At 51.6% G+C, this 70,328-nt stretch overlaps 2 protein-coding genes across 2 annotated transcripts; one reads left to right on the plus strand and one right to left on the minus strand.

Annotated features, from left to right (window-relative positions):
• Window positions 1–16,508: 16,508 nt before the first annotated feature.
• On the minus strand, window positions 16,509–34,575 carry LOC137311627 (zinc finger protein 84-like). The gene is made up of 3 exons (XM_067978731.1): window positions 34,501–34,575; window positions 32,365–33,032; window positions 16,509–19,251 (listed from the first exon to the last, which is right to left on the minus strand). The coding sequence occupies exons 2-3, from the start codon at window positions 32,993–32,995 to the stop codon at window positions 18,305–18,307; spliced, it is 1,578 nt and encodes a 525-aa protein (XP_067834832.1). The 5' UTR covers window positions 32,996–33,032; window positions 34,501–34,575; the 3' UTR covers window positions 16,509–18,304.
• Window positions 34,026–55,070, plus strand: LOC137311628 (zinc finger protein 271-like). The gene is made up of 5 exons (XM_067978732.1): window positions 34,026–34,253; window positions 40,119–40,273; window positions 44,396–44,970; window positions 52,899–53,058; window positions 53,859–55,070. Exons 1-5 carry the CDS (start codon window positions 34,026–34,028, stop codon window positions 54,973–54,975), a joined length of 2,235 nt encoding a protein of 744 aa, XP_067834833.1. The 3' UTR covers window positions 54,976–55,070.
• The last annotated feature ends 15,258 nt before the right edge of the window (window positions 55,071–70,328 follow it).

Genomic DNA, 70,328 nt, shown 5'->3' on the forward strand with positions numbered 1-70,328 from the left:
CGAACCAGTGTTTTATAAAGGTTCATCATGACTTCCATACTTTTGTACTCTATACCTCTATTTATAAAGCCCAGGATCCCGTATGCTTTTCTAACCACTTTCTCAACTGGCCCTGTCACCTTCAATGATTTGTGCATATATACCCCCAGATCTCTCTGTTCCTGTACCCCTTTTAGAGTTGTGCCCTCTAGTTTATATTGCCTCTCCTCCTGCTTCCCACCAAAATGTATCACTTGGCATTTTTTTGCGTTGAATTTCATCTGCCACGTGTCCGCCCATGCCACCAGCCTGTCTATATCCTTCCTTCTTTTCACCTGCAGAAGATGTCCTTGGAGTGGAGCTCTTATGCGAGATCCTAGACGTCTCTTAGAGCCTATATTATGTATTTATTTTTGCTTTTAGGCTAATAAAATTCCATTCCAGGGAGAGATAAGTTGGGTGAAGCACTCCAGAGATCCCAAAAAACACATTTACTTGAAGCTGGTCCCTTCTGACACGGTGTCCTTGTAGATATAGATGTAAATGGAGCAGTTCCTGGACCACCTCGGCTTCTTCCCTACCTCGCCGCCTTGGAGAGCTCTGTGTCGGGCACAGCCTCTTGCTGGTTGAGTGAGTCTGGAATCACTCGGAAACACCCAGAATTAAAAAGGGACAAAGGGCCGCTGCTCCCTTTATATAGGCAGCAGCATGCTAATGAGGGACGTGGGGTCCCCGCCGTCTGATTGGTCTGCAAAGGGGCGCCATTGGTCCATTCCCTACTCTTTGCTGATTGCTCACATCGTCCTCTCCTCATTGGCCAGTTGTTTCCCATAGCTGTGGTTGGTCGACTTTGCCGCCTTCTGTGTTTCCAATTTCTTTGCCCCATTACCTATCTTTCTGATTGGTTACTTCTTCCATTCTCAGTATCTCTGATTGGTTACTTTTTCCACGCTCTGTGATTCTGATTGGTTACTTTTTCCACTCTATGTGTTTCTGATTGGTTACTTTTTCCACGCTCTCTGTTTCTGATTGGTTACTTTTTCCACTCTATGTGTTTCTGATTGGTTACTTTTTCCACGCTCTGTGTTTCTGATTGGTTACTTTTTCCACTCTATGTGTTTCTGATTGGTTACTTTTTCCACGCTCTGTGTTTCTGATTGGTTACTTTTTCCACCCTCTGTGTTTCTGATTGGTTACTTTTTCCACTACGTGTTTCTGACAGGTTACTTTTTCCACTCTGTTTCTGATTGGTTAATTTTTCCACTCTGTGTGTTTCTGATTGGTTACTTTTTCCTTCTCTGTGTTTCTGATTGGCTACTTTTCCCACCCTCTGTGTTTCTGATTGGTTACTTTTTCCACTCTATGTGTTTCTGATTGGTTACTTTTTCCACCCTCTGTGTTTCTGATTGGTTACTTTTTCCACCCTCTGTGTTTCTGATTGGTTACTTTTTCCGCTCTCTGTTTCTGATTGGTTACTTTTTCCATTCTCTGGGTTTCTGATTGGTTACTTTTCCAACCCTCTGTGTTTCTGATTGGTTACTTTTTCCACTCTCTGTGATTCTGATTGGTCACTTTTTCCACGCTCTGTGATTTTGATTGGTTACTTTTTCGACTCTATGTGTTTCTGATTGGTTACTTGTTGCATTCTGTGTGTTTCTGATTGGTTACTTTTTCCACCCCCTGTGTTTCTGATTGGTTACTTTTTCCACGCTCTGTGTTTCTGATTGGTTACTTCTTCCATTCTCTTTGTTTTCGATTGGTTACTTTTTCAACCCTCTGTGTTTCTGATTGGTTACTTTTTCCACTCAGTGTTTCTGATTGGTTAATTTTTCCACTCTATGTGTTTCTGATTGGTTACTTTTTCAACCCTCTGTGTTTCTGATTGGTTACTTTTTCCACTCAGTGTTTCTGATTGGTTAATTTTTCCACTCTATGTGTTTCTGATTGGTTACTTTTTCCATTCTCTGTATTTCTGATTGGTTACTTTTTCCACGCTCTGTGTTTCTGATTGGTTACTTTTTCCACTCTATGTGTTTCTGATTGGTTACTTTTTCCACACTCTGTGTTTCTGATTGGTTACTTTTTCCACTCTCTGTTTCTGATTGGTTACTTTTTCCACCCTCTGTGTTTCTGATTGGTTACTTTTTCCACTCTCTGTATTTCTGATTGGTTACTTGTTCCATTCTCTGTGTTTCTGATTGGTTACTTTTTCCACCCCCTGTCTTTCTGATTGGTTACTTTTTCCATCCTCTGTGTTTCTGATTGGTTACTTTTTCCATTCTCTTTGTTTTCGATTGGTTACTTTTTCAACCCTCTGTGTTTCTGATTGGTTACTTTTTCAACCCTCTGTGTTTCTGATTGGTTACTTTTTCCACTCTGTTTCTGATTGGTTAATTTTTCCACTCTATGTGTTTCTGATTGGTTACTTTTTCCACTCTCTGTGTTTCTGATTGGTTACTTTTTCCACCCCCTGTGTTTCTGATTGGTTACTTTTTCCACCCTCTGTGTTTCTGATTGGTTACTTGTTCCATTCTCTGTGTTTCTGATTGGTTACTTTTTCCACCCCCTGTCTTTCTGATTGGTTACTTTTTCCATCCTCTGTGTTTCTGATTGGTTACTTTTTCCATTCTCTTTTTTTTCGATTGGTTACTTTTTCAACCCTCTGTGTTTCTGATTGGTTACTTTTTCAACCCTCTGTGTTTCTGATTGGTTACTTTTTCCACTCTGTTTCTGATTGGTTAATTTTTCCACTCTATGTGTTTCTGATTGGTTACTTTTTCCACTCTCTGTGTTTCTGATTGGTTACTTTTTCCACCCCCTGTGTTTCTGATTGGTTACTTTTTCAACCCTCTGTGTTTCTGATTGGTTACTTTTCCAACCCTCTGTGTTTCCGATTGGTTACTTTTTCCACTCTATGTGTTTCTGATTGGTTACTTTTTCCACTCTATGTGTTTCTGATTGGTTACTTTTTCCTTCTCTGTGTTTCTGATTGGTTACTTTTCCCATTTTTTCTGTGATTCCGATTGGTTACTTTTTCTGTATTTCTGGTTGGTAAATTCTTCCATTCTCTGTGATTGTGATTGGTTACTTCTTCCATTGGCTGTGATTTTGATTGGTCACTTTTTCGACTCTATGTGTTTCTGATTGGTTACTTGTTGCATTCTGTATGTTTCTGATTGGTTACTTTTTCCACGCTCTGTGTTTCTGGTTGGTTACGTTTTCCACTCTATGTGGTTCTGATTGGTTACTTGTTCCACTCTCTGTTACTGATTTGTTACTTTTTCCATTCTCAGTGTTTCTGGTTGGTTACGTTTTCCACTCTATGTGGTTCTGATTGGTTACTTGTTCCACTCTCTGTTACTGATTTGTTACTTTTTCCATTCTATGTGTTTCTGATTGGTTACTTGTTCCATTCTCTGTGTTTTTGATTGGTTACTTTTTCCACCCTCTCTGGGTTTCTGATTGGTTACTTTTTCCACCCTCTGTGTTTCTGATTGTTTACTTTTTCCACTCTCTGTTTCTGATTGGTTACTTTTTCCATTCTATGTGTTTCTGATTGGTTACTTGTTCCATTCTCTGTGTTTTTGATTGGTTACTTTTTCCACTCTATGTGTTTCTGATTGGTTACTTTTTCTATTCTCTGTGTTTCTGATTGGTTACTTTTTCTATTCTCTGTGTTTCTGATTGGTTACTTTTTCCATTCTCTCTGCTTCTGATTGGTTAATTGTTCCATTCTCTGTGTTTTTGATTGGTTACTTTTTCTGTATTTCTGGTTGGTTACTTTTTCTGTATTTCTGGTTGGTAACGTCTTCCAGTCTCTGTGATTGTGATTGGTTACTTCTTCCATTGGCTGTGATTTTGATTGGTTACTTTTTCCACTCTATGTGTTTCTGATTGGTTACTTTTTCTGTATTTCTGGTTGGTTACTTTTTCTGTATTTCTGGTTGGTAACGTCTTCCAGTCTCTGTGATTGTGATTGGTTACTTCTTCCATTGGCTGTGATTTTGATTGGTTACTTTTTCCACTCTATGTGTTTCTGATTGGTCAGTTTTTCCACCCCCTGTGTTTCTTATTGGTTACTTTTTCCATTCTCTCTGTTTCTGATTGGTTACTTTTTCCACTCTCTGTGTTTCTGATTGGTTACTTTTTCCATTCTCTGTGTTTCTGATTGGTTACTTTTTCCATCCTCTGTGTTTCTGATTGGTTACTTTTTCCACCCCCTGTGTTTCTGATTGGTTACTTTTTCCACTCTCTGTTTCTGATTGGTTACTTTTTCCACTCTATGTGTTTCTGATTGGTTACTTTTTCCATTCTCTGTGTTTCTGATTGGTTACTTTTTCCATCCTCTGTGTTTCTGATTGGTTACTTTTTCCACCCCCTGTGTTTCTGATTGGTTACTTTTTCCATTCTCTGTGTTTCTGATTGGTTACTTTTTCCACTCTCTGTGTTTCTGATTGGTTACTTTTTCCATTCTCTGTGTTTCTGATTGGTTACTTTTTCCATCCTCTGTGTTTCTGATTGGTTACTTTTTCCACCCCCTGTGTTTCTGATTGGTTACTTTTTCCACTCTCTGTTTCTGATTGGTTACTTTTTCCACTCTATGTGTTTCTGATTGGTTACTTTTTCCATCCTCTGTGTTTCTGATTGGTTACTTTTTCCACCCCCTGTGTTTCTGATTGGTTACTTTTTCCACTCTCTGTTTCTGATTGGTTACTTTTTCCACTCTCTGTGTTTCTGATTGGTTACTTTTTCCATTCTCTGTGTTTCTGATTGGTTACTTTTTCCACTCTCTGTGTTTCTGATTGGTTACTTTTTCCATTCTCTGTGTTTCTGATTGGTTACTTTTTCCATCCTCTGTGTTTCTGATTGGTTACTTTTTCCACCCCCTGTGTTTCTGATTGGTTACTTTTTCCACTCTCTGTTTCTGATTGGTTACTTTTTCCACTCTATGTGTTTCTGATTGGTTACTTTTTCCATTCTCTGTGTTTCTGATTGGTTACTTTTTCCATCCTCTGTGTTTCTGATTGGTTACTTTTTCCACCCCCTGTGTTTCTGATTGGTTACTTTTTCCACTCTCTGTTTCTGATTGGTTACTTTTTCCACTCTCTGTGTTTCTGATTGGTTACTTTTTCCATCCTCAGTGTTTCTGATTGGTTTATTTTTCCACTCTCTCTGTTTCTGATTGGTTACTTTTTCCACCCCCTGTGTTTCCGATTGGTTACTTTTTCCATTCTCTGTATTTCTGATTGGTTTATTTTTCCACTCTCTGTGTTTCCGATTGGTTACTTTTTCCATTCTCTGTATTTCTGATTGGTTTATTTTTCCACTCTCTGTGTTTCTGATTGGTTACTTTTTCCACTCTATGTGTTTCTGATTGGTTACTTTTTCCACCCCCTGTGTTTATGATTGGTTACGTTTTCCTTTCTCTCTGTTTCTGATTGGTTACTTTTTCCACACTATGTGTTTCTGATTGGTTACTTTTTCCACTCTCTGTGTTTCTGATTGGTTACTTTTTCCACACTATGTGTTTCTGATTGGTTACTTTTTCCACTCTATGTGTTTCTGATTGGTTACTTTTTCCACTCTATGTGTTTCTGATTGGTTACTTTTTCCACTCTATGTGTTTCTGATTGGTTACTTTTTCCATTCTCTCTGTTTCTGATTGGTTACTTTTTCCACACTATGTGTTTCTGATTGGTTACTTTTTCCATTCTCTCTGTTTCTGATTGGTTACTTTTTCCACACTATGTGTTTCTGATTGGTTACTTTTTCCATTCTCTCTGTTTCTGATTGGTTACTTTTTCCACACTATGTGTTTCTGATTGGTTACTTTTTCCACTCTATGTGTTTCTGATTGGTTACTTTTTCCATTCTCTCTGTTTCTGATTGGTTACTTTTTCCACACTATGTGTTTCTGATTGGTTACTTTTTCCATTCTCTCTGTTTCTGATTGGTTACTTTTTCCACACTATGTGTTTCTGATTGGTTACTTTTTCCACTCTATGTGTTTCTGATTGGTTACTTTTTCCACACTATGTGTTTCTGATTGGTTACTTTTTCCATTCTCTCTGTTTCTGATTGGTTACTTTTTCCATTCTCTCTGTTTCTGATTGGTTACTTTTTCCATTCTCTCTATTTCTGATTGGTTACTTTTTCCACTCTATGTGTTTCTGATTGGTTACTTTTTCCATTCTCTCTGTTTCTGATTGGTTACTTTTTCCACACTATGTGTTTCTGATTGGTTACTTTTTCCACTCTATGTGTTTCTGATTGGTTACTTTTTCCACTCTATGTGTTTCTGATTGGTTACTTTTTCCACTCTCTGTGTTTCTGATTGGTTACTTTTTCCACCCCCTGTGTTTCTGGTTGGTTACTTTTTCCATTCTCTGTGTTTCTGATTGGTTACGTTTTCCATTCTCTCTGTTTCTGATTGGTTACTTTTTCCACACTATGTGTTTCTGATTGGTTACTTTTTCCACTCTCTGTGTTTCTGATTGGTTACTTTTTCCACTCTATGTGTTTCTGATTGGTTACTTTTTCCATTCTCTCTGTTTCTGATTGGTTACTTTTTCCACACTATGTGTTTCTGATTGGTTACTTTTTCCACTCTATGTGTTTCTGATTGGTTACTTTTTCCACACTATGTGTTTCTGATTGGTTACTTTTTCCACTCTATGTGTTTCTGATTGGTTACTTTTTCCACACTATGTGTTTCTGATTGGTTACTTTTTCCACTCTCTGTGTTTCCGATTGGTTACTTTTTCCACCCCCTGTGTTTCTGATTGGTTACTTTTTCCACTCTCTGTGTTTCCGATTGGTTACTTTTTCCACTCTATGTGTTTCTGATTGGTTACTTTTTCCATTCTCTGTGTTTCTGATTGGTTACGTTTTCCATTCTCTCTGTTTCTGATTGGTTACTTTTTCCACCCCCTGTGTTTCCGATTGGTTACTTTTTCCACTCTATGTGTTTCTGATTGGTTACTTTTTCCACTCTATGTGTTTCTGATTGGTTACTTTTTCCATTCTCTGTATTTCTGATTGGTTACTTTTTCCACACTATGTGTTTCTGATTGGTTACTTTTTCCACTCTATGTGTTTCTGATTGGTTACTTTTTCCACTCTATGTGTTTCTGATTGGTTACTGTTTCCATTCTCTCTGTTTCTGATTGGTTACTTTTTCCACCCTCTGTGTTTCTGATTGGTTACTTTTTCCACACTATGTGTTTCTGATTGGTTACTTTTTCCACTCTATGTGTTTCTGATTGGTTCCTTTTTCCACTCTATGTGTTTCTGATTGGTTACGTTTTCCATTCTCTCTGTTTCTGATTGGTTACTTTTTCAACCCTCTGTGTTTCTGATTGGTTACTTTTTCCACACTATGTGTTTCTGATTGGTTACTTTTTCCACTCTATGCGTTTCTGATTGGTTACTTTTTCCACTCTATGTGTTTCCGATTGGTTACTTTTTCCACCCTCTGTGTTTCTGATTGGTTACTTTTTCCACCCTCTGTTTCTGATTGGTTACTTTTTCCACACTATGTGTTTCCGATTGGTTACTTTTTCCACTCTCTGTGTTTCTGATTGGTTACTTTTTCCACTCTCTGTGTTTCTGATTGGTTACTTTTTCCACCCTCTGTGTTTCTGATTGGTTACTTTTTCCACACTATGTGTTTCTGATTGGTTACTTTTTCCACTCTCTGTGTTTCTGATTGGTTACTTTTTCCACTCTCTGTGTTTCTGATTGGTTACTTTTTCCACACTATGTGTTTCTGATTGGTTACTTTTTCCACTCTCTGTGTTTCTGATTGGTTACTTTTTCCACTCTATGTTTTTCTGATTGGTTACTTTTTCCATTCTCTCTGTTTCTGATTGGTTACTTTTTCCACTCTCTGTGTTTCTGATTGGTTACTTTTTCCATTCTCTCTGTTTCTGATTGGTTACTTTTTCCACTCTCTGTGTTTCTGATTGGTTACTTTTTCCACTCTATGTGTTTCCGATTGGTTACTTTTTCCACCCTGTGTTTCTGATTGGTTACTTTTTCCACTCGATGTGTTTCCGATTGGTTACTTTTTCCACACTATGTGTTTCTGATTGGTTACTTTTTCCATTCTCTGTGTTTCTGATTGGTTACTTTTTCCACACTATGTGTTTCTGATTGGTTACTTTTTCCACTCTATGTGTTTCTGATTGGTTACTTTTTCCACTCTATGTGTTTCTGATTGGTTACTGTTTCCATTCTCTGTATTTCTGATTGGTTTATTTTTCCACCCCCTGTGTTTCTGATTGGTTACGTTTTCCATTCTCTCTGTTTCTGATTGGTTACTTTTTCCACCCTCTGTGTTTCTGATTGGTTACTTTTTCCACACTATGTGTTTCTGATTGGTTACTTTTTCCACTCTATGTGTTTCTGATTGGTTCCTTTTTCCACTCTATGTGTTTCTGATTGGTTACGTTTTCCATTCTCTCTGTTTCTGATTGGTTACTTTTTCAACCCTCTGTGTTTCTGATTGGTTACTTTTTCCACCCTCTGTGTTTCTGATTGGTTACTTTTTCCACACTATGTGTTTCTGATTGGTTACTTTTTCCACTCTATGCGTTTCTGATTGGTTACTTTTTCCACTCTATGTGTTTCCGATTGGTTACTTTTTCCACCCTCTGTGTTTCTGATTGGTTACTTTTTCCACCCTCTGTGTTTCTGATTGGTTACTTTTTCCACACTATGTGTTTCCGATTGGTTACTTTTTCCACTCTCTGTGTTTCTGATTGGTTACTTTTTCCACTCTCTGTGTTTCTGATTGGTTACTTTTTCCACCCTCTGTGTTTCTGATTGGTTACTTTTTCCACACTATGTGTTTCTGATTGGTTACTTTTTCCACTCTCTGTGTTTCTGATTGGTTACTTTTTCCACTCTCTGTGTTTCTGATTGGTTACTTTTTCCACACTATGTGTTTCTGATTGGTTACTTTTTCCACTCTCTGTGTTTCTGATTGGTTACTTTTTCCACTCTATGTGTTTCTGATTGGTTACTTTTTCCATTCTCTCTGTTTCTGATTGGTTACTTTTTCCACTCTCTGTGTTTCTGATTGGTTACTTTTTCCATTCTCTCTGTTTCTGATTGGTTACTTTTTCCACTCTCTGTGTTTCTGATTGGTTACTTTTTCCACTCTATGTGTTTCCGATTGGTTACTTTTTCCACCCTGTGTTTCTGATTGGTTACTTTTTCCACTCTATGTGTTTCCGATTGGTTACTTTTTCCACACTATGTGTTTCTGATTGGTTACTTTTTCCATTCTCTGTGTTTCTGATTGGTAACTTTTTCCACACTGTGTGTTTCTGATTGGTTACTTTTTCCACTCTCTGTGTTTCTGATTGGTTACTTTTTCCACCCTCTGTGTTTCTGATTGGTTACTTTTTCCACACTATGTGTTTCTGATTGGTTACTTTTTCCACTCTCTGTGTTTCTGATTGGTTACTTTTTCCACTCTATGTGTTTCTGATTGGTTACTTTTTCCACTCTATGTGTTTCCGATTGGTTACTTTTTCCACTCTATGTGTTTCTGATTGGTTACTTTTTCCACCCTCTGTGTTTCTGATTGGTTACTTTTTCCACACTATGTGTTTCTGATTGGTTACTTTTTCCACTCTATGTGTTTCTGATTGGTTACTTTTTCCACCCTCTGTGTTTCTGATTGGTTACTTTTTCCACTCTATGTGTTTCTGATTGGTTACTTTTTCCACTCTATGTGTTTCCGATTGGTTACTTTTTCCACTCTATGTGTTTCCGATTGGTTACTTTTTCCACCCTCTGTGTTTCTGATTGGTTACTTTTTCCACACTATGTGTTTCTGATTGGTTACTTTTTCCACTCTCTGTTTCTGATTGGTTACTTTTTCCACACTATGTGTTTCTGATTGGTTACTTTTTCCACTCTATGTGTTTCTGATTGGTTACTTTTTCCACTCTATGTGTTTCTGATTGGTTACTTTTTCCACTCTCTGTTTCTGATTGGTTACTTTTTCCACACTATGTGTTTCTGATTGGTTACTTTTTCCACTCTATGTGTTTCTGATTGGTTACTTTTTCCACTCTCTGTTTCTGATTGGTTACTTTTTCCACACTATGTGTTTCTGATTGGTTACTTTTTCCACTCTATGTGTTTCTGATTGGTTACTTTTTCCACTCTATGTGTTTCCGATTGGTTACTTTTTCCACCCTCTGTGTTTCTGATTGGTTACTTTTTCCACCCTCTGTGTTTCTGATTGGTTACTTTTTCCACTCTGTGTGTTTCCGATTGGTTACTTTTTCCATTCTCTGTGTTTCTGATTGGTTACTTTTTCCACACTATGTGTTTCTGATTGGTTACTTTTTCCACTCTATGTGTTTCTGATTGGTTAATTTTTCCACTCTATGTGTTTCTGATTGGTTACTTTTTCCACTCTATGTGTTTCTGATTGGTTAATTTTTCCACTCTCTGTGTTTCTGATTGGTTACTTTTTCCACCCTCTGTGTTTCTGATTGGTTACTTTTTCCACTCTGTGTGTTTCCGATTGGTTACTTTTTCCATTCTCTGTGTTTCTGATTGGTTACTTTTTCCACTCTCTGTGTTTCTGATTGGTTACTTTTTCCACCCCCTGTGTTTCCGATTGGTTACTTTTTCCACTCTCTGTATTTCTGATTGGTTTATTTTTTCACTCTCTGTGTTTCTGATTGGTTACTTTTTCCACACTATGTGTTTCTGATTGGTTACTTTTTCCACCCCCTGTGTTTCTGATTGGTTACTTTTTCCACTCTCTGTGTTTCTGATTGGTTACTTTTTCCACCCTCTGTGTTTCTGATTGGTTACTTTTTCCACACTATGTGTTTCTGATTGGTTACTTTTTCCACCCCCTGTGTTTCTGATTGGTTACTTTTTCCACTCTATGTGTTTCCGATTGGTTACTTTTTCCACCCCCTGTGTTTCTGATTGGTTACTTTTTCCACTCTCTGTGTTTCTGATTGGTTACTTTTTCCACTCTATGTGTTTCTGATTGGTTACTTTTTCCACCCCCTGTGTTTCTGATTGGTTACTTTTTCCACTCTCTGTGTTTCTGATTGGTTACTTTTTCCACCCCCTGTGTTTCTGATTGGTTACTTTTTCCACACTATGTGTTTCTGATTGGTTACTTTTTCCATTCTCTGTGTTTCTGATTGGTTACTTTTTCCACCCTCTGTGTTTCTGATTGGTTACTTTTTCCACTCTCTGTGTTTCTGATTGGTTACTTTTTCCATTCTCTGTGTTTCTGATTGGTTACTTTTTCCACCCTCTGTGTTTCTGATTGGTTACTTTTTCCACCCTCTGTGTTTCTGATTGGTTACTTTTTCCACACTATGTGTTTCTGATTGGTTACTTTTTCCACCCTCTGTGTTTCTGATTGGTTACTTTTTCCACTCTCTGTTTCCGATTGGTTACTTTTTCCATTCTCTGTGTTTCTGATTGGTTACTTTTTCCATTCTCTGTGTTTCTGATTGGTTACTTTTTCCATTCTCTGTGTTTCTGATTGGTTACTTTTTCCACCCCCTGTGTTTCTGATTGGTTACTTTTTCCACTCTCTGTTTCTGATTGGTTACTTTTTCCACTCTCTGTTTCTGATTGGTTACTTTTTACATTCTCTGTGTTTCTGATTGGTTACTTATTCCACCCTCTGTGTTTCTGATTGGTTACTTTTTCCACTCTCTGTTTCTGATTGGTTACTTTTTCCACTCTCTGTTTCTGATTGGTTACTTTTTACATTCTCTGTGTTTCCGATTGGTTACTTTTTCCTCTGTCTTCATTTCCTATTTGTTATATTTTTCACCCTCTTTGTTTCTGATTGGTTACTTTTTACATTCTACCTTTTATGAAAAGGACTTGGTGTTTGACAAATTAATTTGAGTTTTTTGAGAAAAACAGGATTTTTTTAAATGGTGAGAAACTATTAAATGTTGGTGTTCAGGGGGATTTGCGTGTCCTCGTACAAGAAACACAGAAAGTTAACATGCAGGTACAGCAAGCAATTAGGAAGGCAAATGGTATGTTGGCCTTTCGTGCAAGGGGATTGGAGTACAAGAGTAAGGAAGTCTTAGTACAGATTTACAGGGCACTGGTGAGACCTCACTTGCGGTACAGTTTTGGTCTCCTTATCTAAGGAAGGATATACTTGCTTTAGAGGCGGTGCAACAAAGGTTCATTAGATTGATTCCTGGGTTGGGAGGGTTGTCCTATGAGGAGAGATTGAGTAGAATGGGCCGATACTCTCTGGAGTTTAGAAGAATGAGAGGTGATCTCATTGAAACATATACGATTCTGAGGGGGCTTGACAGGGTAGACGCTGAGAGGTTATTTCCCCTGGCTGGAGAGTCTAGAACTAGGGGGCATGGTCTCAGGATAAGGGGTCGGCCATTCAAGACTGAGATGAGGAGAGATTTCTTCACTCAGAGGGTTGTGAATCTTTGGAATTCTCTATTCCAGAGGGCTGTGGATGCTCAGTCGTTGAGGATATTCAAGGCTGAGAGCGATAGATTTTTGGACTCTGGGGGAATCGAGGGATATGGGGATCGGGCGGGAAAGTGGAGTTGAGGTCGAAGATCAGCCATGATCTGATTGAATGGCGGAGCAGGCTCGAGGGGCCGAATGGCCTACTCCTGCTCCTATTTCTAATGTCCTAATATACACTAGGACTTGAGCCCATAATCCAGGCCCACACTCCCCAGTGCCAGTACTGAGGGAGTGCTGCACTGTCGGAGGTAGATGTATATACTCTAGGACATGAGCCCCATAATCCAGGCCCACACTCCCCGGTGCCAGTACTGAGGGAGTGCTGCACTGTCGGAGGTAGATGGATATACTCTAGGACATGAGCCCCATAATCCAGCCCCACACTCCCCGGTGCTAGTACTGAGGGAGTGCTGCACTGTCATAGGTGCCGTCTTTCGGATGAGACGTTAAACCGAGGGCCCCGTCTGCCCACTCAGGCGGACGTAAAAGATCCCACGGCCACTACTGGAAGAAGAGGAGAGGGAGGGAGTTCTCCCTGGTGTCCTGGGGCCAATATTTCTCCCTCAACCAACATCACTAAAAAAAAAATGATCTGGCCATTATCACATTGCTGTTTGTGGGATCTTGCTGTGCGCAAATTGGCTGCCGTGTTTCCCACATTACAACAGCGACTACCCTTCAAAAGTACTTCATTGGCTGTAAAGCGCTTTAGAACGTCTTGTTGTCGTACAAGGCGCTATAGAAATGCAGGACCTTTCTTTCCTGTCTCTTTTGGAGTGAAAACTGGAAAGCACATTTGTGAGACAAGACCGTTTGCAAATGAACAAGCTGGTTTATTTTCCATGAACTGCAGTTTATGAATGAACAGAGTACAGTCTTTCTCAGTGAGATACAGCTCTTTTCCACCAATGTTGGTGTCATATCAAAATGCAAGATGCCACCATGCCCCATTGTGGAAAGGATCCACGTCAAACTCGCTGGCCGCAGTCTCCCTCTGTTACAGGTCGCCCTCGTTCCTACCTCAGCCTGGGTATCTTTCACCCCGCCTCGCCAAGGTCTCAGGGAGAAGGTTCTCTGATTCCTCCCTCTCTCATTGCCCATCTCCTAGTCACCCCTTGTGATGGTGGTGGTGAGCCACCTTCTTGAACCCGCTGCAGTCCCGTGCGGTGACGGTGCTCCCGCGGGGCTGGTCGGTCCCAGGGTTTTGACCCAGCGGCGATGAAGGAGCGGCCGACGTTTTGCCAAGTCGGGATGGTGTGTGACTTGGGAGGGGAACGTGCAGGCGGTGTTGTTCCCATGTGCCTGCTGCCCTCGTCCTTCCAGGTGGTAGAGGTCGCGGGTTTGGGAGGTGCTGTCGAAGAAGCCTTGGCGAGTTGCCGCAGCGCATCCTGTGGACGGTACACACCGCAGCCACGGTGCGTCGGTGGGGGTGGGAGTGGGTGTTTAAGGTGGTCGATGGGGTGCCAATCAAAGTTACCTCCTTGAATGGAATGTCACACCTCCACCCTTGACAGAGATCAGGACACTGAGGGGCAGTACTGAGGGAGCGCTGCACTGTCGGAAGAGACGCTTAACCGAGGGTCCCCCCCCCCAACTCTGAATCAAGGAATTGTATGGCACAGAAGGAGGCCATTCGGCCCATCGTGTAAGTGCCGGCCGAAAAAGAGCCACCCAGCCTAATCCCACTTTCCAGCTCTTGGTCCGTAGCCCTGTAGGTTACGGTGCACATCCGGGTACTTTTTAAATGAGTTGAGGGTTTCTGCCTCTCAGGCAGTGGGTTCCAGACTCCCACCGACCTCTGGGTGAAAAAATTTCTCCTCAACTCCCCTCTAATCCTTCCACCAATTATTTTAAATGAATGCCCCCTGGTTATTGACCCCTCCGCTAAGGGAAATAGGTCCTCCCTATCCACTCTATCCAGTCCCCTCAGAATTTTATACACCTCAATTAAATCTCCCCTCAGCCTCCTCTATCCCAAAGAAAACAACCCCAGCCTATCCAATCTTTGCTCATGCCTGCCCTCTCAGGTGGACGTAAAAGATCCCACGGCCACTAATTTGAAGACGAGCAGGGGGGAGAGTTCTCCCCGGAGAAGGAGCAAAAAAAGATTCACAAGGATGATACCAGAACTGAGAGGTTCCATCTATCAGGAAAGGCTGAACAGGCTGGGGCTCTTTTCTCTAGGAATGAGGGGTGACCTGATCGAGGTCTTTAAGATTATGAAAGGGTTCGATGGGGTAGACGTAGAGAAGATGTTTCCACTTGTGGGGGAGACCAGAACTAGGGGCCATAAATATAAGATAGTCACTAATAAATCCAATGGGGAATTCAGGAGAAACTTCTTTCCCCAGAGAGTGGTGAGAATGTGGAACTCGCTCCCACAAGGAGTAGTTGAGACGAATAGTGGAGATGGATTTAAGGGGAAGCTGGATAAACATGAGGGAGAAAGGAATAGAAGGATAGGGTGAGAGGGTGAGATGGAGTCGGGAGGGAGGAGACTCGTGTGGAGCATTGGCCAGATGGGCCGAATGGCCTGTTTCTGTGCTGTAGACCCGATGTGACAACAATTTTGCGTTTCAAGTACGTTCCAGGACATGCCCATTCCCCTGGCCGCCGCCCCCCTCACCCTCGAGAGGAGTTGGAGGGTAAACCGATGCCCTGAATCGCTGCAGTTTTTATGGGGACACGCTGCCCCCAGGGTTTGAGGTTGCGATTCCCAGCAAAGTCGGAAAGGGGGATGGTGTCTCAGGGCAAAGGGGGAAGGACTTGGGAGTGGAGGGTGACCTCGCCGGCCATCCCCTTGGCGATGATAAGGGGTCGCCACACCAGGGAGTTAAGCCCAGAATCCCCCGCCTGTCCCCAGACACTTCAAAACCCCCCAAAGTGTTGATAAGGTGGTGAAGAAAGCATTTCGGGATACTTGCCTTCGTAAATAGGGGCACTGAATACAAAAAAAACGAGGAATTACATGGAATTTTACAGCACGGAAACAGGCCATTCGGCCCAACAGGTCTATCCCGGTGTTTATGCTCCACACGAGCCTCCTCCCTCCCTACTCCATCTCACCCTATCACCCTATCCTTCTATTCCTTTCTCCCTCATGTGTTTATCCAGCTTCCCCTTAAATCCATCTGCACGATTCACCTCAACTACTCCTTGTGGGAGCGAGTTCCACATTCTCACCACTCTCTGGGGAAAGAAGTTTCTCCTGAATTCCCGATTGGATTTATTACTGACTATCTTATATTTATGGCCCCCTAGTTCTGGTCTCCCCCACAAGTGGAAACATCTTCTCTACGTCTACCCTATCGAACCCTTTCATAATCTTAAAGACCTCGATCAGGTCACAACTCAGTCTGCTCTTTTCTAGAGAAAAGAGCCTCAGCCTGTTCAGTCTTTCCTGATAGTTTATAACCTCTCAGTTTTGATATCATCCCTATGAATTTTTTTTTAACCTTCTCCAGTGCCTCGATATCCTTTTTATAATATGGAGACCAGAACTGTGCACAGTGCTCCAAGTGTGGTCTAACCAAGGTATATGGAGATCAGAACTGTGCACAGTGCTCCAAGTGTGGTCTAACCAAGGTATATGGAGACCAGAACTGTGCACAGTGCTCCAAGTGTGGTCTAACCAAGGTATATGGAGACCAGAACTGTGCACAGTGCTCCAAGTGTGGTCTAACCAAGGTATATGGAGATCAGAACTGTGCACAGTGCTCCAAGTGTGGTCTAACCAAGGTATATGGAGACCAGAACTGTGCACAGTGCTCCAAGTGTGGTCTAACCAAGGTATATGGAGACCAGAACTGTGCACAGTGCTCCAAGTGTGGTCTAACCAAGGTATATGGAGACCAGAACTGTGCACAGTGCTCCCAGTGTGGTCTAACCAAGGTATATAGAGACCAGAACTGTGCACAGTGCTCCAAGTGTGGTCTAACCAAGGTATATGGAGACCAGAACTGTGCACAGTGCTCCAAGTGTGGTCTAACCAAGGTATATGGAGACCAGAACTGTGCACAGTGCTCCAAGTGTGGTCTAACCAAGGTATATGGAGACCAGAACTGTGCACAGTGCTCCAAGTGTGGTCTAACCAAGGTATATGGAGACCAGAACTGTGCACAGTGCTCCAAGTGTGGTCTAACCAAGGTATATGGAGACCAGAACTGTGCACAGTGCTCCAAGTGTGGTCTGACCAAGGTATATGGAGACCAGAACTGTACACAGTACTCCAAGTGTGGTCTAACCAAGGTTCTATACAAGTTTAACATAACTTCCCTGCTTTTCAATTCTATCCCTCTTGAAATGAACCCCAGTGCTTGATTTGCCTTTTTTACGGCCTTATTAACCTGCGTTGTTACTTTTAGTGATTTGTGTATCTGTACCCCCAGATCCCTCTGCTCCTCTCCCCCATTTAGACTCTTATTATCCAATCAGTATGAGGCCTCCTTATTCTTCTGACCAAAATGTACCCCCTCACACTGATCTATACTGAAATTAATTTCCTAATTACAGGCCCATTCTGTAAGTTTATTAATGTCGTCTTGCATCTTGTCGCTGTCCTCCTCGGTATTAACCCCACCCCCCCAATCTGGTGTCGTCCGCAGATTTTGAAATTGTCCTTGCGATTCCCGAGTCCAGAGCGTTGATGTAAATGGTGAACAGTGGTCCCAGCACCAATCCCTGGGGAACACCACTTCCCAACTTTTACCAGTCTGAGTAACCACCTTTAACCCCTACTCTCTGTTTTCTGTTTTGTAGCCAGCTTGCTAACCATTCTGCTACCTGTCCCCTGACTCCACAATGCTCTGACCTTGGTCACGAGTCTACAATGCGGTATCTTATCGAAGACCCTTTGAAAATCCAAATATATTACATCTACCTTGTCTACTCTTACTGTAACTTCGTCAAAGAATTCAGGAAGGCTGGTCCAGCATGACCGTGGCTTTTGAAATCCATGCTGACTCTTCTTTATTATATGTTCGGTCTCTCGGAAGTTATGCTGAACCTTTACAAAATCACTGGTTCGGCCTGAGCTGGAGTGTTGGGTCCAATTCTGGGCCCCACTCTTTAGGAAGGATGTCCAGGCCTCGGAGAGGGTGCAGAGGAGATTTACCAGAATGGTCCCGGGGATGAGGGACCTCAGTTATGTGGAGAGACTGGAGAATCTGGGGTTGTTCTCCTCAGAGCAGAGAAGGTTAAGGGGGAGATTTACCAGAATGGTACCAGGGATGAGGGACCCCAGTGGAGAGACTGGAGAATCTGGGGTTGTTCTCCTCAGAGCAGAGAAGGTTAAGGAGGAGATTTACCAGAATGGTACCGGGGATGAGGGACCTCAGTTATGTGGAGAGACTGGAGAATCTGGGGTCGTTCCCCTCAGAGCAGTGAAGGTTAAGGAGGAGATTTGATCGAGGGGTTCAAAATCATGAAGGGGTTTTGAGTTGGGATAAACTGTTTCCAGTGGGCAGGAGGGTCAGTAACCAGAGGTCACAGATTTAAAATAACTGGCAAAAGAACCAGAGGGGGAAATGGGGAGAATTTTTCCCCCACACTCAGAGGGTTGTTAAGATCTGGGACGCACTGCCTGAAAGGGCAGTGGAAACTTTCAAAAGGCAACTGGATAAGGGACTAATTTACAGGGGCTGTGGGGGAAAGAGGAGGGGGGAGTGGGACGAATTGGAGAGCTCTTTCAAAGAGCCGGCACAGGCCCGATGGGCCGAACGGCCTTCTCCTGCGCTGTAAGACCCGACGAATCTGTGCCAGAATGACCTCTCACGGCCTGGGGCAACCGTGCGTTAACTCGGGGGGAAGAGGTTTAAACGTCCCCTCCCTCGGGAATCTCGGCCGAGGGGCCGGGAGGGGGGCGCGGCCCGTCCCGCTGCTCCGCCTCCCCGTGGGCGCGGCCGTGGTTCGTCAGCTGGTTGCGGCGGACGAAACGCTTGCCGCAGCGGTCGCACTGGAAGGGGCGCTCGCCCGTGTGGACGCGGCGGTGGAGCTTCAGAGTGCTGCGCTCGCTGAACGCCTTCCCGCACGCAGCGCAGGGGAAGGGCTTCTCGCCCGTGTGCGTGCGCCAGTGGTGGACCAGCGCGCTGCGGTCCCCGAAGCCCTTCCCGCACACGCCGCAGCCAAACGGCCGCTCGCCCGTGTGGGCCCGCTCGTGCTTGCGCAGGTGGTTGGACTGCGCGAAGCGGCGGCCGCAGCGGGCGCAAGGGAAGGGCCGCTCGCCCGTGTGGGTGCGGCGGTGGTTCTCCAGGGTCTTGGACTGCGCGAAGCGGAGGCCGCAGCGGGCGCACTGGTACGGGCGCTCACCCGTGTGGGTGCGCCGGTGGTTCTCCAGCGTGCCGCGCTCGGCGAAGCCGCGGCCGCACTCCTCGCACGCAAAGGGGCGCTCGCCCGTGTGCGTGCGCCGGTGGGCGGTCAGGGCACCCGATTTGGCGAAACGTTTGCCGCAGTCACCGCAGGCGAAGGGGCGCTCCCCGGTGTGGCTGCGCCCGTGAGCGGAAAGCGTGCTGGACTGGGCGAAACGCTTGCCGCACTCCCCGCAGGCGAAGGGGCGCTCGCCCGTGTGCGTGCGCCCGTGGGCGGCCAGGTTGCCCGCCGTGACGAAACGCTTGCCACACTCCCCGCAGGCGAAGGGGCGCTGTCCCGTGTGCGTGCGGCGGTGGCTGCTCAGGCCGCTGGAGGTGACGAAGCGCTTGCCGCACTCCCCGCACTCGAACGGACGCTCGCCCGTGTGCGTGCGGCGGTGGCGTTCCAGCAGCGAGGGGGCGTGGAAACCCTTCCCGCAGTCCCGGCAGCGGTAGTGGTGCTCCTTGCGGGGGGGGTCGGGCTCCCCCAGGCTCCGCTCCCCCGTCTCCAGCGGTCTGGCGGCGAATCCGTCTCCGGGAGCGATCCCTGTCACGACTTCCATCCGCGCACTCGTCCCCCGCGGTCCTGGTCAAATCCTGAAAACCCAACAAACAAACCTGAGAACTTTACAATTCTCATCCTCCTGTTCAAATCCCTCCATGGCCCTCGCCCCCCTTCCCTATCTCTGTAACCTCCTCCAGACCCTACAATTCTCATCCTCCTGTTCAAATCCCTCCATGGCCCTCGCCCCCCTTCCCTATCTCTGTAACCTCCTCCAGACCCTACAATTCAGCCAGAAGTGCCGAGTGGATAATCCATCTCAGCCTCCTCCCGATATCCCCACCATCACGGAAGCCAGTCTTCGGCCAATTCGATTCACTCCACGTGATATCAAGAAACGGCTGAGTGCACTGGATACAGCAAAGGCTATGGGCCCTGACAACATCCCAGCTGTAGTGCTGAAGACTTGTGCTCCAGAACTAGCTGCGCATCCACCCGACAATGTGGAAAATTGCCCAGGTATGTCCTGTCCACAAAAGCAGGACAAATCCAATCCGGCCAATTACCGCCCCATCAGTCTACTCTCAATCATCAGCAAAGTGATGGAAGGTGTCGTCGACAGTGCTATCAAGCGGCACTTACTCACCAATAACCTGCTTACCGATGCTCAGTTTGGGTTCCGCCAGGACCACTCGGCTCCAGACCTCATTACAGCCTTGGTCCAAACATGGACAAAAGAGCTGAATTCCAGAGGTGAGGTGAGAGTGACTGCCCTTGACATCAAGGCAGCATTTGACCGAGTGTGGCACCAAGGAGCCCTGGTAAAATTGAAGTCAATGGGAATCAGGGGGAAAACTCTCCAGTGGCTGGAGTCATACCTAGCACAAAGGAAGATGGTAGTGGTTGTTGGAGGCCAATCATCTCAGCCCCAGGGCATTGCTGCAGGAGTTCCTCAGGGCAGTGTCCTAGGCCCAACCATCTTCAGCTGCTTCATCAATGACCTTCCCTCCATCATAAGGTCAGAAATGGGGATGTTCGCTGATGACTGCACAGTGTTCAGTTCCATTCGCAACCCCTCAGATAATGAAGCAGTCCGAGCCTGCATACAGCAAGACCTGGACAACATCCAGGCTTGGGCTCATAAGTGGCAAGTAACATTCGCGCCAGATAAGTGCCAGGCAATGACCATCTCCAACAAGAGAGAGTCTAACCACCTCCCCTTGACATTCAATGGCATTACCATCACCGAATCCCCCACCATCAACATCCTGGGGGTCACCATTGACCAGAAACTTAACTGGACCAGCCATATAAATACTGTGGCTACAAGAGCAGGTCAGAGGCTGGGTATTCTGCGGCGAGTGACTCGCCTCCTGACTCCCCAAAGCCTTTCCACCATCTACAAGGCACAAGTCAGGAGTGTGATGGAATACTCTCCACTTGCCTGGATGAGTGCAGCTCCAACAACACTCAAGAAGCTCGACACCATCCAAGATAATGCAGCCCGCTTGATTGGCACCCCATCCACCACCCTAAACATTCACTCCCTTCACCACCGGCGCACTGTGGCTGCAGTGTGCACCATCCACAGGACGCACTGCAGCAACTCGCCAAGGCTTCTTCGACAGCACCTCCCAAACCCGCGACCTCTACCACCTAGAAGGACAAGGGCAGCAGGCGCATGGGAACAACACCACCTGCACGTTCCCCTCCAAGTCACACACCATCCCGACTTGGAAATATATCGGCCGTTCCTTCATCGTCACTGGGTCAAAATCCTGGAACTCCCTTCCTAACAGCACTATGGGAGAACCGTCACCACACGGACTGCAGCGGTTCAAGAAGGCGGCTCACCACCACCTTCTCGAGGGCAATTAGGGATGGGCAATAAATGCCGGCCTCGCCAGCGACGCCCACATCCCATGAACAAATAAAAAAAATTTAAAAAATTCTCATCTTCCTGTTCAAATCCCTCCATGACCCTCGCCCCCCTCCCTATCTCTGTAACCTCCTCCAGCCCCGACAATTCTCATCCTCCTGTTCAAATCCCTCCATGGCCCTCGCCCCCCTCCCTATCTCTAACCTCCTCCAGCCCCGACAATTCTCATCCTCCTGTTCAAATCCCTCCATGGCCCTCGCCTCCCTCCCTATCTCTGTAACCTCCTCCAGCCCCGACAATTCTCATCCTCCTGTTCAAATCCCTCCATGGCCCTCGCCCCCCTCCCTATCTCTGTAACCTCCTCCAGCCCCGACAATTCTCATCCTCCTGTTCAAATCCCTCCATGGCCCTCGCCCCCTCCCTATCTCTGTAACCTCCTCCAGCCCCGACAATTCTCATCCTCCTGTTCAAATCCCTCCATGGCCCTCGCCCCCCCCTCCCTATCTCTGTAACCTCCTCCAGCCCCTACAATTCTCATCCTCCTGTTCAAATCCCTCCATGGCCCTCGCCCCCCTCCCTATCTCTGTAACCTCCTCCAGCCCCTACAATTCTCATCCTCCTGTTCAAATCCCTCCATGGCCCTCGCCCCCCCCTCCCTATCTCTGTAACCTCCTCCAGCCCCCTACAATTCTCATCCTCCTGTTCAAATCCCTCCATGGCCCTCGCCCCCTCCCTCCCTATCTCTGTAACCTCCTCCAAGAGTTCCGGAGCCTAGGCGGGATGGAATTAAGACACAGATCGGACATGATCTCATTGAATGGCGGAAGACGCTCGAGGGGCTGAATGGCCTCCTGCTGTTCCTGCGTTCCTTCCTATGCAACTTGCGGGCTGGCTTCGGGAAAAATGATCTCGAGAGCTGGGATTTGATCGGTAAAACTGAACTGAGATACTAATAATTGTTAGCAGCAGGAGTCTGTCGCTCCCACCCAGACAAGAACAAATTTTTATCCGAACTTAAATATCGTCCAGCAATTTAACAAAGTACAATTTAAAAGCGATGCTGGAGATGCAGGCGGTTTTTACCGAGGAAATAATTTTTTGTGACTGGAAGGCTGTTTCCAGTGGGGTGCCATGGGGCTCGGTCCCTTGCTTTTTGTGGCATGCATTAACGATTTGGACTTAAACGTAGGGGGCATGATTAAGAAATCTGCGGGTGACACAAAGATAGGCCGTGTGGTTGATGGTGAGGAGGAAAGCTGTAGACTGCAGGAAGATATCGATGGACTGGTCAGGTGGGCAGAAAAGTGGCAAATGGAGTTCAATCCGGAGAAGTGTGAGGTAATGCATTTGGGGAGAGCAAACAAGGCAAGGGAATACACAATAAATGGGAGGATACTGAGAGGTGTAGAGGAAGTGAGGGACCTTGGAGTGCATGTCCACAGATCCCTGAAGGTAGCAGGACAGGTAGATAAGGTGGTTAAAAAGGCATGCGGGATACTTTCCTTTATTAGCCGAGGCATAGAATATAACAGCAGGGAGGTTATGCTCGAACTGTATAAAACACTGGTTAGGCCACAGCTTGAGTACTGTGTACAGTTCTGGTCACCACATTACAGGAAAGATGTGATTGCACCAGAGAGGGTGCAGAGGAGATTTACGAGGATTTGGCCAGGACTGGAGAATTTTAGCGATGGGGAAAGATTGGATAGGCTGGGGTTGTTTTCTTTGGAACAGAGGAGGCTGAGGGGAGATTTAATTGAGGTGTAGAAAATGATGAGGGGACTAGATAGAGTGGATAGGAAGGACCTATTTCCCTTAGCAGAGAGATCAATAACCAGGGGGCATAGATTTAGTGATTGGGAGAAGGAATAGAGGGGAGCGGAGGAGAATTTTTTTTCACCCAGAGGGTGGTGGGAGTCTGGAACTCGCTGCCTGAGAGGGTGGGAGAGGCAGAAACCCTCAACTCATGTTAAAAATCCCTGGATGTGCACCGTGACCTGCAGGGCTACGGACCGAGTGCTGGTAAGCGGGATTAGGCTGGGTGGCTCGTTTCTCGGCCGGCACAGACATGATGGGCCGAATGGCCTCCTTCTGTGATTCTATGATTCTAAACTGATGCAATCTAGCCCCCCGGTTGGGATACTGAGAGAGATGACAGAGATATTGACCAGGAATGGAGGGGCCCGGCCATACAGCACTGAACAAGTAGCAGGGGAGGTGGGGGGAGGCTACAACATGGGAATAAGGGGGCGAGCTCTTCTTATGGCCACCAATAGCTCTCGGCGAACTTGGTTGGGAAAAGCCAAAGATTCCAGGCTTTGGATAGGATAAACTTGGCCAAGATGCATCGTAGCCATGTCGGTCTCAGATCTTTCACCCCCCGCCACGACCCAAAGCAATAAGCACGTAAGAAATAGGAGCAGGAGTAGGCCAATCGGCCCCTCGAGCCTGCCCCGCCATTCAATCAGATCATGGCTGATCTTCGACCTCAACTCCACTTTCCCGCCCGATCCCCATATCCCTTGATTCCCCCAGAGTCCGAAAATCTATCGATCTCAGCCTTGAATATCCTCAACGACTGAGCGTCCACAGCCCTCTGGGGTAGAGAATTCCAAAGATTCACCACCCTCGGAGTGAAGAAATTCCTCCTAATCTCAGTCTTGAATGTCCGACCCCTTATCCTGAGACTATGCCCCCTAGTTCGAGACTCTCCAGCCAGGGGGGAAACAGCCTCTCAGCATCTACCCTGTCAAGCCCCCTCAGAATCTGATGTGTTTCAATGAGATCACCTCTCATTCTTCGAAACTCCAGAGAGTATCGGCCCATTCCACTCAATCTCTCCTCATAGGACAACCCTCATATCCCAGGAATCAATTTAGTGAGCCTTCGTTGCACCACCTCCAAGGCTTAGATAAGGAGACCAAAACTCCAGGTGTGGTCTCACCAAATCCCTGTACAATTGTAGTAAGACTTCCTTACTCTTATACTCCAACCCCCTTGCACTAAATGCCAACATACCATTTGCCTTCCTAATTGCTTGCTGTACCTGCATGTTAACTTTCTGTGTTTTGTGTACGAGGACACGCAAATCCCTCTGAACCCCCCAACGTCAAAAGAGTGCGTGGCCATCTCAAACTGGCCGGCGGTGAGGGGCGGTTTGGGAGCCCGCAGCCCCGAGGCCCCCCTCACAGGAAGTTTTAATCTCCGCCGATGACCCACCCGCATGATTCTATCCCGCGGGCGGCGTGGGGAGTGCGGGAGTGCACGAAGAGGGTCGAAGGAGGTTTGATCATAACCCAAGGCTTGGACCAGCAACATGGCGCCGCCATCTTGGTGAGGGGCAGTTCCCATCCGCCATCTTGGTGAGGGGCAACTCCCAGGCACCATTCACGAAGCCCAAGGCGGGCGGCCGCCATCTTGGTGCGGGGCAGTCCCCTGGGGTGAGGGGGGCGCCATCTTACTGCGGGGCAATTCCCAGTCACCATTATGAAAGACGGAGGCGGGCGACCGCCATCTTGGTGCGGGGCAGGCCCCGGGGGCCGCCATCTTGGTGCGGGGCAATCCCCAGTCACCATTATGAAAGACCCAAAGGCGGTCGGCCGCCATCTTGTAGCGGGGCAGTCCCCCCACCACCCGCCATCTTGTTGCGGGGCAGTCAGTCCCTCCTCTCCACCACCGCCATTTTAGGAGCGGCTGTTCCCGCTCCCTGACTGATGGCCGCCCGCCTTCTGCTTTAAATAAAGTCCCTTCCTCCCTCCTCCGATTCCCGTAAACGGAGCAATAAAACATTAATCACCCCCCCGGACCCCTCCCCCCCCGATCACTCACTCGGTGTGAAAAGGGCGCCGCTTTGTCCTTTCGCCGCCTCCTTCCCGACTCGGCGCAGCTGCTCCTCCCCCCCCCCCCCCCCCCCCGGAGAGAGAGAGACAGGCCCCGCCCCCAGTGTGTCTGCGCAGGCGCGGCCGCTCCGCTCGGCCCCGCCCCCCTCCGCTCAAATCAATAGAGCGGTTTCACCCGCGCGGGGCAGTCTGGGTAGCGGGCGCCGCCATTGCTGCCCGGCCTGGGGCAGGCGCTCTGGAGAGTGATTGACAGGAGGGAACTGGGAGGGGGAGGGAACTGGGGGGGGGAGGGAACTGGGAGGGGGAGGGAACTGGGGGCGGGGGGAACTGGGGGGGGGGAGGGAACTGGGGGGGGAGGGAACTGGGGGGGTTACATCGACACTACAGCACAGGAAACAGGCCATTCGGCCCAACAGGTCTATCCCGGTGTTTACTCTCCACACGAGCCTCCTCCCTCCCTACTCCATCTCACCCTATCACCCTATCCTTCTATTCCTTTCTCCCTGATGAGTTTCTTCCAGAAGAAATAGGAGCGGGAGTGGGCCATTCGGCCCCTCGAGCCTGCCCCGCCATTCAATCGGATCATGGCTGATCTTCGACCTGAACTCCACTTTCCCGCCCGATCCCCATCTCCCTCGATTCCCCCAGAGTCCAAAAATCCATCGATCTCAGCCTTGAATGTCCTCAACGACTGAGCGTCCACAGCCTTCTGGGGTAGAGAATTCCAAAGATTCACAACCCTCTGAGTGAAGAAATTCCTCCTAATCTCAGTCTTGAATGTCCGACCCCTTATCCTGAGACTATGCCCCCTAGTTCTAGACTCTCCAGCCAGGGGGAAACAACCTCTCAGCATCTACCCTGTCGAACCCCCTCAGAATCTTATACGTTTGAATGAGGTAAGTGCCCGCCTGGTGTACGCTGATTGGAAAGTCATTCAAATGAAGAAAGAACTTGCATTTCTACAGCACCTTTTCGCCTCACCTTGCTTCGAGCTGTTTACAGCCGATCACATGCTTCTTCCAAGTGTGGTCGCTGTCATAGGAAAGGCGGCAGCCAATCCGCCCACAGCAAAAGCTCCCACAGATGTGATCATGACCAGATAATTTGTTTTTTTAGTGTTGTTGTTGGTCGAGGGATAAATATTGGCCCCAGGGCTCCACCCCTGCTCTTCTTCCAATAGTGGGCCGTGGGATCTTTTACACCCGCCCGAGAGAGAAGACGGGGCCCTCGGTTTAACGTCTCATCCGAAAGACGGCACCTCCGACAGTGCAGCACTCCCTCAGTACTGGCACCGGGGGAGTGTGGGCCTGGATTATGGGGCTCGAGTCCTAGAGTATATCCATCTACCTCCGACAGTGCAGCACTCCCTCAGTACTGGGACCGGGGAGTGTGGGCCTGGATTATGGGGCTCGAGTCCGAGAGTATATCCATCTCCCTCCGACAGTGCAGCACTCCCTCAGTACTGGCACCGGGGGAGTGTGGGCCTGGATTATGGCGCTCAAGTCCTAGAGTATATCCATCTACCTCCGACAGTGCGGCACTCCCTCAGTACTTGCACCGGGGAGTGTGGGCCTGGATTATGGGGCTCGAGTCCTAGAGTATATCCATCTCCCTCCGACAGTGCGGCACTCCCTCAGTACTGGCACCGGGGAGTGTGGGCCTGGATTATGGGGCTCGAGTCCTAGAGTATATCCATCCACCTCCGACAGTGCGGCACTCCCTCAGTACTGGGACCGGGGAGTGTGGGCCTGGATTATGGGGCTCGAGTCCTAGAGTATATCCATCTACCTCCGACAGTGCGGCACTCCCTCAGTACTGGGACCGGGGAGTGTGGGCCTGGATTATGGGGCTCGAGTCCTAGAGTATATCCATCTACCTCCGACAGTGCGGCACTCCCTCAGTACTGGGACCGGGGAGTGTGGGCCTGGATTATGGGGCTCGAGTCCTAGAGTATATCCATCTACCTCCGACAGTGCAGCACTCCCTCAGTACTGGCACCGGGGAGTGTGGGCCTGGATTATGGGGCTCGAGTCCTCGAGTATATCCATCTCCCTCCGACAGTGCAGCACTCCCTCAGTACTGGCACCGGGGAGTGTGGGCCTGGATTATGGGGCTCGAGTCCTGGAGTATATCCATCTACCTCCGACAGTGCAGCACTCCCTCAGTACTGGCACCGGGGAGTGTGGGCCTGGATTATGGGGCTCGAGTCCTAGAGTATATCCATCTACCTCCGACAGTGCAGCACTCCCTCAGTACTGGGACCGGGGAGTGTGGGCCTGGATTATGGGGCTCGAGTCCTAGAGTATATCCATCTCCCTCCGACAGTGCAGCACTCCCTCAGTACTGGGACCGGGGAGTGTGGGCCTGGATTATGGGGCTCGAGTCCTAGAGTATATCCATCTCCCTCCGACAGTGCAGCACTCCCTCAGTACTGGCACCGGGGGAGTGTGGGCCTGGATTATGGGGCTCGAGCCCTAGAGTATATCCATCTCCCTCCGACAGTGCAGCACTCCCTCAGTACTGGCACCGGGGAGTGTGGGCCTGGATTATGGGGCTCGAGTCCTAGAGTATATCCATCTACCTCCGACAGTGCAGCACTCCCTCAGTACTGGCACCGGGGAGTGTGGGCCTGGATTATGGGGCTCGAGTCCTAGAGTATATCCATCTACCTCCGACAGTGCAGCACTCCCTCAGTACTGGGACCGGGGAGTGTGGGCCTGGATTATGGGGCTCGAGTCCTAGAGTATATCCATCTACCTCCGACAGTGCAGCACTCCCTCAGTACTGGCATCGGGGAGTGTGGGCCTGGATTATGGGGCTCGAGTCCTAGAGTATATCCATCTACCTCCGACAGTGCAGCACTCCCTCAGTACTGGCACCGGGGAGTGTGGGGCTGGATTATGGGGCTCGAGTCCTAGAGTATATCCATCTCCCTCCGACAGTGCAGCACTCCCTCAGTACTGGGACCGGGGAGTGTGGGCCTGGATTATGGGGCTCGAGTCCTAGAGTATATCCATCTCCCTCCGACAGTGCAGCACTCCCTCAGTACTGGCACCGGGCAGTGTGGGCCTGGATTATGGGGCTCGAGTCCTAGAGTATATCCATCTCCCTCCGACAGTGCGGCACTCCCTCAGTACTGGCACCGGGGAGTGTGGGGCTGGATTATGGGGCTCGAGTCCTAGAGTATATCCATCTACCTCCGACAGTGCAGCACTCCCTCAGTACTGGCACCGGGGAGTGTGGGGCTGGATTATGGGGCTCGAGTCCTAGAGTATATCCATCTACCTCCGACAGTGCAGCACTCCCTCAGTACTGGCACCGGGGGAGTGTGGGGCTGGATTATGGGGCTCGAGTCCTAGAGTATATCCATCTCCCTCCGACAGTGCAGCACTCCCTCAGTACCGGCACCGGGGAGTGTGGGCCTGGATTATGGGGCTCGAGTCCTAGAGTATATCCATCTACCTCCGACAGTGCAGCACTCCCTCAGTACCGGCACCGGGGAGTGTGGGCCTGGATTATGGGGCTCGAGTCCTAGAGTATATCCATCTACCTCCGACAGTGCAGCACTCCCTCAGTACTGGCACCGGGGAGTGTGGGCCTGGATTATGGGGCTCGAGTCCTAGAGTATATCCATCTCCCTCCGACAGTGCAGCACTCCCTCAGTACTGGGACCGGGGAGTGTGGGCCTGGATTATGGGGCTCGAGTCCTAGAGTATATCCATCTACCTCCGACAGTGCAGCACTCCCTCAGTACTGGCACCGGGGAGTGTGGGCCTGGATTATGGGGCTCGAGTCCTAGAGTATATCCATCTCCCTCCGACAGTGCAGCACTCCCTCAGTACTGGCACCGGGGAGTGTGGGCCTGGATTATGGGGCTCACGTCTCTGGAGTGGGGGCTCGAACCTTCCGACTCAGAGACGAGAGTGCTACCCGCGTCTGACACAGCCGTGAACGACTGGAGGGTCTATCCCGACGTCTCACCCAGCCTGTTGTCGTTGCCAGTCCCTCGTTTTACGGCTTTGAAATCAAAAGACGCGCTCCAGCGAGAATGCTGGGGGGAATTGTTCAGTCTTCACAAACCAGTCGACGCACATTGTACAGGCAGAATGAGTTCCCCGTCAGAGGCGAGAAACAGTTCTACACTTTTAATGAAAGTGCACATTTTGAAACAACAGGAACAGATCCACAAACGAATATACAAAATCAATGAACTGCATTGGGCGCTTAAAGATGTACGGCAAGAACATGAAACGAGCACTGAGATAAGGAGCTGGGCGCAGTTCATCAAATGAGACGGCACAGAGTGAGGCCATTCGGCCCATCGTGCCCGTGCAGGCTCTGTGAAAGAGCTATCCCACTCTCCACACCCCCGCAGCCCTGTAAATTTTTCCCCTTCGAGTATTTATCCGATTCCCCTTTTGAAAGTCACTATTCAAACTGCTCCCACCGCCCTTTTCGGGCAGTGCCCCTCTGGTGCGTTTCCCCCTCTGTTTCGTTTGCCTTAAAATCCGTGTCCTCTGGTCACCGACCCTCCTGCCACTGGAAACAGTTTCTCCTTATTTACTCTCTCAAACCTCTTCATGATTTTGAACACCTCGATTGAAGAAGAAACTCAAGGACGTAAGAAATAGGAGCAGGAGTTGGCCATTCGGCCCCTCGAGCCTGCTCCGCCATTCGATCGGATCATGGCTGATCTTCGACCTCAACTCCACTTTCCCGCCCGATCCCCATCTCCCTCGATTCCCCCGAGAGTCCAAAAATCCATCGATCTCAGCCATGAATATCCTCAACGACTGAGCGTCCACAGCCCTCTGGGGTAGAGAATTTCAAAGATTCACCACCCTCCGAGTGAAGAAATTCCTCCTCATCTCAGTCTTGAATGGCCGACCCCTTATCCTGAGACTATGTCCCCTAGTTCTAGACTCTCCAGCCAGGGGGGAAACAGCCTCTCAGCATCTACCCTGTCGAGCCCCCTCAGAATCTGATACGTTTCAATGAGATCCCCTCTCATTCTTCGAAACTCCAGGGAGTATCGGCCCATTCGACTACATTAATCCCAGTTCTACTGATGGGATTCCAATGAGACAACCAGCAGGAAACAGCTCAAGGAAGCTGTAACTTGCTGAGGGGGAGGCAAAAGGAATAGGAACATTTGAAGGCCCTTCGGCCCCTCGAGACTGTCCGGCCATTCAGTCAGATCACGGCCGATCTGTATCCTGACTCCGTGTACCCGCCTTTGCTCCAAATCCCTCGAGACCCAACAAAAATCTGTCGATCACCAGGGGGAGAGAGTTCCAGACATCACCCCTGAACGGCCTGGCTCTAATTTTAAGGTTACGCCCCACTTTGTTCTGGAATTCCCTCCCCACTCCCGACCCAACCAGATGAAATGGTTTCTCTCTATCAGCCCTATCGAATCCCCTTAAACTCCTCGAACAGGTCACCCCTCACTCTTATCCACTCGACGGGATGACAAGCCAATCAAGAAAGGGGTACTGAGCTATAGTGGGAGATTGAGGAGGGGCAACTGAGATCTTGGTTGGAATGCTGGGCCTTTGAGGGATTATACTAGTGGACTGGGTGCTGAGTTTGAGGGAGAGAGCTTCAGAGAGTAGGGCTGGGGCCCTGTATTGTTGGTCCAGCTTTAACCGTGCATCTACAACCCCTTTGAGCATGCGTGGAAGCCTTTCATGTGGCACTTTGTCACAAGTGTTTTTGGACGCCAAGGATGAATCATGCTTTTGGCTTTCTCACAACAGCAACCCCCATTCACACGGCGCCTGTAACGTAGTAAAACGTCCCCAAGGCCCTTCACAGGAGCGATTATCAAACAAATTCTGACCCCGAGACACATGAGGAGATATTAGGGACAGGTGACCAAAAGCTCGGTCAAAGAGGAAGGTATTAAGGAGCGTCTTAAAGGAGGAGAGAGAGAGGGGGAGAGGTTTAGAGAGGGAATTCCAGAGCTTAGGGCCCAGGCAGCTGAAGGCACGGCCGCCAATGGTGGAGCGATGGGAATCGGGGATACGCAAGAGGCCAGGATTGGAGGAGTGCAGAGATCTCGGAGGGTCGTAGGAGGTTACAGAGATAGGGAGGGGAGCGAGGGCCATGGAGGAATTTGAACAGGAGGATGAGAATTGTAGGGGCTGGAGGAGGTTACAGAGATAGGGAGGGGGGCGAGGGCCATGGAGGGATTTGAACAGGAGGATGAGAATTGTAGGGGCTGGAGGAGGTTACAGAGATAGGGAGGGAGGGCGAGGGCCATGGAGGGATTTGAACAGGAGGATGAGAATTGTAGGGGCTGGAGGAGGTTACAGAGATAGGGAGGGAGGGCGAGGGCCATGGAGGGATTTGAACAGGAGGATGAGAATTGTAGGGGCTGGAGGAGGTTACAGAGATAGGGAGGGGGGGCGAGGGCCATGGAGGGATTTGAACAGGAGGATGAGAATTGTAGGGGCTGGAGGAGGTTACAGAGATAGGGAGGGAGGGCGAGGGCCATGGAGGGATTTGAACAGGAGGATGAGAATTGTAGGGGCTGGAGGAGGTTACAGAGATAGGGAGGGGGGCGAGGGCCATGGAGGGATTTGAACAGGAGGATGAGAATTGTAGGGGCTGGAGGAGGTTACAGAGATAGGGAGGGGGGCGAGGGCCATGGAGGGATTTGAACAGGAGGATGTGAATTTTAAAATCGAGGCGTTCCCGCACCGGGAACCAGTGTCGGTCCAGCGAGCACAGGGGGTGATGGGTGAACGGGACTCGGTGTGAGTTCGGATACGGGGGGGCAGCAGGAGTTTTGGACGAGCTGGAGTTCACGGAGGGCGGACGATGGGAGGCCGGGCAGGAGACCATTGGAATAGTCGAGTCTGGAGGTGACAAAGGCGGACGGGTGAGGGTCTCAGCAGCGGACGAGCTGAGGCAGGGGGCGGAGACGGGCGATAATACGGAGGCGGTCTCGGTGACGGAGCGGATACGGGGGGTCAGGAGCTCAGCTCGGGGTCAAATCGGACGCCAAGGTCGCGAACGGCCTGGTCCGGCCTCAGACAGAGGCCGGGGAGAGGGACGGAGTCGGCGGCTCGGGGAAACTTTTTTAGGGGGCCCTCTCCTCCTCGTGCACCCGCAGGTGCTTGGCGAGATGGCCGGACTGGGCGAATCCTTTCCCGCACGCTTCGCACGTGTACGCCCTCTCTCCGCCGTGTAGGCGCGTGCGCTTCGGGAGGCCGCCGGGCGTCCCGAAACCCCTTCCTCCCGTCTCGCAGCGGAAGGGCTCGTCCCCACGGTCGTGCGCCCGCCCGTGTTTCCGCAGCGCGCTGGGCTCCGTGAACCGCTTGCCGCACGCCGCGCAGCCGTAGGGGCGCTCCCCCGTGTGCGTGCGGCAGTGGCTGGTCAGGTTGTAGTGCCGCACGAAGCCTTTGCCGCAGACCGCGCACCGGAAGGGCTTCTCGCCCGTGTGTCCGCGCTGGTGGCGGACCAGGTTGTTCGACTGCCCGAAACGCGCGCCGCACGCCCCGCACTGGAAGGGCTTCTCCCCCGTGTGCGTGCGCTCGTGCTTGCGCAGGGCGCAGGGCTCCACGAAGCGTTTGCCGCAGCGCCCGCACCCGAAGGGCCGCTCGCCCGTGTGCGCCCGCTGGTGGTGGATGAGCGTGCTGGAGAGCGCGAAGCCCCGGCCGCAGTCGGCGCACCCAAAGGGCCGCTCGCCCGTGTGCGTGCGCCGGTGGCTGGTCAGGTTGCTGGACGAGACGAAGCCCTTGCCGCAGTCGGCGCACTCGAAGGGACGCTCGCCCGTGTGCGTGCGCCGGTGGGTCTCCAGGTGCGAGGGGCGGGCGAAGGCCTTCCCGCAGGCCGAGCACGGGTAGCGGCGTTTCACGGCGAGGGACGGCGCGTGGTGGGCGGTCTCCGGCGTTTCCAGCCCGCCACGCGCGGCTTCGGTCGCGACTTCCATCCTCGCTCGCTGGAGAACGGCGCTCACCACGGACACCCTGAAAGAAAGATTCCTCCAGAAGTTTAACAGGAAACAATGGCTCCCCAAAATATCATAAATGTTACTATAGGAACAGGAGGAGGGCCGTTCAGCCCCTCGAGCCTGTTACTATCGGAACAGGAGGAGGTCCATTCTGCCCCTCGAGCCTGTTACTATAGGAACAGGAGGAGGCCCATTCAGCCCCCTCGAGCCTGTTACTATAGGAACAGGAGGAGGCCCATTCAGCCCCTCGGGCCTGTTACTATAGGAACAGGAGGAGGCCCATTCAGCCCCTCGGGCCTGTTACTATAGGAACAGGAGGAGGCCCATTCAGCCCCCTCGAGCCTGTTACTATAGGAACAGGAGGAGGCCCATTCAGCCCCTCGAGCCTGTTACTATAGGAACAGGAGGAGGCCCATTCAGCCCCTCGAGCCTGTTACTATAGGAAGAGGAGGAGGCCATTCAGCCCCTCGAGCCTGTTACTATAAGAACGGGAGAAGGCCCATTCAGCCTGTTTTGCCGTTCAATTAAATCACGACTGATCCGCGTCTGAACTTCATCCGCCCTCTTTGGTTCCGTGACCTTTAATAACCTTTGCCAACGCAATGGGGGTTTGCTGGTTCAGGCCGGTCTCACCTTCCTCGACAGTTTCCCATCGACCTGGGACGTTTGGTCCTTTAACCGCCCCCTCCCGCCCGTCCCACTGCCCTCCCCCCGCAGACCGGGAGGGGATTTGCAATTTCCTCTCCTCCCTTTCCGCCGTCAACGATCAGATGGGGAGAGAAGATGTGTCGGTCGGGGGGGGGGTGGGTGGAGCGGGGCTATCTAATGGGACATGACATGAACATCACTTGCACGTTGCTTTAATCGCACATTGTGGCCACCATCTTGGTGAGGGGCAGTGCCCAGCCGCCATCTTGGTGAGGGGCAGTGCCCAGCCGCCATCTTGGTGAGGGGCAGTACCCAGCCGCCATCTTGGTGAGGGGCAGTCCCAGTCAACTTTCGAAAGACAATGGCGGCCGTCCGCCATCTTGGTGCGGGGCAGTTGCCAGCCGCCACTTTGGTGCGGGGCAGTCGCAGTCACCGTTCGGAAAGACCAAGGCAGCCGGCCGCCATCTTGTTGCGGGGCAGTCCCAGTCACCATTATGAAAGAACTTGTCGTCCGGCCGCCATCTTGGTGCGGGGCAAATACCCCATCCGCCATCTTGGTGCGGGGCAGTCCACCCCACCCGCCATCTTGGTGCGGGGCAGTCCCCCCCACCCGCCATCTTGTTGCGGGGCAGTCCCCCCACCCGCCATCTTGTTGCGGGGCAGTCAGTCCCTCCTCTCCACCACCGCCATTTTAGGAGCGGCTGTTCCCGCTCCCTGATTGATGGCCGCCCGCCTTCTGCTTTAAATAAAGTCCCTTCCTCCCTCCTCCGATTCCCGGAAACGGAGCAATAAAACATTAATCACCCCCCCCGGACCCTCCCCCCCCGATCACTCACTCGGTGTGAAAAGGGCGCCGCTTTGTCCTTTCGCCGCCTCCTTCCCGACTCGGCGCAGCTGCTCCTCCCCCTCCCCCCCCCCCGGAGAGAGAGACAGGCCCCGCCCCCAGTGTGTCTGCGCAGGCGCGGCCGCTCCGCTCGGCCCCGCCCCCCTCCGCTCAAATCAATAGAGAGGTTTCACCCGCGCGGGGCAGTCTGGGTAGCGGGCGCCGCCATTGCTGCCCGGCCTGGGGCAGGCGCTCTGGAGAGTGATTGACAGGAGGGAACTGGGAGGGGGAGGGAACTGGGAGGGGGAGGGAACTGGGGGGGGGGAGGGAACTGGGGGGCGGGGGGAACTGGGGGGGTTACATCGACACTACAGCACAGGAAACAGGCCATTCGGCCCAACAGGTCTATCCCGGTGTTTATGCTCCACACGAGCCTCCTCCCTCCCTACTCCATCTCACCCTATCACCCTCTCCTTCTATTCCTTTCTCCCTCATGTGTTTATCCAGCTTCCCCTTAAATCCATCTCCACTATTCACCTCAACTACTCCTTGTGGGAGCGAGTTCCACATTCTCACCACTCTCTGGGGAAAGAAGTTTCTCCTGAATTCCCGATTGGATTTATTACTGACTATCTTATATTTATGGCCCCGAGTTCTGGTCTCCCCCACAAGTGGAAACATCTTCTCTATCGAACCCTTTCATAATCTTAAAGACCTCGATCAGGTAACCCCTCAGACTTGCCTTTTCCCCAGTCTGTTCAGTCTTTCCTGATAAGTATAATCTCTCCGTTCTGGCATCGTACTTGTGAATCTTTTTTGCACCCTCTCCAACGGTTTTAAAAAAAACACTGCAATAATTCACTTTCGCCTCCCACCGCTCGAAGTTTTCCTTGAGTGAGAGGAAAGGATATAAAAAACAGAAAATGCTGGAAATTTTAACCCCTTCCTACATTCTCCAATCTCACACCTATCTTAACTACCCTGGTCCGATTGCAGAACATAAGAAATAGGAGCAGGAGTAGGCCATACGACCCCTCATACCTGATCCGCCATTCAATCAGATCATGGCTGATCTTCGACCTCAATTCCACTTTCCCGCCTGATCCCCATATTCCTCAATTCTGTTAGGGACCAAAAATCTATCAATATCAGCCTTGAATATTCTCAAGTGCTGGGGCCTCAACTATTTACAATCTATATCAATGACTTGGATGAAGGAACCGAATGTATGGTTGCTAAATTTGACACAAAGGTAGGTAGGAAAGTAAGTTGTGAAGAGGGTATAAGGAGTCTGCAAAGAGATATAGATAGGTTAAGTGAGTGGGCAAAAATTTGGCAGATGGAGTATAATGTGGGAAAATGTGAACTTGTCCACTTTGGCAGGAGGAATAGAAATGCAGTATATTATTTAAATGGAGAGAGATTGCAGAACTCTGAGGTACAGAGGGATCTGGGTGTCCTAGTACATGAATCACAAAAAGTTAGTATGCCGGTACAGCAAGTGATCAGGAAGGCAAATGGCATGTTGTCATTTATTGCAAGGGGAACGGAATATAAAAGTAGAGATGTTTTGCTACAGTTGTACAGGGCATTGGTGAGACCACATCTAGAATACTGTGTGCAGTTTTGGTCTCCTTATTTAAGAAAGGACATAATTGCTTTAGAGGCGGTTCAGAGAAGGTTCACTCGACTGATTCCTGGGATGAGGGGGTTATCTAATGAGGAAAGGTTGGACAAGTTAGGTCTGTAAACACTGGAGTTTAGAAGAATGAGAGGTGATCTTATTGAAACATATAGGATCCTGAGGGGACTAGAAGGGGTAGATGCTGAGAGGATGCTTCCCCTTGTGGGAGAGACTAGAACTAGGGGCACAGTTTAAAAATAAGGGCTCTCCCATTTAAGACGGAGATGAGGAGAAATTTTTTTCCCTGAGGGTCATGAGTCTGAGGAACTCCCTTCCCCGGAGAGCGGTGGAGGCAGGGTCATTGAATATTTTTTAAGGCTGAGTTAGATCGATTCCTGATTAACAAGGGAGTCAAAGGTTATAGGAGGTAGACGGGAACGTAGGGGGTGAGGTCACAATCAGATCAGCCGCGATCTTATCAAATGGCGGAGCAGGCTCGAGGGGCCGAATGGCCTACTCCTGCTCTTAATTCGTATGTTCGTATGTAGAACGTGCCCCCAGGCCTCCCCGATTTCCATCGCTCCACCATTGGTTGTTGTTGTCGCAGGAGAACTTTCTTGACCAGTACGTTTCTGGCCCAACGAGGAAAGATTCATTGCTGGATTCGGTTCTCGGGAATGAGGTGGAGCAAGTGTCAGTGGGGGAGCATTTAGGGAACAGCGATCATAATATCATAAGGTTTAGAATAGCTGTGGAAAAGGACACGGACCACTCTAAAGTAAAAATACTCAATTGGAGGTGGGCCAATCTCAGGGGGATGAGAACAGATCCGGCCCGGGTAAATTGGAATCAAAGATTGGCAGGCAAAACTGTAATTGAACAGTGGGCGGCCTTCAAGGAGGAGATGGTTCTGGTCCAGTCTAGGTACATTCCCACGAGGGAGAGAGGTAGGGTAACTAAAGCCAGAGCTCCCTGGATGACAAAAGAGATAGAGAGTAAAATGAAACGGGAAAAAGGGGCATATGACAGATGTCAGGTTGATAACACAAGTGAGAACCAGGCTGAATATAGGAACTTCAGAGGGGAAGTGAAAAAGGAAATAAGAGAGGCAAAGAGAGAGTATGAGAATAGACTGACGGCCAACATAAAAGGGAATCCAAAAGTCTTCCGCAGGCACGTAAACAGTAAACGGGTAGTAAGAGGAGGGGTGGGGCCGATTAGGGACCATAAAGGAGATCTACTCATGGAGGCAGAGGGCATGGCCGAGGTACTAAATGAGTACTTTGCATCTGTCTTTACCAAGGAGGAAGATGCTGCCAGAGTCTCAGTAAAGGAAGATATAGTTGAGATACTGGATGGGCTAAAAATTGATAAAGAGGAGGTACTAGAAAGGCTAGCTGTACTTAAAGTAGATAAGTCACCCGGTCCGGATGGGATGCATCCTAGGTTGCTGAGGGAAGTAAGGGTGGAAATTGCGGAGGTACTGGCCATAATCTTCCAAACATCCGTAGATACAGGGGTGGTGACAGAGGACTGGAGAATTGCAAATGTTACACCCTTGTTCAAAAAAGGGTGTAAGGATAAACCCAGCAACTACAGGCCAGTCAGTTTAACCTCAGTGGTGGGGAAACGATAATCCGGGACAGAATTAACAGTCACTTGGACGAGGGTGGATTGATTAGGGAAAGCCAGCATGGATTTGTTAAAGGCAAATCGTGTTTAACTAACCTGACAGAGTTTTTTGATGAGGTAACAGAGAGGGTCGATGAGGGCAATGTGGTGGATGCGGTGTATATGGACTTTAAAAAGGCGTTTAAAAAGTACCGCATGATAGGCTTATCATCAAGATTGCAGCCCATGGAATAAAGGGGGCAGTAGCAACATGGACACAGAATTGGCGAAAGGACAGGAAACAGAGAGTAGTGGTGAACGGTTGTTTTTTGGACTGGAGGGAGGTGTACAGTGGTGTTTCCCAGGGGTCAGTGCTGGGACCACTGCTTTTCTTGATATATATTAATGACTCAGACTTGGGTGTACAGGGCACAATTTCAAAATTTGCAGATGACACAAAACTTGGAAGGGTAGTGAAGAGTGAGGAGGATAGTGATAGACTTCAAGAGGATATAGACAGGCTGGTGGAATGGGCAGACACGTGGCAGATGAGATTTAACGCACAAAAATGCGAGGTGATACATTTCGGTAGGAAGAACGAGGAGAGGCAATATAAACTAGAGGGCACAATTCTAAAAGGGGTACGAGAACAGAGAGATCTGGGGGTATATGTGCACAAATCGTTGAAGGTGGCAGGGCACGTTGAGAAAGTGGTTAAAAAAGCAGACGGGATCCTGGGCTTTATAAATAGAGGCATAGAGTACAAAAGTATGGAAGTCATGATGAACCTTTATAAAACACTGGTGCGGCCACAACTGGAGTATTGTGTCCAGTTCTGGGCACCGCACTTTAGGAAAGATGTGAAGGCCTTAGAGAGGGTGCAGAAGAGATTTACTAGAATGATTCCAGGGATGAGAGACTTCAGTTACGTGGATAGACTGGAGAAGCTGGGGTTGTTCTCCTTGGAACAGAGATAGTTGTGAGGAGATTTGATTGAGGTGTTCAAAATCATGAAGTGTCTGGACAGAGTAGATAGAGAGAAACTGTTCCCATTGGCGGAAGGGTCAAGAACCAGAGGACACAGATTTAAGGTGATTGGCAAAAGAACCAAAGGCAACATGAGGAAAAACCTTTTTACCCAGCGAGTGGTTAGGATCTGGAATGCACTGCCCGAGGGGGAGGTGGAGGCAGATTCAATCATGACCTTCAAAAGGGAACTGGATAAGTACTTGAAGGGAAAAAATTTGCAGGGCTACGGGGATAGGGCGGGGGAGTGGGACTAGCTGGATTGCTCTTGCAAAGAGCCAGCACGGACTCGATGGGCCAAATGGCCTCGTTCTGTGCTGTAACCTTTCTATGATTCTAAAATATGGAGACCAAAACTGTGTCCAGTACTCCAATATTCAAGGCTGACATTGAAAGAATTTTGGTCCCGAAGGGAATTGAGGGATATGGGGATCAGGCGGGAAAGTGGAGTTGAGATCGAAGATCAGCCATGATCTGATTGAATGGCGGAGCAGGCTCGAGGGGCCGAATGGCCTACTCCTGCTCCTATTTCTTATGTTCTCCAGGGTAGTTAAGATAGGTGTGAGATTGGAGAATGTAGGAAGAGGTTAAAATTTCCAGCATTTTCTGCTTTTTATATCCTTTCCTCTCACTCGAGGAAAGCTTCGAGCGGTGGGAGGCGAAAGTGAATTATTGCAGTGTTTTTTTAAAAAACCGTTGGAGAGGGTGCAAAAAAAGATTCACAAGTACGATGCCAGAACGGAGAGATTATACTTATCAGGAAAGACTGAACAGGCTGGGGAAAAGGCAAGTCTGATGGGTGACCTGATGGAGGTCTTTAAGATTATGAAAGGGTTCGATGGGGTAGACGTAGAGAAGATGTTTCCCCTTGTGGGGGAGACCAGAACTAGGGGGCCATAAATATAAGATAGTCAGTAATAAATCCAATCGGGAATTCAGGAGAAACTTCTTTCCCCAGAGAGTGGTGAGAATGTGGAACTCACTCCCACAAGGAGTAGTTGAGGTGAATAGTGTAGATGGATTTAAGGGGAAGCTGGATAAACACATGAGGGAGAAAGGAATAGAAGGATAGGGTGAGAGGGTGAGATGGAGGAGGGAGGGAGGAGGCTCGTGTGGAGAGTAAACACTGGGATAGACCTGTTGGGCCGAATGGCCTGTTTCCTGTGCTGTAGTGTCGATGTCACCCCCCCCAGTTCCCCCCGCCCCCCAGTTCCCCCCGCCCCCCAGTTCCCTCCCCCTCCCAGTTCCCTCCCACTCCCAGTTCCCTCCTGTCAATCACTCTCCAGAGTTACTGCCCCAGGCCGGGCAGCAATGGCGGCGCCCGCTACCCAGACTGCCCCGCGCGGGTGAAACCGCTCTATTGATTTGAGCGGAGGGGGGCGGGGCCGAGCGGAGCGGCCGCGCCTGCGCAGCACACTGGGGGCGGGGCCTGTCTCTCTCTCCGGGGGGGGGGAGGGGGAGGAGCAGCTGCGCCGAGTCGGGAAGGAGGCGGCGAAAGGACAAAGCGGCGCCCTTTTCACACCGAGTGAGTGATCGGGGGGGGAGGGGTCCGGGGGGGTGATTAATGTTTTATTGCTCCGTTACCGGGAATCGGAGGAGGGAGGAAGGGACTTTATTTAAAGCAGAAGGCGGGCGGCCATCAATCAGGGAGCGGGAACAGCCGCTCCTAAAATGGCGGTGGTGGAGAGGAGGGACTGACTGCCCCGCAACAAGATGGCGGGTGGTGGGGGGGACTGCCCCGCACCAAGATGGCGGCCGGCCGCCTTGATCTTTCATTTTAGTGAGTGGGGATTGCCCCGCAGCAAGATGGCGGGTGGGGGGACTGCCCCGCACCAAGATGGCGGCCGGCCGCCTTGATCTTTCATTATCGTGAGTTGGGATTGCCCCGCAGCAAGATGGCGGGTGGGGGGTCTGCCCCGCACCAAGATGGCGGCCGGCCGTCTTGAGCTTTCATTATCGTGAGTGGGGATTGCCCCGCAGCAAGATGGCGGGTGGGGGGGGTGGTCTGCCCCGCAACAAGATGGCGGCCGGCCGCCTTGATCTTTCATTATAGTGAGTGGGGATTGCCCCGCACCAAGATGGCCGGTGGGGGGGACTGCTCCGCAACAAGATGGCTGCCGCTCGACAAGGTCTTTCATCGTGGTTGTAAACAATTTTACAACACCAAGTTATAGTCCAACAATTTTATTTGAAAACACAAGCTTTCGGAGGCTTCCTCCTTCCTCGGGTGAATGTCAAGAAATCCTCGAACCTTTCGCATTTATAAATCACAGAACAATGCCTGGTGATCACAGAAAGTCTTTCCAACTGCCCGTTGCCACGGCAATCACAGTGTACAGACAGAGAGGTGTTCCCTACAGGGCCACCGAATATACAAACAACCAAAAAAAACACAGAGATAATGGTGACTGGTGTAAGGAGTCGCACAACACCAGGTTGCAGTCCAACAGCTTTATTTGAAATCACAAGCTTTTGGAGGTTTCCTCCTTAGTCAGGTGAGTGTGGGATTCCATGAAAGGTACCGCATTTATGGTCAGAGAACAATGCCTGGTGATTACAGATAATCTTTCCAACTGCCCCTTATCAAGGCAATCAAAGGAGTTGAATAGTGTTCAGACAGAGAGACATTACATCCAAGACTACTGAATACACAAACGGTCAGAACCCAAAGACAGAGAGAGAGAGAGAGAGAAACATCCGAAAGGAAGAGAAAGAGAGAGAATGTCCCGTTGTATTAAAAACAGATAACTTTTTTTCGCTGGTGGGGTTACGTGTAGCGTGACATGAACCCAAGATCCCGGTTGAGGCCGTCCTCATGGGTGCGGAACTTGGCTATCAATTTCGGCTCGACGATTTTGCGTTGTCGTGTGTCTCGAAGGCCGCCTTGGAGAACGCTTACCACTACTCGTCTTCAAACAGCCACCTAACCTCAAACAGACCATCGCTTGCAGCAAATTACCCAACTTTCAGGAGAACTGCGTCCACGACACCACACAACCCTGCCACGGTAACCTCTGCAAGACATGCCTGATCATCGACACAGATACCACCATCACACGAGAGGACACCACCCACCAGGTACATGGCCAACGTTGTCTACCTCATACGTTGCAGGAAAGGATGCCCCGGATCATGGTACATTGGCGAGACCATGCAGACGCTGCGACAACGGATGAACGGACACCGCGCAACAATCGCCAGACAGGAGGGTTCCCTCCCAGTCGGGGAACACTTCAGCAGTCAAGGACATTCAGCCACCGATCTTCGGGTAAGCGTTCTCCAAGGCGGCCTTCGAGACACACGACAACGCAAAATCACCGAGCAGAAATTGATAGCCAAGTTCCGCACCCATGAGGACGGCCTCAACCGGGATCTTGGGTTCATGTCACGCTACACGTAACCCCACCAGCGGAAAAAAAAGTTATCTGTTTTTAATACAACGGGTCATTCTCGCTCTTTCTCTTCCTTTCGGATGTTTCTCTCTCTCTCTGTCTTTGGGTTCTGACCTTTTGTGTATTCAGTATTCTTGTATCTAATGTCTCTCTGTCTGAACACTATTCAATTCCTTTGATTGCCTTGATAAGGGGCAGTTGGAAAGATTATCTGTAATCACCAGGCATTGTTCTCTGTCTATATATGCGGCAAATTTCAAGGAATCCCACACACACCTGACGAAGGAGAAAGCCTCCGAAAGCTTGTGATTTTCAAATAAAACTGTTGGACTATAACCTGGTGTTGGAAGATTCCTTACATTTGTCCACCCCAGTCCATCACCGGCATCTCCACATCATAATAGTGACTGGGCATTGCCCCGCAGCAAGATGGCGGCCGCTCGACAAGGTCTTTCATAATGGTGACTGGGGGACTGCCCCACACCAAGATGGCGGCTGCCTTGCCTTGGTCTTATACTGGGGGGACTGCCCTGCAGCAAGATGGCGGCCGGTCGACAAGGTCTTTCATAATGGTGACTGGGGGACTGCCCCGCACCAAGATGGCGGCTGCCTTGCCTTGGTCTTATACTGGGGGAACTGCCCTGCAGCAAGATGGCGGCCGGTCGACAAGGTCTTTCATAATGGTGACTTGGGAATTGCCCCGCACCAAGATGGCGGCCTTCCAGCTTGGGTGCTGGTATCCCTGGTGGCACTTTCTGATGGAATAGATTGGTGTGCCCGAAGCTCTGGAATTCCCTCCCTAAACCTCTCCCTCTCTCTCTTTCCTCCTTTAAGACGGTCCTTAAAATCGATCTCTTCGACCGAGCTTTTGGTCACCTGTCCTAATATCTCCTTATGTGTCTCGGGGTCAGATTGTGTTTGATAATCGCTCCTGGGAAGGGCCTTGGGGACGCTTTTACTATGTTAAAGGCACTGTGTGAATGGGAGTTACGTCGAGTTATGTCGAAACTAAAGCACGGAAGTCATTCGGCCCAACAGGTCTATCCCGGTGTTTATGCTCCACACGAGCCTCCTCCCTCCCTACTCCATCTCACCCTCTCACCCCATCCTTCTATTCCTTTCTCCCTCATGTGTTTATCCAGCTTCCCCTTAAATCCATCTGCACTATTCGCCTCAACTACTCCTTGTGGGAGCGAGTTCCACATTCTCACCACTCTCTGGGGAAAGAAGTTTCTCCTGAATTCCCCGATTGGATTTATTAGTGACAATTTCATATTTATGGACCCTAATCTGGTCTTCTCCTCAAGTCTTCTCTACGTCTACCCCATCGAACCCTTTCATAATCTTAAAGACCTCTATCAGGTCACCTCTCAGTCTTTTTTCTAGAGAAAAGAGCCCCAGTCTGTTCAGCCTTTCCTGATAGTTATAACCTCTCAGTTCTGGTATCATCCTTGTGAATCTTTTTTTTAACCTTCTCCAGTGCCTCTATATCCTTCCTATAATATGGACACCAGAACTGTACACAGTGCTCCAAATGTGGTCTAACCAAGGTATATGGAGACCAGAACTGTGCAAAGTGCTCCAAGTGTGGGCTAACCAAGGTATGTGGAGTCCAGAACTGTGCACAGTGCTCCCAGTGTGGTCTAACCAAGGTATATGGAGACCAGAACTGTGCACAGTGCTCCAAGTGTGGTCTAATCAAGTTATATGGATACCAGAAGTGTACACAGTGCTCCAAGTGTGGTCTAACCAAATTATATGGATACCAGAAGTGTACACAGTGCTCCAAGTGTGGTCTAACCAAGGTATACGGAGACCAGAACTGTGCACAGTGCTCCAAGTGTGGTCTAACCAAGGTATATGGAGACCGGAACTGTGCACAGTGCTCCAAGTGTGGTCTAACCAAGGTATATGGAGACCGGAACTGTGCACAGTGCTCCAAGTGTGGTCTAACCAAGGTATATGGAGACCTGAACTGTACACAGTGCTCGAAGTGTGGTCTAACCAAGGTATATGGAGACCAGAACTGTGCACAGTGCTCCAAGTGTGGTCTAACCAAGGTATGTGGAGACCAGAACTGTGCACAGTGCTCCAAGTGTGGTCTAACCAAGGTATATGGAGACCAGAACTGTGCACAGTGCTCCAAGTGTGGTCTAACCAAGGTATATGGAGACCAGAATTGAGTGCAGTCTGGAGACCAGAGTTCTCGTTCCTTTTCCCACGTTGAAATCTCGGGATTTTTTTGGTCTCCTCAGGTCTGCCCACACGGACCGCGGGCCCCATCGTTCCGAGAGGGCCGGGAGAGGATGGACTCCACTCCGGGCGCCGATCGGCCACCAGCGGCTACGAAGCGGGGGGTCGGCCGCCCCGCGCGGGAAGCACGCCTACCGGTGCCCGGTCTGCGGCAAAACCTTCAGCCGGCCGTCGGAGGTGGAGAGGCATCACCGCGTCCACACCGGGGAGAAGCCCTTCGAGTGCTGGAGCTGCGGGAAACGTTTCGTCACCTCCAGCAACCTGAGCAGCCACCAGCGGCGCCACAGCGGCGGCAAGCCCTTCGCCTGCGGGCAGTGCGGCAAGGGCTTTGCGTACGCCAAGACCCTGCAGCTGCACCAGCGGCTGCACACCGGCGAGAAGCCCTTCCGCTGCGGCCAGTGCGGCAAGGGTTTCGCCCAGCGCAGCGGGCACGCCAGCCACCAGCGCACGCACACGGGCGAGAAGCCCTGCCCCCTGTGCGGGCGGGGATTCAGCCAGCGCGGCGGGCTGGTCAGCCACCAGCGCACGCACGCCCGGCCCAGGAGGGGTGGGGTCAGTCCGTGCCAGCTCCGCTCCTGACCCCGCGCCCCAGTGCCCCGCGCGCCCAGCCCCCATCGAAGCGCCCGGGGAGGGCTTATAACGCAGCGGGAAAGAAAGAGAGAGGGAGAGTGAGAGCGGCAGAGGGAGAGAAATGGGAAAAGAGAGATGGAGAGAGAGAAATGGAAAAAGAGAGATGGAGAGAGAGAGAAATGGAAAAAGAGAGATGGAGAGAGAGAGAAATGGAAAAAGAGAGATGGAGAGAGAGAGAGAAATAGAAAAAGAGAGATGGAGAGAGAGAGAAATAGAAAAAGAGAGATGGAGAGAGAGAGAAATAGAAAAAGAGAGAGAGAACCACGGATGGAGAGAAATGGAAAAAGAGAGATGGAGAGAGAGAGAAATGGAAAAAGAGAGATAGAGAGAGAAATAGAAAAAGAGAGATAGAGAGAGAGAAATGGAAAAAGAGAGATAGAGAAATGGAAAAAGAGAGAGAGAGAAAGAGAGATGGAGAGAGAGAGAAATAGAAAAAAAGAGAGAAAGAGATGGAGAGAGAGAGAAATGGAAAAAGAGAGAGAAATAGAAAAAGAGAGATGGAGAGAGAGAGAAAGAGAGATAGAGAGAGAGAGAAAGAGAGAGAGAGAGAGAAAGAGAAAAGGAGAGATAGAGAACCACAGATAGAGAGAAATAGAAAAAGAGAGATGGAGAGAGAGAAATAGAAAAAGAGAGATAGAGAGAAATAGAAAAAGAAAGATAGAGAGAGAGAGATAGAGAGAGAGAAATAGAAAAAGAGAGATAGAGAGAAATAGAAAAAGAGAGATAGAGAACCACAGATAGAGAGAAAGAGAAAAAGAGAGATGGAGAGAGAGAGAGAAAGAGAAAAAGAAAGATATAGAACCAAAGATAGAGAGAAATGGAAAAAGAGAGAGAGAAATAGATAAAGAGAGATGGAGAGAGAGTAATAGGAAAAGAGAGATAGATAGAGAGAGAACGAGAGTGAGAGGGAAAGAAAGGGAAAGAGTGAAAGAAAAAAAGAGGGAAAAGGATTCCAGAAAGAAAGACTCCCATTTCTGTCGCACCTTTCACGACCTCAGGACGACCCAAAGCGTTTCACAGCCGATGGAGTGCGTTTTTTTTTAAAGTGTAGTCACTATTTGTAATGTAGGAAACGCGGCAGCTAATTTGCGCACAGCAAGATCCCACAAACTGCAATGTGACAAATGACCAGCTCATCGGTTTTGAAAGATTTGAAGGACATCGAGGAGAACTCCCCCACCCCCTCCTCTTCTTCCAATAGTGGGCCGTGGGATCTTTTACACCCACCCGAGAGGGGCAGACGGGGCCCTCGGTTTAACGTCTCGTCCGGAAGACGGCACCTCCCGACTGACGTTTCAGCGAGCCGGTGGCTGCAGACTTGCGTGAGCTTAAATAGGAGCTTCACTCACGGCTGCAAGTTGGGAATAATGAGCAACGAGCCAGCTTTCGCGGCCGAGTGCTATTTTGAAACAGATTTTGTGAGTTAAATAAACTGTTTTGATTTAACGTTTTGCTACTGTCTGAGTACAGTCTGCGCTGCGGGCGATGCCCACTCACAGAGGGGGCATCAGATTCCACAGAGACGACACCCAGCTCGACCTCACCATCACCCCCTCGACCCCTCCACTGCCTCTGACTCGCACGGCTTGTCCGACATCCAGTGTTGGATGTCCAAAGGTTTCCTCCCAATTAAATATCGGGAAGGCGGACTCCATTCCCTGCGGTCCCCGCCGCAGACTCCGTTCCCCAAGCCACCGACCCCATCCCTCTCCCCGGCCTCTGTCTGAGGCCGGACCAGGCCGTTCGCGACCTTGGCGTCCGATTTGACCCCGAGCTGAGCTCCTGACCCCCCGTATCCGCTCTGTCACCGAGACCGCCTCCGTATCATGGCCCGTCTCCGCCCCCTGCCTCAGCTCGTCCGCTGCTGAGACCCTCACCCGTGCCCTTTGTCGCCTCCAGACTCGACTATTCCAGTGCTCTCCTGGCCGGCCTCCCATCGTCCACCCTCCGTAAACTCCAGCTCGTCCAAAACTCCTGCTCCCCCCCAGTATCCGAACTCACACCGAGTCCCGTTCACCCATCACCCCCTGTGCTCGCTGGACCGACACTGGTTCCCGGTCCGGGAACGCCTCGATTTTAAAATTCTCATCCTCCTGTTCAAACCCCTCCATGGCCCTCGCCCCCCCTCCCTATCTCTGTAACCTCCTCCAGCCCCTACAATTCTCATCCTCCTGTTCAAATCGCTCCATGGCCCTCGCCCCCCTCCCTATCTCTGTAACCTCCTCCAGTCCCTACAATTCTCATCCTCCTGTTCGAATCCCTCCATGGCCCTCGCCCCCCTCCCTATCTCTGTAACCTCCTCCAGCCCCTACAATTCTCATCCTCCTGTTCAAATCCCTCCATGGCCCTCGCCCCCCCTCCCTATCTCTGTAACCTCCTCCAGCCCCTACAATTCTCATCCTCCTGTTCAAATCCCTCCATGGCCCTCGCCCCCCCCTCCCTATCTCTGTCACCTCCTCCAGCCCCTACAATTCTCATCCTCCTGTTCAAATCCCTCCATGGCCCTCGCCCCCCCCTCCCTATCTCTGTAACCTCCTCCAGCCCCTACAATTCTCATCCTCCTGTTCAAATCCCTCCATGGCCCTCGCCCCCCTCCCTATCTCTGTAACCTCCTCCAGCCCCTACAATTCTCATCCTCCTGTTCAAATCCCTCCATGGCCCTCGCCCCCCCCTCCCTATCTCTGTAACCTCCTCCAGCCCCTACAATTCTCATCCTCCTGTTCAAATCCCTCCATGGCCCTCGCCCCCCCCTCCCTATCTCTGTAACCTCCTCCAGTCCCTACAATTCTCATCCTCCTGTTCAAATCCCTCCATGGCCCTCGCCCCCCTCCCTATCTCTGTAACCTCCTCCAGTCCCTACAATTCTCATCCTCCTGTTCAAATCCCTCCATGGCCCTCGCCCCCCCTCCCTATCTCTGTAACCCCCTCCAGCCCCTACAATTCTCATCCTCCTGTTCAAATCCCTCCATGGCCCTCGCCCCCCTCCCTATCTCTGTCACCTCCTCCAGTCCCTACAATTCTCATCCTCCTGTTCAAATCCCTCCATGGCCCTCGCCCCCCCTCCCTATCTCTGTAACCTCCTCCAGCCCCTACAATTCTCATCCTCCTGTTCAAATCCCTCCATGGCCCTCGCCCCCCCTCCCTATCTCTGTAACCTCCTCCAGCCCCTACAATTCTCATCCTCCTGTTCAAATCCCTCCATGACCCTCGCCCCCCTCCCTATCTCTGTAACCTCCTCCAGCCCCTACAATTCTCATCCTCCTGTTCAAATCCCTCCAAGGCCCTCGCCCCCCCTCCCTATCTCTGTAACCTCCTCCAGCCCCTACAATTCTCATCCTCCTGTTCAAATCCCTCCATGGCCCTCGCCCCCCTCCCTATCTCTGTAACCTCCTCCAGTCCCTACAATTCTCATCCTCCTGTTCAAATCCCTCCATGGCCCTCGCCCCCCTCCCTATCTCTGTAACCTTCACCAGCCCCTACAATTCTCATCCTCCTGTTCAAATCCCTCCATGGCCCTCGCCCCCCTCCCTATCTCTGTAACCTCCTCCAGCCCCTACAATTCTCATCCTCCTGTTCAAATCCCTCCATGGCCCTCGCCCCCCCCTCCCTATCTCTGTAACCTCCTCCAGCCCCTACAATTCTCATCCTCCTGTTCAAATCCCTCCATGGCCCTCGCCCCCCTCCCTATCTCTGTAACCTCCTCCAGCCCCTACAATTCTCATCCTCCTGTTCAAATCCCTCCATGGCCCTCGCCCCCCCCTCCCTATCTCTGTAACCTCCTCCAGCCCCTACAATTCTCATCCTCCTGTTCAAACCCCTCCATGGCCCTCGCCCCCCTCCCTATCTCTGTAACCTCCTCCAGCCCCTACAATTCTCATCCTCCTGTTCAAACCCCTCCATGGCCCTCGCCCCCCCCTCCCTATCTCTGTAACCTCCTACGACCCTCCGAGATCTCTGCGCTGCTCCAATTCCGGCCTCTTGCGTATCCCCGATTCCCATCGCTCCACCATTGGCGGCCGTGCCTTCAGCTGTCTGGGCCCTAATCTCTGGAATTCCCTCCCTAAACCTCTCCCCCTCTCTCTCTCCTTTAAGACGCACCTTAAAACCGCCCTCTTTGACCAAGCTTGTGGTCACCTGTCCTAATATCTCTGTATCTATACACTGGGTACGGTAGCATAGTGGTTGTGTCACCGGACTAGTAATCGAGAGGGCCAGGACTAATAATCCGGAGTCATGAGTTTAAATCCCACCACGGCAGCTGGGGAATTTAAATTCAATTAATTAAATAAAAAATCTGGAATTAAAAAAATACAAGTATCAGTAATGATGGCCATGAAACTACCGGATTGTCGTAAAAATCCATCTGGTTCACGAATGTCCTTTAGGGAAGGAAACCTGCCGTCCTTACCCGGTCTGGCCTATATGTGACTCCAGACCCACAGCAATGTGGTTGATTCTTAATTGCCCTCTGAAATGGCCCAGCAAGACACTCAGTTGCACAATCTCGCTAAAAAAAGTCATAACAAGGATAAAACTGGACAGACCACTGGACACGACAACGGCAAACCAAGCCCAGTCGACCCTGCAAAGTCCTCTTCACTAACATCTAGAGACTTGTGCTAAAATTGGGAGAGCTGTCCCACAGACTAGTCAAGCAACAGCCTGACATAGCCATACTCACAGAATCATACCTTTCAGCCAACATCCCAGACTCTTCCATCACCAGCCCTGGGTATGTCCTGTCCCACCGGCAGGACAGACCCACCAGAGGTGGCGGTACAGTGATATACAGTCAGGAGGGAGTGGCCCTGGGAGTCCTCAACATTGACTCTGGACCCCATGAAATCTCATGGCATCAGGTCAAACATGGGCAAGGAAACCTCCTGCTGATTACCACCTACCGCCCTCCCTCAGCTGATGAATCAGTCCACCTCCATGTTGAGAAGCACTGAGGGTAGCAAGGGCACAGAATGTACTCTGGGTGGGGGACTTCAATGTCCATCACCAAGAGTGGCTCGGTAACACCACCACTGACCGAGCTGGCCGAGTCCTGAAGGACATAGCTGCCAGACTGGGCCTGCGGCAGGTGGTGAGCGAACCAACATGAGGGAAGAACCTACTTGACCTCGTCCTCACCAATCTACCTGTCGCAGATGCATCTGTCCATGACAGTATTGGTAGGATTGACCACCGCACAGTCCTTGTGGAGATGAAGTCCCGTCTTCACACTGAGGACACCATCCAACCTGTTGTGTGGCACTATCACCGTGCTAAATGGGACAGATTCAGAACAGATCTAGCAGCTCAAAACTGGGCATCCATGAGACGCTGTGGGCCATCAGCAGCAGCAGAATTGTATTCCAGCACAATCTGTAACCTCATGGCCCGGCATATTCCTCACTCTACCATTACCAACAAGCCAGGGGATCAACCCTGGTTCAATGAGGAGTGTAGAAGAGCATGCCAGGAGCAGCACCAGGCATACCTAAAAATGAGGTGCCAACCTGGTGAAGCTACAACACAGGACTACATGCATGCTAAACAGCGGAAGCAACATGCTATAGACAGAGCTAAGCGATTCCACAACCAATGGATCAGATCAAAGCTCTGCAGTCCTGCCACATCCAGTCGTGAATGGTGGTGGACAATTAAACAACTAACGGGAGGAGGAGGCTCTGCAAACATCCCCATCCTCAATGATGGTGGAGTCCAGCACGTGAGTGCAAAAGACAAGGCTGAAGCGTTTGCAACCATCTTCAGCCAGAAGTGCCGAGTGGATGATCCATCTCGGCCTCCTCCTGATATCCCCACCATCACAGAAGCCAGTCTTCAGCCAATTCGATTCACTCCACGTGATATCAAGAAATGGCTGAGTGTACTGGATACAGCAAAGGCTATGGGCCCCGACAACATCCCGGCTGTAGTGCTGAAGACTTGTGCTCCAGAACTAGCTGCGCCTCTAGCCAAGCTGTTCCAGTGCAGTGACAACACTGGCATCTACCCGACAATGTGGAAAATTGCCCAGGTATGTCCTGTCCACAAAAAGCAGGACAAATCCAATCCGGCCAATTACCGCCCCATCAGTCTACTCTCAATCATCAGCAAAGTGATAGAAGGTGTCGTCGACAGTGCTATCAAGCGGCACTTACTCACCAATAACCTGTATAAATGCGTAGGCTTCAAGGAGCTCCTGAACATTTACCTGAGGAAGGAGGAAGTCTCCGAAAGCTTGTGAATTTAAAATAAAATTGCTGGACTATAACTTGGTGTTGTAAAATTGTTTACAATTGTCAACCCCAGTCCATCACCGGCATCTCCACACCAATAACCTGCTCACCGATGCTCAGTTTGGGTTCCGCCAGGACCACTCGGCTCCAGACCTCATTACAGCCTTGGTCCAAACATGGACAAAAGAGCTGAATTCCAGAGGTGAGGTGAGAGTGACTGCCCTTGACTTCAAGGCAGCATTTGACCGAGTGTGGCACCAAGGAGCCCTGGTAAAATTGAAGTCAATGGGAATCAGGGGGAAAACTCTCCAGTGGCTGGAGTCATACCTAGCACAAAGGAAGATGGTATTGGTTGTTGGAGGCCAATCATCTCAGCCCCAGGGCATTGCTGCAGGAGTTCCTCAGGGCAGTGTCCTCGGCCCAACCATCTTCAGCTGCTTCATCAATGACCTTCCCTCCGTCATAAGGTCAGAAATGGGGATGTTCGCTGATGATTGCAGTGTTCAGTTCCATTCGCAACCCCTCAGATAATGAAGCAGTCCGAGCCCGCATGCAGCAAGACCTGGACAACATCCAGGCTTGGGCTCATAAGTGGCAAGTAACTTTCACGCCAGACAAGTGCCAGGCAATGACCATCTCCAACAAGAGATAGTTTAACCACCTCCCCTTGACATTCAATGGCATTACCATCGCCGAATCCCCCACCATCAACATCCTGGGGGTCACCATTGACCAGAAACTTAACTGGACCAGCCACATAAATACTGTGGCTTCAAGAGCAGGTCAGAGGCTGGGTATTCTGCGTCGAGTGACTCACCTCCTGACTTCCCAGAGCCTTTCCACCTTGTACAAGGCACAAGTCAGGAGTGTGATGGAATACTCTCCACTTGCCTGGATGAGTGCAGCTCCAACAACACTCAAGAAGCTCGACACCATCCAGGACAAAGCAGCCCACTTGATTGGCACCCCATCCACCACCCTAAACATTCACTCCCTTCACCACCGGTGCACAGTGGCTGCAGTGTGTACCATCCACAGGATGCACTGCAGCAACTCGCCAAGGCTTCTTCGACAGCACCTCCCAAACCCACCACCTCTACCACCTAGAAGGACAAGAGCAGCAGGTACATGGGAACAACACCACCTGCACGTTCCCCTCCGAGTCACACACCATCCCGACTTGGAAATATATCGGCCGTTCCTTCATCGTCGCTGGGTCAAAATCCTGGAGCTCCCTTCCTAACAGCACTGTGGGAGAACCTTCACCACACGGACTGCAGCGGTTCAAGAAGGCGACTCACCACCACCTTCTCAAGGGGCAATTAGGGATGGGCAATAAATGCCGGCCTCGCCCACATCCCGAGAATGAATTAGAACAAAATAATGTGGTGGGGTTGCCAGATTTTATTGTGAAGGGCCTTGGGGATGTTTTTCTGCATTAAATGCGAGCGGTCGTTGGCTGTGACCCCTTCCCCCCCCCAGTTCCCTCCCCCCCCCCAAGTTCCACCCCACCCCCCCCCAGTTCCCTCCCCCTCCCAGTTCCCTCCTGTCAATCACTCTCCAGAGTTACTGCCCCAGGCCGGGCAGCAATGGCGGCGCCCGCTACCCAGACTGCCCCGCGCGGGTGAAACCGCTCTATTGATTTGAGCGGAGGGGGGCGGGGCCGAGCGGAGCGGCCGCGCCTGCGCAGCACACTGGGGGCGGGGCCTGTCTCTCTCTCCGGGGGGGGGGGGGGGAGGGGGAGGAGCAGCTGCGCCGAGTCGGGAAGGAGGCGGCGAAAGGACAAAGCGGCGCCCTTTTCACACCGAGTGAGTGATCGGGGGGGAGGGTCCGGGGGGGTGATTAATGTTTTATTGCTCCGTTACCGGGAATCGGAGGAGGGAGGAAGGGACTTTATTTAAAGCAGAAGGCGGGCGGCCATCAATCAGGGAGCGGGAACAGCCGCTCCTAAAATGGCGGTGGTGGAGAGGAGGGACTGACTGCCCCGCAACAAGATGGCGGGTGGGTGGACTGCCCCGCACCAAGATGGCGGCCGGCCGCCTGAGTCTTTCACAATGGTGACTGGAGGATTGCCCCGCACTAAGATGGCGGGTGTGGGGGGGGGACTGCCCCGCACCAAGATGGCGGGTGTGAGGGGACTGCCCCGCACCAAGATGGCGGTTGGGGGGAATTGCCCCGCACCAAGATGGCGGCAAGCTGCCCTTGGTCTTTCATCATGGTGACTGGGGACTGCCCTTCAACCAGCTGGCGGCCACTGTGACTTGCCCCGCACCAAGATGGCGGACCCCCCGTGGACTGCCCCGCACCAAGATGGCGGCCGGCTGCCTTGGTCTTTCATTGAAGTGACTGGGGGGATTGCCCCGCACTAAGATGGCGGCCGCCTTGCCTTGGTCTTTTGTCATGGTGACTGGGACTGCCCCGCACTAAGATGGCGGCCACTTGCCCTGCCTTAAATTGGGTGGTTTTTTTTGTGTTATAAATGATCAGACTGAAGCCTTCAGCCTGGTGCTAAATCCCCCAACCCGTGCCCCTCCTGTGATCGCCGCCCTGTAAACGCCGGCCCTTGTTTGACGATGGGTGCTTTCTTTCCTCTTTCATTCTCCAAAAGGTTTTCGCTGCGCCACATGGAGACGACGGTCGAGGCGGACGTCCCGACGGAGGCAGCCCCGGGAGCCGGTGACGCCGTCGGCCGGCCGCTGGACGCGGAGGAGGAAGAGGCCGGCCCGCCCCCGACGCACCGGCGCCGCCTCCGCGGCCAGCGGCCCTTCCAGTGCGGCGTCTGCGGCCAAAGCTTCGCCCAGTCCAACAACCTCCTGCGGCACCGGCGCGGCCACAGCGGCGAGCGGCCCTTCCAGTGCGGCGAGTGCGGCAAGCGTTTCGCCCGGCACTACAGCCTCACCAGCCACCGGCGCGTCCACACGGGCGAGCGGCCCTTCCCCTGTCCGGCCTGCGGCAAGCGCTTCGCCGAGTCGGGAGCGCTGAGCAAGCACCGGCGCATCCACACGGGCGAGCGGCCCTTCCCGTGCCCGGCCTGCGGCAAGCGCTTCCTGCGGGCCAACGACCTGACCGTGCACCAGCGGACGCACGCGGGGCCCGACTCCTTCATCTGCGAGGCCTGCGGCCGCGGCTTCCCCACCTACCGGGACCTCAGCAAGCACCGGGGCGTGCACACGGGCGAGCGGCCCTTCCAGTGCGAGACGTGCGGGAAAGGATTCGCCCGCGCCAACAACCTCAAGAGCCACGGCCGCGTCCACACGGGCGAGAAGCCCTTCGCCTGCCCCGTGTGCGGCAAGGGCTTCAGCGAGCACGGGAACCTGTCCAAGCACCGACGGCTCCACGGGGGCGGGGAGGAGGCGCCCGCGAGGCGGGGGGGCCGTCCTGGCGCCAGGCCTTTCGCCTGCGCCGTGTGCGGGAAGGCGTTCGCCTGGGCCAGCAACCTCAAGAGCCACGGGCGCGTCCACACGGGCGAGAAGCCGTTCGAGTGCGCCGTCTGCGGCAAGGTCTTCGCCCGCTCCAGCAACCTCAAGAGCCACGCCCGCGTCCACACGGGCGAGAAGCCCTTCCAGTGCGCCGTCTGCGGCAAGGGCTTCAGCGAGTGCGGCAGCCTCTCCAAGCACGCGCGCATCCACCGGGACGAGCGGGCGTACACGTGCGCCGCCTGCGGCAAACGATTCATCCAATCCAGCCACCTCGCCAAGCACAGGCGGATTCACGAGCCGCGGTGAGCGCGGTTCTCGTCCGCGCCCCATTTGTCTCGTTTCCCGGCTCGGCCGTTCCAGTGCTCTCCTGGCCGGCCTCCCATCGCCCGCCCTCCGTAAACTCCAGCTCGTCCAAAACTCCCTGCTCCCCCCCCCGTATCCGAACTCACACCAAGTCCCGTTCACCCATCACCCCCTGCGCTCGCTGGACCGACACTGGTTCCCAGTCCGGGAACGCCTCGATTTTAAAATTCTCATCCTCCTGTTCAAATCCCTCCATGGCCCTCGCCCCCCCTCCCTATCTCTGTAACCTCCTCCAGCCCCGACAATTCTCATCCTCCTGTTCAAATCCCTCCATGGCCCTCGCCCCCCCTCCCTATCTCTGTAACCTCCTCCAGCCCCTACAATTCTCATCCTCCTGTTCAAATCCCTCCATGGCCCTCGCCCCCCTCCCTATCTCTGTAACCTCCTCCAGCCCCTACAATCCTCATCCTCCTGTTCAAATCCCTCCATGGCCCTCGCCCCCCTCCCTATCTCTGTAACCTCCTCCAGCCCCTACAATTCTCATCCTCCTGTTCAAATCCCTCCATGGCCCTCGCCCCCCTCCCTATCTCTGTAACCTCCTCCAGCCCCTACAATTCTCATCCTCCTGTTCAAATCCCTCCATGGCCCTCGCCCCCCCTCCCTATCTCTGTAACCTCCTCCAGCCCCTACAATCCTCATCCTCCTGTTCAAATCCCTCCATGGCCCTCGCCCCCCCTCCCTATCTCTGTAACCTCCTCCAGCCCCCTACAATTCTCATCCTCCTGTTCAAATCCCTCCATGACCCTCGCCCCCCTCCCTATCTCTGTAACCTCCTCCAGCCCCTACAATTCTCATCCTATTGTTCAAATCCCTCCATGGCCCTCACCCCCCCCTCCCGATCTCTGTAACCTCCTCCAGCCCCGACAATTCTCATCCTCCTGTTCAAATCCCTCCATGGCCCTCGCCCCCCCCTCCCTATCTCTGTAACCTCCTCCAGCCCCGACAATTCTCATCCTCCTGTTCAAATCCCTCCATGGCCCTCGCCCCCCTCCCTATCTCTGTAACCTCCTACAGCCCCGACAATTCTCATCCTCCTGTTCAAATCCCTCCATGGCCCTCGCCCCCCCTCCCTATCTCTGTAACCTCCTCCAGCCCCTACAATCCTCATCCTCCTGTTCAAATCCCTCCATGGCCCTCGCCCCCCCTCCCTATCTCTGTAACCTCCTCCAGCCCCTACAATTCTCATCCTCCTGTTCAAATCCCTCCATGGCCCTCGCCCCCCCTCCCTATCTCTGTAACCTCCTCCAGCCCCGACAATTCTCATCCTCCTGTTCAAATCCCTCCATGGCCCTCGCCCCTCCCTATCTCTGTAACCTCCTCCAGCCCCGACAATTCTCATCCTCCTGTTCAAATCCCTCCATGGCCCTCGCCCCCCCTCCCTATCTCTGTAACCTCCTCCAGCCCCTACAATTCTCATCCTCCTGTTCAAATCCCTCCATGGCCCTCGCCCCCCTCCCTATCTCTGTAACCTCCTCCAGCCCCTACAATTCTCATCCTCCTGTTCAAATCCCTCCATGGCCCTCGCCCCCCTCCCTATCTCTGTAACCTCCTCCAGCCCCTACAATTCTCATCCTCCTGTTCAAATCCCTCCATGGCCCTCGCCCCCCCTCCCTATCTCTGTAACCTCCTCCAGCCCCTACAATTCTCATCCTCCTGTTCAAATCCCTCCATGGCCCTCGCCCCCCTCCCTATCTCTGTAACCTCCTCCAGCCCCTACAATTCTCATCCTACTGTTCAAATCCCTCCATGGCCCTCGCCCCCCTCCCTATCTCTGTAACCTCCTCCAGCCCCTACAATTCTCATCCTCCTGTTCAAATCCCTCCATGGCCCTCGGCCCCCCTCCCTATCTCTGTAACCTCCTCCAGCCCCTGCAATTCTCATCCTCCTGTTCAAATCCCTCCATGGCCCTCGGCCCCCCCTCCCTATCTCTGTAACCTCCTCCAGCCCCTACAATTCTCATCCTCCTGTTCAAATCCCTCCATGGCCCTAGCCCCCCTCCCTATCTCTGTAACCTCCTCCAGCCCCTACAATTCTCATCCTCCTGTTCAAATCCCTCCATGGCCCTCGCCCCCCTCCCTATCTCTGTAACCTCCTCCAGCCCCTACAATTCTCATCCTCCTGTTCAAATCCCTCCATGGCCCTCGCCCCCCTCCCTATCTCTGTAACCTCCTCCAGCCCCTACAATTCACATCCTCCTGTTCAAATCCCTCCATGGCCCTCGCCCCCCTCCCTATCTCTGTAACCTCCTCCAGCCCCTACAATTCTCATCCTCCTGTTCAAATCCCTCCATGGCCCTCGCCCCCCCTCCCTATCTCTGTAACCTCCTCCAGCCCCTACAATTCTCATCCTCCTGTTCAAATCCCTCCATGGCCCTCGCCCCCCTCCCTATCTCTGTAACCTCCTCCAGCCCCTACAATTCTCATCCTACTGTTCAAATCCCTCCATGGCCCTCGCCCCCCTCCCTATCTCTGTAACCTCCTCCAGCCCCTACAATTCTCATCCTCCTGTTGAAATCCCTCCACGACCCTCGCCCCCCCTCCCTATCTCTGTAACCTCCTCCAGCCCCTACAATTCTCATCCTCCTGTTCAAATCCCTCCATGGCCCTCGCCCCCCTCCCTATCTCTGTAACCTCCTCCAGCCCCGATAATTCTCATCCTCCTGTTCAAATCCCTCCATGACCCTCGCCCCCCTCCCTATCTCTGTAACCTCCTACGACCCTCCGAGATCTCTGCGTTCCTCCAATTCTGGCCTCTTGCGTATCCCCGATTCCCATCGCTCCACCATTGGCGGCCGTGCCTTCAGCTGCCTGGGCCCTAAGCTCTGGAATTCCCTCCCTGAACCTCTCCCCCTCTCTCTCCTCCTTTAAGACGCTCCTTAAAACCTCCCTCTTCGACCGAGCTTGTGGTCACCTGTCCCTAATATCTCCTTATGTGTCTCGGTGTCAAATTCTGTTTGATTTACGCTCCCGGGAAGCGCCTTGGGGACGTTTTACGACGTTTCAGGCGCCGTGTGAATGGGAGTTGATCTTGTCGAATGTGGTCTCTGTTGAGTCCAGAGGACCGAACGTACCCACATCGTGGCTAAGACACATCTTTAAGGTTGGAGAAGAGAGCTTCTCTCCGTTGTCAAGCCCGGGATCTCTTGGTCCTGGGAGGCTGGTGGGTGGGCGCGGTTTCTCCTGCGGCTAACCTGAGCTGGGAGAGCTCAGGATGACCGGGGGAGCCCTCCCACCGAGGCAGAAAAGGCTTTGTCCTCCCGGCTTTAACACCAGGAAGATTCGCATCATCAGGACACCCACCTCAGGCACACAGTTGGACGTCCCCACGGCCCATGAAGTAATTGTTTTCCAGGTGCGGTCACTGTTGGAGGAATGGCGGCAGCCATTTTGCGCACAGCAAGATCCCGCAAACAGCCATGTGACAAATGCTCCGATAATCTGTGTTTTTTTTTAGTGATGGAAGGATAAATATCGGCCCCAAGACCCCGGGGAGAACTCCCCCCTCTGCTCTTCTTCCAATCGTGGCCGTGGGATCTTTTTACGCCCACCTGAGAGGGGCAGACGGGGCCCTCGGTTTAACGTCTCGTCCGAAAGACGGCACCTCCGACAGTGCAGCACTCCCTCAGTACTGGCACCGACCGGGGGGAGTGTGGGCCTGGATTATGGGGCTCGAGTCCTAGAGTATATCCATCTCCCTCCGACAGTGCAGCACTCCCTCAGTATTGGCACCGGGGAGTGTGGGCCTGGATTATGGGGCTCGAGTCCTCGAGTATATCCATCTACCTCCGACAGTGCAGCACTCCCTCAGTACTGGCACCGGGGAGTGTGGGCCTGGATTATGGGGCTCGAGTCCTAGAGTATATCCATCTCCCTCCAACAGTGCAGCACTCCCTCAGTACTGGCACCGGGGAGTGTGGGCCTGGATTATGGGGCTCGAGTCCTAGAGTATATCCATCTACCTCCGACAGTGCAGCACTCCCTCAGTACTGGGACCGGGGAATGTGGGCCTGGATTATGGGGCTCGAGTCCTAGAGTATATCCATCTCCCTCCGACAGTGCAGCACTCCCTCAGTACTGGGACCGGGGAGTGTGGGCCTGGATTACGGGGCTCGAGTCCTAGAGTATATCCATCTACCTCCGACAGTGCAGCACTCCCTCAGTACTGGGACCGGGGAATGTGGGCCTGGATTATGGGGCTCAAGTCCTAGAGTATATCCATCTACCTCCGACAGTGCGGCACTCCCTCAGTACTGGCACCGGGGAGTGTGGGCCTGGATTATGGGTCTCGAGTCCTAGAGTATATCCATCTCCCTCCGACAGTGCAGCACTCCCTCAGTACTGGGACCGGGGAGTGTGGGCCTGGATTACGGGGCTCGAGTCCTAGAGTATATCCATCTACCTCCGACAGTGCAGCACTCCCTCAGTACTGGCACCGGGGAGTGTGGGCCTGGATTATGGGGCTCGAGTCCTAGAGTATATCCATCTCCCTCCGACAGTGCAGCACTCCCTCAGTACTGGCACCGGGGAGTGTGGGCCTGGATTATGGGGCTCGAGTCCTAGAGTATATCCATCTCCCTCCGACAGTGCAGCACTCCCTCAGTACTGGGACCGGGGAGTGTGGGCCTGGATTACGGGGCTCGAGTCCTAGAGTATATCCATCTCCCTCCGACAGTGCAGCACTCCCTCAGTACTGGCACCGGGGAGTGTGGGCCTGGATTATGGGGCTCGAGTCCTAGAGTATATCCATCTACCTCCGACAGTGCAGCACTCCCTCAGTACTGGCACCGGGGAGTGTGGGCCTGGATTATGGGGCTCGAGTCCTAGAGTATATCCATCTCCCTCCGACAGTGCAGCACTCCCTCAGTACTGGGACCGGGGAGTGTGGGCCTGGATTATGGGGCTCGAGTCCTAGAGTATATCCATCTCCCTCCGACAGTGCAGCACTCCCTCGGTACTGGCACCGGGGAGTGTGGGCCTGGATTATGGGGCTCGAGTCCTAGAGTATATCCATCTCCCTCCGACAGTGCAGCACTCCCTCAGTACTGGCACCGGGGAGTGTGGGCCTGGATTACGGGGCTCGAGTCCTAGAGTATATCCATCTCCCTCCGACAGTGCAGCACTCCCTCAGTACTGGCACCGACCGGGGGGAGTGTGGGCCTGGATTACGGGGCTCGAGTCCTAGAGTATATCCATCTACCCCCCCCCACTCAGTACCCCTCCGAATACGAGAGCATATTTCCATTGGGTTTCTGCGGGATCTGTCTGTCGTCCTGGGTTAATGCGCCCTGTGTCCCCTGAATTATCAGCAGAGTGCGATACGCTACTACGAGCTGCCCGAAAGGGCGGTGGAAGCAATTTTAATGATAACTCTCCAAAAAAAGGAAAGTTGGAAGAATGATTTTTAAAGGAAAAAAAATGACAGGGCTTATGGAGGAAGAACGGGGCCAATCGGATGGCGCTTCCAAAGGGCCAGGGCAGACACGAAAGGATCAATGGCCTCCTCCAGCGCTGTACCATTCTCCGAGTGCGGCTTGTATGATTCGCTCCGTCAGCGTCTGTAAATCTGTTCAAATCGCCTGGTCGGATTAAAGATGTCAACTTTGACCTGCGACCTCTGCCTGGCCTTTTTGTTTGATTCTGCTCTGGGCGCCAAGTCTGCTTCACTCGGGGTTTGCGGTCCGGAATCGCGGAGAATCACACGGCACGGGAACAGGCCGTTTGGCCCAACGGGTCTATCCCGGCGTTTACGCTCCACACGAGCCTCCTCCCTCCCTACTCCATCTCACCCTCTCACCCTATCCTTCTCTCCCTTTCTCCCTCATGTGTTTATCCAGCTTCCCCTTAAATCCATCCACACTATTCACCTCAACTACTCCTTGTGGGAGTGAGTTCCACATTCTCACCACTCTCTGGGGAAAGAAGTTTCTCCTGAATTCCCGATTGGATTTATTACTGACTATCTTATATTTATGGCCCCCTAGTTCTGGTCTCCCCCACAAGGGGAAACATCTTCTCTACGTCTACCCTATCGAACCCTTTCATAATCTTAAAGACCTCGATCAGGTCACCCCTCAGCCTTCTCTTTACGAGAGAAAAGAACCCCAGCCTGTTCAGCCTTTCCTGATAGTTTATAACCTCTCAGTTCTGGTATCATCCTTGTGAATCTTTTTTGCACCTTCTCCAGTGCCTCAATATCATTTTAATAATATGGAGACCAGAACAGTGCACAGTGCTCCAAGTGTGGTCTAACCAGGGTATATGGAGACCAGAACTGTGCACAGTGCTCCAAGTGTGGTCTAACCAAGGTATATGGAGACCAGAACTGTACACAATGCTCCAAGTGTGGTCTAACCAAGGTATATGGAGACCAGAACTGTGCACAGTGCTCCAAGTGTGGTCTAACCAAGGTATACGGAGACCAGAAGTGTGCACAGTGCTCCAAGTGTGGTCTAACCAAGGTATATGGAGACCAGAACTGTGTACAGTGCTCCAAGTGTGGTCTAACCAAGGTATATGGAGACCAGAACTGTGCACAGTGCTCCAAGTGTGGTCTAACCAAGGTATATGGAGACCAGAACTGTACACAGTGCTCCAAGTGTGGTCTAACCAAGGTATATGGAGACCAGAACTGTGCACAGTGCTCCAAGTGTGGTCGAACCAAGGTATATGGAGACCGGAATTCTGTTTTAAAAAATTTGGAAATGAAGAACTGGCCTCAGTAAAAGTGAGGGTGAAGCTGTCGGATTGTCTTTAAAAATCCCACCGACGTCCCCTGAGGGATGGAAACCTGCCGTCCTTACCCGGTCTGGGCCTACACGTGACTCCAGTCTCCCCCCTACACCAAACGTGGCCGACTCTTAACTGCCCCTCTGAAGGGGTCACTCAGCTCTGAGCCCCACCTTCTCAAGGGACAACTATGGAGATGGGCAATAAATGCCGGCCTTGCCAGTGACGCCCAGATCCCCAGAATGAATTTTTTAAACAATGTACCACAGGTTGCTCAGTGGTGCAGTTTGCAGGCAAACCCAGGAGCCAATCCTGTGCACAGATCCATCCCACAGCAGAGTTCAGTGACCCAGTTAATCTGTTGTGTGTTTTTTTTCGTGATGTTGGTTGAGGGATAAATATTGGCCCTAGGACACCGGGGAGAACTCCCCCCTGCTCTTCTTCCAGTAGTGGCCGTGGGATCTATTACGCCCACCTGAGAGGGGCAGACGGGGCCCTCGGTTTAACGTCTCATCCGAAAGACGGCACCTCCGACAGTGCAGCGCTCCCTCAGTACTGGGACCGGGGAGTGTGGGCCTGGATTATGGGGCTCGAGTCCTAGAGTATATCCATCTACCTCCGACAGTGCGGCACTCCCTCAGTACTGGGACCGGGGAGTGTGGGCCTGGATTCTGGGGCTCGAGTCCTAGAGTATATCCATCTACCTCCGACAGTGCAGCACTCCCTCAGTACTGGGACCGGGGAGTGTGGGCCTGGATTATGGGGCTCGAGTCCTAGAGTATATCCATCTACCTCCGACAGTGCAGCACTCCCTCAGTACTGGCACCGGGGGAGTGTGGGCCTGGATTATGAGGCTCGAGTCTCTGGAGATGGGGGCTTGAGCCCAGGACCGTCTGCCTCAGAGACGAGAGAGCGGTAGCAGGTGCGAGACCAATGAATGTCGAAGACAGTATCTGTAACGGGGGTGGGGGGCGTCCGTCTGCGTGACCGCTCACAGGACAGAGGTAGGCCTCTCTCGACCGAAACAGAACGGGTTGGGGGGTGGGGGGGAGAGGAAAACAAAAAGAGGCGATGAACAGAGGTCTCAGGCTAATTGCTGAGGGAAGATTCTGTAGGTAGGCGGATGCTGGTAAATTCCCAGCTCCCTTTCCCCCCCCCAACTCTCGGCAGGGGCCAGGTCCTGGAGAACCTGCGTGGGGATGACTGGATCTCTTCCCTCCACCCCCTCCTCCCCCCGCCATTGATCAGAGGCTGCATTTGAACTGTCCAAGCCTTCTGTGACCTTCTGATCCTTGACCTACTGAACCTCGACCTTCTCAGCCTTGACCTCCCGAACAACCGTGGTCAAAGCCGGAAGGCAGTGGTTTTGAGGGCGGATTCTCCACTGGGAACATTTTACGAGTTACTTCCACACATTAACTGCCCCCTTTAACTGTTAACACCTCCCTCCAACCCTCCAGTGACCGGCCCCGCACCCTCCTCGGTCCCCTCCGCCATCCCTCGGCCTCCGGGCCGCCGTGAGGCGTCGATCCGGATCGGTCTCTCCGCGGAGTTGTGGACACATCACGAACAGTACAAGCACGCTTTGTTTAATTAACGTAGAGAGGGACAACGCGGTCTTACAAATTTGCACTTCGGTGGGCAGGCGCAGCGCTGGCCGGGCGAGGGGGACCGGGGGTGTTGGTGAACGCACGTGGGCAGCCGGGCCAGGCGGCCATCATTCCCCGAAGCAGTACAGACTGCGCCTGCAAAGTGACAATCCCGCCCCCACCCTCATTGTTGGGTCGGCCGATCTGAAGCTCAGTCAGAGGGGAAATTGGGGGGGATTTGGGGAAAGAGGGAATTGGGGGGGAAAGGGGGAATTGGGGAAAGGGGGAATTGGGGGAAGGAGGTAATTGGGGGGAATTGGGGAAAGAGGGAATTGGGGGAAGGGGAATTGGGGAAAGGGGGATTGGGGAAAGGAGGGAATTGGGGAAAGGAGGAATTGGGGGAAATTAGGGAAAGAGGGATTTGGGGGAAAGGAGGGAATTGGGGAAAGGGGGAACTGGGGGAAAGAGGGAATGGAGAAAGGGATTGGGGAAAGGAGGAATTGGGGGAAGCTAGGGAAAGAGGGACTTGGGGGAAGGGGGAATTGGGGAAAGGAGGGAATTGGGGGAAAGGAGGGAATTGGGGAAGGAGGGAATTGGGGAAAGGGGGAACTGGGGAAAGGAGGAATTGGGGGAAGGGGAATTAGGGGGAATTGGGGAAAGGAGGGAATTGGGGAAAGGAGGGAATTGGGGGAAGGGGAATTGGGGAAAGGGGGAATTGGGGAAAGGAGGGGATTGGGGGAAAGGTAATTGTGGGGAAAGGGAATTGGGGAAAGAGGCCATTGGGGTAAAGGGGTAATTGTGGGGAAAGGAGCAATTGGGGGAAAGAGGGGATTGGGGGAATTGGGAGAAAGGAGAGAATTGGGGAAAGGGGGAACGGGGGGAAGGGGAATTGGGTAAAGAGGGAAAGGGGGAATTGGGGAAAGGAGGAAATTGGGGAAAGGGGGAACGGGGGGAGGGGGAATTGGGGAAAGGAGGAACTGGGGGAAGGGGAATTGGGGAAAGAGGGAATTAGGGGAAAGGGGGAATTGGGGAACTGGGGGAAGGAGGAATTGGAAGGAGGAATTGGAAAGGGTCAATTGGGGGAAAGAGGGAATTGGAGGAAAGAAGGAATGGGAAAAGGGGGAATGGAGAAAGGGGTAATTGGGGAAGGAGGATTTAGGGAAGTGGGAATGGGGAGGGGGAATGGGGAAAAGGGGGAATTAGGGAATGTGGGAATTGAGAGAACAAGGGAATTGGAGGAACGAGGGATTTGGGGAAAGAGGGAATGGGGAAAAGAGGGATTGGGGAAAGGGGGGAATTGGGGGAAAGGGGGGAATTGGGAGAAAGGGGAATTGGGGAAAGGGGGAATTGGAGGAAAGAGGGATTGGGGAAAGGGAATTGGAGGAAAAGGGGGAATTGAGGGGGAATGCAGAAAAGGGGTAATTGGGGAAGGAGGATTTGGGGGAAGCGGGAATGTGGGAAGGGGAATTGGGGGGAATGGGGAAAAGGGGGAATTAGGGGATGTGGGAATTGGAGGAAAGGGGGAATTGGGGGGAATATGGGAATTGGGGAAAGGGTCAATTGGGGGAAAGAGGGAATTGGGGAAAGAGGGAACTGGGGAAAGGAGGGAATTGGGGAAGGGGAACTGGGGAAAGAAGGAATTGGGGTAAGGGGAATTAGAGGGAATTGGGGAAAGGAGGTAATTTGGGGAATTGGGGAAAGGAGGGAATTTGGGAAAGGACGGAATTGGGGAAAGGGGGAACTGGGGGAAGGGGGAATTGGGGAAATGAGGGAATTGGGGAAAGGAGGGGATTGGGGGAAAGGTAATTGTGGGGAAAGGGAATTGGGGAAAGAGGCCATTGGGGAAAAGGGGTAATTGTGGGGAAAGGGGCAATTGGGGGAAAGAGGGGGTTGGGGAAAATGGGGATTGGGGGAATTGGGAGAAAGGAGAGAATTGGGGAAAGGGGGAACTGGGGGAAGGGGAATTGGGTAAAGAGGGAAAGGGTGAATTGGGGGAAAGGAGGGAATTGGGGAAAGGGGGAACAGGGGGAAGGGGAATTGGGGAAAGGAGGAACTGGGGGAAGGGGAATTGGGGAAAGAGGGAATTAGGGGAAAGGGGGAATTGGGGAACTGGGGGAAGGAGCAATTGGGGAAGGAGGAATTGGAAAGGGTCAATTGGGGGAAAGAGGGAATGGGGAAAAGGGGGATTGGGGGAAAGGGGGAATTGGAGGAAAGAGGGAATGGGAAAAGGGGGATTGGCGAAAGAGGGAATTGGAGGAAAAGGGGGAATTGAGGGGGAATGGAGAAAGGGGTAATTGGGGAAGGAGGATTTGGGGAAGTGGGAATGGGGGAGGGGGAATGGGGAAAAGGGGGAATTAGGGGATGTGGGAATTTGGGGAACGAGGGAATTGGAGGAAAGAGGGAATTGGGGAAAGAGGGAATGGGGAACAGAGGGATTGGGGGAATTGGGAGAAAGGGGAAAGGGGGAATTGGAGGAAAGGGAATGGGGAAAGGGGGATTGGGGAAAGGGAATTGGAAGAAAAGGGGGAATTGAGGAGGAATGCGAAAAAGGGGTAATTGGGGAAGGAGGATTTGGGGAAAACGGGACTGTGAGAAGGGGAATGGGGAAAAGGGGGAATTAGGGGATGTGGGAATTGGAGGAAAGGGAATTGGGGAAATTGTGGGGAATATGGGAATTGAGGAAAGGGGCAATTGGGGGAAAGAGGGAACTGGGGAAAAGGAGGGATTGGGAATTGGGGAAAAAGGGAATTGGGGGAAAGGGGGAATTTGGGGAAGGGGATTGGGGAGAAGGGGGACTTGGGGAGAAGGGGGACTTGGGGAAAGAGGGAAAAGGGGGAATTGGGGAAAGGGAATTGTGGGAAAGGGGAATTGGGGGAACGGGAAATTGGGAGAAAGAAGGAAAGGGGGAATTGGGCAGAAGAGGGAATTGGGGAAAAGAGGGAATGGGAAAAGGGGGAATTAGGGACAAGGGGGACTTGGGGAAAGGGCATTGAGGGAAAGGGGGAATTGAGGGAAAGGGCATTGAGGGAAAGGGCAAATTGGGAGAAAGGGAAAAGGGGGAATTGGGGAAAGGGAATTGAGGGAAAGGGGAATTGGGGGAAAGGGAATTGGGAAAAGGGGGAATCGGGAAAAGGGGGAAAGAGGGAATTGAGGGGAAGGGGCAATTGGGGGGAAGGGGGAATTGGGAGAAATGGGAATTGGGAAAATGAGGAATTGGGGAAGAGGGAATTGAGAGAAAGGGGAATTGGGAAAAGGGGGAATGGGAAAAGAGGGATTTGAGGGAAGGGGGAATTGGGGGGAAGGGGAAATTGGGGGTTGGGGAATTGGGAGAAGGGGCAATTGGGGGAAAGGGGCAATTGGGGAAGGGGCAATTGGGGGAAAGGGGGAAACGTGAATTGGGGGAAATGGGAATTGGGAGGAAATGGGAATTGGGAGGAAAGGGGGAATTGGGGGGGAATAGAGAATTGCGGAGGATGATGTGAGGGTAAATGACCCAAGGCTCCCAGTACCTGAGCTCTACCAGTGCCCCCACCCCCCACCCCACCAAACCTCCTTGTTGGACGTGGGGCTGTGATGCTTGCCGCGGTCAAATAGCCACACCGACGCTTAGCTGTCGAGGCCAATGGGCTGGCTTCTTCTGGAAGGTGCTGGAAGGGTGGGTGGGGCCGCAGTCCATTCAGTTCTGGGCACGGCACCTCAGGAAGGATATCTTGGACTGGGGCGGTTAGCAGATTCACCAGAATGATACCAGGGCGAAAAGGGTTAAATTACGAGGACGGGTTGCACAGACCGGGCTTGTATTCCCCTCGAGTATCGAAGATTGAGGGGTGATCTAATCGAGGGGTTTAAGATGATTAAGGGAGGGGAGATGGAGAGAAACTATTTCCTCTGGTGGGGGGAGTCCAGAACAAGGGGGCAGAACCTTAAAATTCGAGCTCGGCCGTTCAGGGGTGATGTCAGGAAGCAATTCTCCGCACAAAGGGGAGTGGAAATCTGGAACTCTCTCCCCCAAAAAAGCTGTTGAGGCTGGGGGCTAATTGACAATACCAAAGCTGAGATCGATAGAGTTTTGTTGGGTGAGGGAATTAAGGGTCACAGAACCAAGGCGGGTAGATGGTTAAGATACAGATCAGCCATGATCTAATTGAATGGCAGAACAGGCTCGAGGGGCTGAATGGCCTCCTCCTGTTCCCATAATCCAGGCCCACACTCCCCGGTGCCAGTACTGAGGGAGTGCTGCACTGTCGGAGGTAGATGGATATACTCTAGGACTCGAGCCCCATAATCCAGGCCCACACTCCCCGGTCCCAGTACTGAGGGAGTGCTGCACTGTCGGAGGTAGATGGATATACTCTAGGACTCGAGCCCCATAATCCAGGCCCACACTCCCCGGTGCCAGTACTGAGGGAGTGCTGCACTGTCGGAGGTAGATGGATATACTCTAGGACTCGAGCCCCATAATCCAGGCCCACACTCCCCGGTGCCAGTACTGAGGGAGTGCTGCACTGTCGGAGGTAGATGGATATACTCTAGGACTCGAGCCCCATAATCCAGGCCCACACTCCCCGGTCCCAGTACTGAGGGAGTGCTGCACTGTCGGAGGTAGATGGATATACTCTAGGACTCGAGCCCCATAATCCAGGCCCACACTCCCCGGTCCCAGTACTGAGGGAGTGCTGCACTGTCGGAGGTAGATGGATATACTCGAGGACTCGAGCCCCATAATCCAGGCCCACACTCCCCGGTGCCAGTACTGAGGGAGTGCTGCACTGTCGGAGGTAGATGGATATACTCTAGGACTCGAGCCCCATAATCCAGGCCCACACTCCCCCGGTGCCAGTACTGAGGGAGTGCTGCACTGTCGGAGGGAGATGGATATACTCTAGGACTCGAGCCCCATAATCCAGGCCCACACTCCCCGGTGCCAGTACTGAGGGAGTGCCGCACTGTCGGAGGGAGATGGATATACTCTAGGACTCGAGCCCCATAATCCAGGCCCACACTCCCCGGTCCCAGTACTGAGGGAGTGCTGCACTGTCGGAGGTAGATGGATATACTCTAGGACTCGAGCCCCATAATCCAGGCCCACACTCCCCGGTGCCAGTACTGAGGGAGTGCTGCACTGTCGGAGGTAGATGGATATACTCTAGGACTCGAGCCCCGTAATCCAGGCCCACACTCCCCGGTCCCAGGACTGAGGGAGTGCTGCACTGTCGGAGGTAGATGGATATACTCTAGGACTCGAGCCCCATAATCCAGGCCCACACTCCCCGGTCCCAGTACTGAGGGAGTGCTGCACTGTCGGAGGTAGATGGATATACTCTAGGACTCGAGCCCCATAATCCAGGCCCACACTCCCCGGTCCCAGTACTGAGGGAGTGCTGCACTGTCGGAGGTAGATGGATATACTCTAGGACTCGAGCCCCATAATCCAGGCCCACACTCCCCGGTCCCAGTACTGAGGGAGTGCTGCACTGTCGGAGGTAGATGGATATACTCTAGGACTCGAGCCCCATAATCCAGGCCCACACTCCCCGGTCCCAGTACTGAGGGAGTGCTGCACTGTCGGAGGTAGATGGATATACTCTAGGACTCGAGCCCCATAATCCAGGCCCACACTCCCCCGGTCCCAGTACTGAGGGAGTGCCGCACTGTCGGAGGTGCCGTCTTTCGGACGAGACGTTAAACCGAGGGCCCCGTCTGCCCCTCTCGGGCGGGTGTAAAAGATCCCACGGCCCACTATTGGAAGAAGAGCAGAGGGGGGGAGTTCTCCCCGGGGTCCTGGGGCCGATATTGGCTGTGAAATATTTTGGGACGTCCTGAGGTTGTGAAAGGCTCTCTCTTTCATTCTTTTTCTCTCTCTCTCTCTTCCTTCCTTCCTCTCTTTCATTCTTTATTCATCCCTCTCCTTCTTCCTCTCTTTCTTTCTTCCTTTCCTTCTTCCTCTCTTTCTTTCTTCCTTTCCTTCTTCCTCTTTCTTTCTTTCTTCCTCTCTTTCTTTCTCTCTTTTTCTTTCTTCCTTTCTCTCTTTCACATTCTTTCTTTCTTTCTTTCCTCCTCTTTCTTTCTTTCTTCCTTCCTTCCTCTCTTTCTCTTTCTTCCTTCCTCTCTTTCTCTCTTCCTTCCTCTCTTTCTCTTTCAACCTTCACACATACCCACAACATCACAAAAATACAACAACCTCTCTTCTCTCTTCCTTCCTCTTTCTTCGTTCTTCCTTCTCTCACCTTCCTCTCCTTCTTCTTCTCTTTCTCTTTCTCCTTCCTCTCTTCTAAACAAACACACAAACCAACAACAAAACTCAACAACCCAAAACAACAAACACAAAAAAACAATCCTCTCTTCTCCTTTTTCTCGGTTCCTTCCTCTCTTCCTCTTCTTCCTTCCTTCCTCTCTTTCTCTATCTTCCTCTCTTTCTCCATCTTTCTTCCTCCTCTCTTTCTTTCTTTCCTCCTACTCTCTTTCGTTCTTCCTTTCTCTATCTTTCTTTCTTTCTTCCTCTCATCTCTTTCTTCCTTCCTCTCTTTCTTTCCTCCTTCCTCTCTTTCTTTCCTTCTTCCTCTCTTCTTCCTTCTTTCCTCTCTCTCTTTCTTTATTCCTTCTCTCTTTCGTTTTTCTTCCCTCTCTTTCTCTTTCTTTCCTCCTTCCTCTCTTTCTCTCCTTCTCCTCTCTTTCTCTTTCTTTCTCTCTCACTTTCTCTTTCTTCCTTCCTCTCTTTCCTCTTTCTTTCTCTCTTTCTTTCTTCCTCTCTTTCGTTCTTTCCTTCTCTCTTCTTTCTTCCTTCATCTTTTTCTTTCTTCCTTCCTCTCTCCTCTTTCTTCCTTCCTTCCTCTCTTTCTCTATCTTCCTCTCTTCCTCTCTTTCTCCATCTTTCTTCCTTCCTCTCTTTCTCTATCTTTCGTCCCTCCTCTCTTCCTCTATCCCCCTTTCTTTCTTTCTTCCTCTATTCCTCTCTCTTCTCTTCCTCCTCTTCTCACACTTT

Source organism: Heptranchias perlo, unplaced genomic scaffold (genome assembly GCF_035084215.1).
Source record: "Heptranchias perlo isolate sHepPer1 unplaced genomic scaffold, sHepPer1.hap1 HAP1_SCAFFOLD_374, whole genome shotgun sequence".
Taxonomy (NCBI): domain Eukaryota; kingdom Metazoa; phylum Chordata; class Chondrichthyes; order Hexanchiformes; family Hexanchidae; genus Heptranchias; species Heptranchias perlo.

What these genes read in the sequence shown, in the direction of transcription:
- LOC137311627 (XM_067978731.1), bottom strand. Translation starts at nt 32,995, where the DNA reads ATGGAAGTCGCGACCGAAGCCGCGCGTGGCGGGCTGGAAACGCCGGAG. An exon ending in CAAGCGGTTCACGGAGCCCA is followed by an intron (nt 19,252 to 32,364) that starts GCGCGCTGCGGA and finishes TCCACGCCCCCT; the next exon opens with CGCTGCTGGAACGCCACCGC.
- LOC137311628 (XM_067978732.1), top strand. Translation starts at nt 34,026, where the DNA reads ATGGCGGCCGTCCGCCATCTTGGTGCGGGGCAGTTGCCAGCCGCCACT. An exon ending in CCACCCCACCCGCCATCTTG is followed by an intron (nt 34,254 to 40,118) that starts GTGCGGGGCAGT and finishes TATTGATTTGAG; the next exon opens with CGGAGGGGGGCGGGGCCGAG. An exon ending in CGGCGCCCTTTTCACACCGA is followed by an intron (nt 53,059 to 53,858) that starts GTGAGTGATCGG and finishes ATTCTCCAAAAG; the next exon opens with GTTTTCGCTGCGCCACATGG.